The 72,089-nt window shown below is 43.5% G+C and overlaps 1 long non-coding RNA gene across 2 annotated transcripts; it reads right to left on the bottom strand.

The window, feature by feature from the left end:
• Nucleotides 1–33,987: 33,987 nt before the first annotated feature.
• On the bottom strand, nucleotides 33,988–44,083 carry LOC112443028 (uncharacterized). 2 transcript variants are annotated; one of them, XR_009491909.1, is made up of 3 exons: nucleotides 43,970–44,083; nucleotides 40,401–40,594; nucleotides 33,988–35,017 (listed from the first exon to the last, which is right to left on the bottom strand). It is a non-coding gene; the product is annotated as an uncharacterized lncRNA (long non-coding RNA). The 2 variants fall into 2 exon arrangements; XR_003031312.2 differs by lacking the exon at nucleotides 33,988–35,017 and adding an exon at nucleotides 39,567–40,137 and having other exon boundaries at nucleotides 43,970–44,082.
• Between the last annotated feature and the right edge of the window lie 28,006 nt (nucleotides 44,084–72,089).

Raw genomic sequence — 72,089 nt, 5'->3', positions numbered from 1 at the left:
GGCCCAAACAGAATCTACCAGAAAATGAGCTTTCAATTAAGTGTTAGCCTTTATAATTAGGACCACATTTATTGAAAACTGTGGAACAGGGAAGCACCAGGAAAGGAAGATCCAAAGGTACAAAGAAATTCACCCAGGGAGCTAGGCCTTGCAGGATTTCTCTGTCCCTATTCTACTGCACCACATTTGGATGAAGAATGATTTTATGAGAACTTGTTCAACTCCTTTAAGATCAATGGCAAAAACCCAAATTTTCCATCTAAGTGCAGTTGACCTAAATCCGCTGAAAGACAACATCTTTAGGAATAGCCCCTGGTGCTCTCTGAGTGGCTAACTGGGCTGTCTAGAAAAACGTCTGCTTACATAAATCTCCTTAGTGAAGCTTCCAGAAAACCCCCAAGCTGCTCCTTTCCAGTTCTGACTTAGGGGCTGCTCATCATTTCAGAGGCAGCACGGGCTCTGCCTCCAGCTCTCACATTCAGCCTTGTATACATCAATCAGGATCTTCCACTACCAAGCTGCTCATCCACTAATCCATAGTGACTGAGGGTTGTTTCTTTTTAAGCTTCTTAATTTGCTGCTTAGAACATTACTCTGGGTGGAGGCAATTAGTATTGCATACTTTTGAGGAGAAAATTGCAGCCCAGCCTGCTCTGACTGCATGGATCAGGGATTTCCTGAGCTCCCTGTTTGATCCTTCTCTTTCCTTTTTTTTTTTTCTTAACCCCTGTTCAAATAATCTGGTCCCTTCAAAGTTCTGAGATGCTATCCTGATGCATATTTAAAATTCATCAAGCAACTCTTGGGCTTTCCTGGTAGCTCAGATGGTAAAGAATCTGCCTACAATGCAGGAGACCCAGTTCAATCCCTTGGTCGGGAAGTTCCCCTGAAGAAGGAAATGTCTCCCCTCACCAGTATTCTTGCCTGGAGAATCCCCATGGACAGAGGAGCCTGGTGGGCTACAGTCCATGGGGTCACAAAGAGTTGGACATGACTAAGTGACTTTTACTTCACTTCAAGCAATTTTTGGCAAAGAGAAAAGCTTGGATATAAGGAATATAGGTGACAATCTTCCCAAATAGGTTCAGCTTCAGGAAGGTTTTCCCTACCTTTATTAACTGGTAAATTCTGTGAGTGGGTTGTTGGTGTGTGTGTGTGTGTGTGTATTGGAGTGGGTAAGGGTGGGGGTTCTGGGCAGGGAGTGGAGATTGACTTCAAAAACTTTCTTTTAAAACTCTCTTAGTAATCACGGCCTCTCTAAGGTCTGCTTAGTTAGTTCTGGAAAAGTCATGGTGCCAATCTCTACTAGGCAATGAAGGAAAAATCACTGATGGGGAAGCCATGGGGATTACAGCCAGTCTTAGTTGGAGGCCACCGGAAGGGACCATGGGGTCAGTAGCTTTTCCTTCTAGGCCGGGGTGGAGTGGACAGTACTAGCCAGAGGCTGCCTCTGCCTCTACTACATGACCATGACCTCCACAGACACTCCGTGAAAATATGGTTGCCTGTCCGCCTGCTCACTCACAGACAGCTGGGCCAAAGGCCTGTGTTCCGGACGCCTAGCGGTAAGGGCAGAATAGCAGCTAGTGGGTCCGGGGCACTTATTCCCTTTTTCTGCCCCAGATCCCAGGGTTCCCGGATCTCAGAGTTCACAGGAGACAATTCTCCACCCCAGATACTCCGGGGACACAGTAGTGGCCCTTTTACCATCACACGACACAGGATATGGGTCTTATGGTATAAAAACCACCTTGACCTTTCCTGAGATGGAAGGCCTGGGACCTACTGGGCTAGTAGAGGAAGTATGCCGGGTCCAGAAGGCACCATGGCAGCGTGAGTTATGACAGCCCTGGGTGGAGCACAGCAGGCCTGTCCTCCGAGTGACCCTGACCTATAATGTCAGTGAGGCACATTCCCCCGTCTTACTACCCACAGCCTTCCCTTGTCCCTGCGGCTTGTTTCTGAGACTAATTTTTTTGTATCTGGCTCTTGGGGCTGTGAAAGATCATACCCCTTGCAGCCCTAGCATCTACTGGAACAGAAAGATGATCTGGGCTAAAAGTAGCTGCCTGAGGTTCAGCCCCTGGAGGTTTACTCTCTTAAGAGCATAGTGTTTATTAAAGGAGAGAGAATGAATGTGTTGTCTATTTCCAGATATGTGGGAATGTTATTGAACTGGAATCAATACGAAGTAGAGCCTTTAGTGAATAGAACAAACTTCTCTAGCCTGATGGGTTATTATGTTTCTGGAAATTGGTGGGACCGTTATGTTAACAGGGCTGGGTCTGGATTCTATAATGCTTGGAGTGGTTTACTCGGTGGACTCTTTTCAGTGCTACAATTAAATCTTCCCCATAGACCCACTCCCCTCATCAACTTTCTCACTCATAAATCCAATGCTCTTTTGTCTGAAATACAGCAGATTTGCTTTCGTTTTCATCTGAGTTTGAAGTGGGAGGTTGTAAGCGTGAGGTCTGGACTCTAAGAGTAAGTATAAGTTATAATTATATTTCCTCCTATTATGCCTTTGATTATGCTTTGATTTGATGGATTGCATACCCCCTCACTGCACACAGCAGAATCCTTTTGACACATACTTTCATTAACCTTCCCAGGCACAACCCTGAAATACCTTTTGAGAAGTCTTCCAGTGTTCCATGACAGCCTCTCCTGCTAAAAACTCTTCACTGGAAACCATAAAATTACTAGGAAGAAATACTGTCTGCAAACCTTGTGGTGTTTCTCCTCTAACGCAGTCTATGGAGGGCCACCAGTATTACAATTCAGATGGCGTTTATTATTTGCTTTTTTCAAACACTAGAATGGACTGATGATTGCCTCCCTCAACTGAATGAACACTGAATCAGCAGTTTATGGGAGCTTGTGTCGTGATGACCTCAAGATCTTGGTATCTGAGCCCAGCCTACACTTAGCTGTCACATGACCACAGATAAAATCACTTCCTGTCTTGGTTTTCACTACCGTAAGATGATAAGCACAGAATTCCATTTGTGCTCCAAAATGGCCAATCAATATTCAGAACTGAAAGGCTGGGATATCCATTATTAAAAGTGAAAAAAAGTGAAAATGTTAGTCTCCAAGTTGTGTCCGACTCTTTGCAACCCCATGGACTGTAGCCTGCCAAACTCCTCTGTCCATGGACTTCTCCAGGCAAGAACACTGGAGTGGGTTGCCAATTCCTTCTCTAGGGGATCTTCCCAACCCAGGGATTGAATATGAGTCTCCTGCATTGCAGGCAGGTTCTTTACTATCTGAGCCACCAGGGAAGTCCCATCTATTATTAACATTCAATAATATTAATAATGATTATTGTTATTTCTAGCATGTATGTATCTTGGATGGAGAGGCATGGAAAATTTTGTTTTAGGGGCTAAATGTGGGAAAGAAAGTTGAGAGGTTGTACATTTGTTTTTGTTTTTCAAAGCTCTCATTCCTGACAGAGCACGAGAGACAGCTCTCTAGGCTGGTGTTAACTAAGCTCCCAGGGGAGTGGGTTAGAACAGCGACTAAAGGACTTTGTGAGACTCTGGGCAGCAACCATGCTGTTTTAGGCCATTAGTCCTCGAGTGGAAAGGAAAATTAGTCTCTTCATTGCAACATGGAACCTGACCCACTCTGACGCCTCGAAAACAGGTAGCAACAGTGAAGATAGGAAGGTCGCATACCGAAAGACCCTGGGCACTGGTATGAGGCCCCAGCAGGGCAAATGGTACTATTGCTAGTCAGCACATACTATACCCAGGACCCTGAAAAGGTTCTTGGTTTTTAAAGTTTGTATGTGTGTTATCATCCCTGGAACCCCTGAAAACCTTAATGGGACAATTATGAGTCTCACTTCCTTTGATTTTTCTTTGAGATTACTTTTACATAGGGGCTGTCTTTATGTGTCTAAATGTTTAACCACACAAATGGAACCTTCATTTAGACTTTCTTGAGAATTAGATTCTCTGTAGCCACAGATCTTGACCCCTGCCATCTTTGGTTGCAGAGGACAATGGTCAGATCAGCAGTCATTACTCTTCAGTTTAAGAGGAGGTCAGACAGGACAATGAGCTAAAAGTCAAGGTAACAAAAGAACTGAAGGCTGTAATGGGTCCTCTTCACAGGCCAGTGAACTTGATTCTGGTTTACTGGGATGTGAGGAATCTGGGGCTATTTCAGGAATGTCAGCAATTTTGCCCTAAAGAAACTTTGATCTTGCTGCCCGTCCTTGTGCCTGGTCACTAACTAGAAACATAGGGACCCAACTCTATGGCTGTCTCTTATCAGAGAGCCATACTGACTGCTTAAATAAATCTCCTCCCATTGTTCTCTTTTCCTAGAAGAAAGAACACAATCCTTCCAACTTCCCTGAGAGGAGCTTCAGTTGCTCATTTTAAGACTATTTACTTCAGCTGATACTCCCTTTAAGGGCTTCCCAGGTGACTCAGTAGTAATGAATCCACCTCAGTGCAAGAGACCCAGGTTCGATCCCTGAGGTGAGATCTCCTGGAGGAGGAAATGGCAACCCTCTCCAATATTTTTGCCTGGAGAACCCCATGGACAGAGGAGCCTGGTGGGTTACAGTCCACTGGGTCACAAAGAGTTGGACACGACTGACCACACACACACCCATTGGGAGGCATGTCTTTGAAACCAGTAAACAAAAGCCAGGAAGATGAGGGTCTCCGGCCTCAGCCTCCTAAAGTAATAATTCCATCCTGTCGTCCCCCATCCATGCTTAAATCCCAATAGATGCAGGGCAAAGATTTCTGGGACTTTAGAAAATTCCCTAAAGGCCAGGAAGTGGAAATTATGCATAATTTGTATTGTATTTTGTCACGAAAAAAGTAATTGTGTTTCCACCCTGTCTTTCCCTTAAGTTTTTAGCTGTTAAAAGTGACAATTAGGGTTTCCCTGGTAGCTCAGAGGTTAAAAAAAAATATCCACCTGCAAATGCAGGAGACGTGGGTTCAATCCCTGATCTGGGAAGACCCATAGGCTGCAGAGCAACTAAGTTTTTGTGTCTCAACTACTGAGCCTGTACTCTGGAGCCCAGGAGCTGCAACTGTTGAGCCCAAGTGCTGATACTACTGAAGCCCATGCACCCTAGAGGCAGAGCTCTGCAACAAAGGAGGCTACCGCAATGAGCAGCTTCGTACCACAGCTAGAGAGCAGCCCCCACTCACCGCAACTAGAGAGAAGCCCACACAGCAACAGAGAGGGAGCAGCGCCAAAACTCAAATAAAATGTGTTTTTAAAAGTGGCAAATAGTATGAATTCCCCTCAACCAGGATGTTTTATGCCTCACTTTTGTGGAAACAACTAGTTTATGAATGATTAGGTCTACTGACTTTCTAGAGAAGCAGTAGGGGCTCTTTGGATGAAGAAACCCTCCCAAAGTCTCATGTTCTGGTATAACCAAGGATCAAAGCAAGACTCCCATTATCTCCTTTTTAATTCTGTTTCTCACACCATAGCCTGAGCAGAGCCATCTTTCATCCAAAACTCTCTCCCCGTTTGTCTGAGGTTTAGGGTCTCTCATCTACAGGGTTTAGAGATTTGCTTGGATTTTACTGTGTTTTCAAAAATTAAGAGGCCAAATTCCCACAGAGCAATTACTAAGACTTGTTTAAGAGTCTCTCACGTTAGGAGAAGGAATCGCCGGCACACTTGTTCAAACAAAACCTGTGCCAGTTTTCTTTATTTTATAATCTTATAAAAATGTTTTACTAACACCATGGGATCCTGAACATGTTTATGAACATTTTCCAAATGCTTTGAAGTCCAGAACTGGAAGCCCCAGTGACTGTCAGTTGCTGAGTTTGGGGAGGTGGGCACTGGAGGGCACAATAGCACTCCCTGGCTTTCCTCTTCTCTCCCCGCTCACCAGGACCACGTCTCTAGAAGCTTCTCCATGACCTGGGCCTGCTTGGTCAATTTGAGCTGCTTGCCTGGCCATCAGTCCAGTGGTTTCCAGAACTCTCTCTTAGTCACTGTCCGGCTTCCCTCAGTAACAGAAGAGGGTGGGCCAGCAACACAAAGTTTTCGAGACTGGGATGTTCTGTTAAGTCCAAGTTTCTAGTTCAGAGAGATTTTTTTCCCTATCCTGTCCAACCGCTCAACTGAAATTTATTGAGGGCTTCCTAACTTCAAAAATTTAATGCTCAGTAAAGCATCTTTGTGAAAATTTTTAAAATTTACCTGGGCAAGATTTACCTGTCTTCCGGGGTGCAAAAAGCCTAGCAGAGCTCTGCAGCATTTCAGGCTCATTTTGTGGAAGCTTCCTTATCTCTGATCTTAGTTTAAACTGTGGAGACACTCGATGCTGCGTGATTCTAGCTGTGAATTCAGGCACTCATTTCTGAAGCTCAGCACGGCATTCAGCACTGCAGCAAGCCCCCGGCAAGGGATAATGCGTGCTTACAAAACACATGCATGTGGCAGTAATTATTCAATTTACAAAACATTCACCTTTAGAATTCCTTTGCATGGCATTTAAAGACTAAAGTCATTTATATAATTTCAAATTACATATGAACATTCTTAGAGCCGACTCACTGGAAAAGACTCTGATGCCAGGAAAGATTGAGGACAGGAGGAGAAGGGGGCGACAGAGGGTGAGATGGTTGGATGGCATCACCAACTCAATGGACATGAGTTTGAGCAAGCTCTGGGAGACAGTAAAGGACAGGGAAGCCTGACGTGCTGCAGTCCATGCGGTCTCAAAGAGTAGGGCAAGACTTAGTGACTGACCAACAACAATGCTGCGTGTAGAGTCTCCTTACCCTCCCTCCAACACACACACACACACACACACACACACACACACACGCACACACATCCCTACACACGTATTCTCAAACTTCCCTCCTGAGCAGTAGAGTCATAAGAAAAAAATAAGAAAGACCTCATTGCTCCCCTAGGGTTATTCTGCTTTCCATTTTAAATCAAAACACACTGCATGAGTTCTTTTCAATGACCTTGTCCAATCTCGCTGTATAGATGAGAAACTGGGGCCCAAAGAAGTGATTTGGCCAAAGTCACAGAGCTCATTAGCAGCAGAGCTGAGACGACACCCCAAGCTCCGAGCCTCACATCACAGCCTCTGCTCTTCCCGCTAACTTCTGTTCCCACCCCTGGGAGGATAAGTTCTTCTTTATTCAGAGAACTGCAGAGAAGATAACTCTACAACCTGTCTGAGAAAATCAATTTCCAAATTCAATAATGCACATTCTCCCAGAAACCTCCCTCTGACTTACTCTAATCAGAATGGGCCATATCAGAGAAAAACAGTTCATGTCTAGATGGAGATGAGTCAAGATGAGTCACTGTTTAATGCAACCAAATGCTTCTTCTCCCTGAAATGGTTAATAATCTAACTCTCGAGGATAACCTAATGCTCTTGTTCAGTGGCTAAGTGGTCTCCAGCTCTTTTCAATCCCATGGACTTCTGCTTGCCAGGCTTCTCTGTCCATCACTGTCTCCTGGAGCTTGCTCAAATTCATGTCCATCGAGTCAGTAATGCCATCCAACCATCTCATGCTCTGTCACTCCCTTCTCCACTTGCCCTCAATCTTTCCCAGCATCAGGGTCTTTTCCAATGAGTCAGCTTAAACCCTCTTGTGTTTTTTTTTCCCCCAAACATGTCTGAATATTCTAAATTCTTTCAACTTTGTCTCCAGACCCTCCATTTCATTCTGTAATTATCTTTATAGATTCCTCAGAACCCACCCTACATTCTTAGCATCCCTCTTGAATGGTGCCTCAGACTGAAATGTAGGCTTATACTCAGGCCCTGCTTAGGGCTGACCTTTTAAGAAAGGTAACACAGACTTTCTAACAATTTCAGCTCTTTCATTTTACAAAATTTTCCTACTGACCTTTGATGAGAAGAAAATTCCCACACGATTACATCATTTCTTTGAGGCATGTGTACTGAAGCGGCCCCTTTTCCAGGGACTTTGAGCAGATGCATACAATTTTCATCATTCCAACTCCTGTTGCAACAAACTTGATTTTTCAGCTACTTCTAGGCTGCTCAGTCCACTTAGTAGACTGCTCAGAGGCCTGATTCGTCTTTTCTTTGAGGTGGAAATATTTGTTGCAATCTTGCTCTGAAGCCCAATAAATCAAAACATTGAGCCTCTTGTAATAAAAATAGTTGCTTTGAAGTATAACCTTACATGTCTAATTTCCTACCAGCAATAATGAGGCTTTCTCCAGCCATTTGGAGGGCACTGGGTTTTCTTTCTTTTTTTTTTTATTTCTGTCCTTTTGTTTTTCTAACATGTGGGCTGTCTAATGACAGGATTTGGTCTTCCAGATGTTTGGGTGAGAGAAAGCAGTAAGTGACGGGTACACATCTCAGAGTTCCATACCACCCAAGTGGCCGTTACATCACTGGCCAGAGTGAGCCTGTCCAGACAGACTCCACCAAGGTTCTCTCCCACCCCTTGTATTTAATGTTGCTAACCCTTACTCGTCAACACAAAATAACAGAAATTCTTTCATGCGGCTATTATTCTGCAGACACCCAAAGAAGGGGGAAAGAATCTACAACCACACAGAAGTTAAAACCCATGTGGTTTTAATAATAAGAAAAGAAAGAGATGGCTTAATTCAGTAATAAGACAAGACTCCCTGGTGGTTAATACGGTAATTTGCCACATGATTAAAGGTAGATGAAAGTGGAATTTCTATGGTAACATTCTCACTCCGATGGATGCTTTGGGGAAACTGAGATTGTTAGTCACTTGAACACCACGATTCTTTTGAAACAAGAGAAGAGTGACTACCAAGAGCAGCCTTTGAAATTCTTTCATCCTTATCTCAACCTTTTCAAAACGACCGAGGAAACAGAGGCCGGTGCAGGAAAAATACAGTCCAGCAAGGGGGCAGCCGGGTTTCACAGCACACAGCACCCAGAGGGGCCACAGAGGCCCAAAGACTCTCCAGGAAACGGGGACCAGGCCCTGCCCGGTCGCTGTCTGGAGTGGAACATGCTGGAGTTTGACAAGCTGACACCTCCAGGGTGCCAGCTCTGTTAAAAGATGCTTCCGTTTATTTAGTCTCCATCTACATTCCTGCACCTGTTTCCCTTCCGTCGCCTTGAATTGTCCTGTCTGCATTGCTTCTTTTGTTTTAATAGTAAGCTTTTAAAAATCATTTATTTATTTGGCAGCACCGGGTCTTAGTCGAAGCACGCTGAAGCTTTAGTGATGGCACGGGAAATCTTAATTGCAGCATGTGGGATCTAGTTCTCTGACCAAGGATCAGCCCTGAGCCCCCGCATTGGGAATGCAGAGTATAAGCTGCCGGACCACCAGAGAAGTCCCTCCTTTGCTTCTTGAAGTTCAGGTGGCAGAGCCGGTACAGAATGGCAGCAATCCCTGCCTCTGGCTAAACAGTGAGAGCTACCCAGGTACAGGCAAAAGTGGTGACACTTGCTCCAAAGCGCTCTGCCAGAGGCTGGTGTGCTGAGAAGCTGAACTGTCCCATTTGGATTGCAGGCTCCTGGGTCTGAAATCCAGAGCCTGCCTGCTGCCAGCAGGGTGACCCTGAGGGAGCTTGCTGCTTCTCATCTGTTACAGGAGGCACACAATTCAAAAGGCTCTATAAACTCCAAGGATGTAGACAATTTCTAGTTTGTTTCATGTTGCTGCAAATGGCATGATTTCATTCTTTTTATGGCTGAGTAATATTCCACTGCGTGTGTATACGCACATAAACACCACATCTTCTTTATCTGCCTGTGGACATCTAGGTTGTTTTTGTATCTTGGTTATCGTGAATAGTGTTGCCACGAATGCTGGGATGTGTGTATGTTTTCAAATTAGTTTCCTCCAGATGTATGCCCAGGAGTGGGATTGCAAGATCACACAGTAACTCTAGTTTTCCAAGGAAACTCTACACTGTTCTCCATAGAGACTGCAGCAATTTACATTCTCACAATAGTGTAGGAGGTCAGTGAATATTTACTGAGTTGAGGCTACCACAGTGAATAGGAATGCTAAGTTCTGCCCTCATACAGCTTAATTTCTAGCAGAATGACCAACAATAACCAAGAAAGCAACTAGAGTCATTGGAAAGCATATATGCTATGGAGAAAATTAACAGTCTGATGTAATGGGGAGTCAGTCAATGACGTGGAAGCTGCTTGAGATGGGAGTTAAAGAAGGCCCCTTGGACATGGGGCATTGCAATCGTAACATAAGGATAAGCAAGAACCAGATGCACAAAGAGCAGCAAGAGGCCGGTTCCAAGGAATGGGGTGAAGCTTCAGGTGGGAAACAGTGTGGCTGGGGAAGCGGCAGAAAAGCAGCCAATGTCCCTAAGGCCACAAGAATCACTGAGATGAGGGTAGAGAAACTGGCAGGGGCCAGGTCACACAGGATATTGAAGGCCCTGGTAACAAGTGCAGATTTTATTCCAAATGCAAGGGGAGCTATCAGAGGTGCTGGGTGAGGATGTCATGTGAGCTGCTGTATATTATTAGAATGTCACTCGGACTGATGGATGGAGCACACATTTGAAGGGTGCAAGACAGAAGAAGGAGACTGCCGGGAGCCAGCGTGAGGAACTCCACGGGCGGAGACCAAGAAGAGAATATTGAAGCAATTCACGTGGGCCTTGAGGGTACCTAGACAAGGTAAATGGCAATAGATAAAGAAAAGAGCTGGAAATTTTGAAAGAGAATTTGGAGGTAGCACCGAGAGGACTTACAGAGGCCTGATGCCTGTGGTGTGTACATTACCAGGACAAACCAAACCATGTAAGCAGAAGGTGAAGGCCAGAAGGAAGAGAAGGAAATTCCAAAGAAAGAGACATTCTATTTTGTGCCCTGTTCCTCCCTAGGAAAACTGGATTTGTGACCTCTCAATTAGCCCCCTCAATGCAGTGTCTTTTGATGCATAGAGACTAGATAAACTGTGTCCTGACCACATATGGCTAGGTAAATGAAAGTCAATATATTGATTCCCTTGAAAGGCACAGGAAACCAGCATGTGTTTCAGACACAGAATCATCTTGTCGCAGGCTGACCCACAGACGCCTCAGTTCAATCAGTGGAGTACTCTATCCAGCCAGAACCTAATTCACACATCTTATAACCACTTGGAGGTTTTCTACACATCCTAAAGTCGAACTACACCAGAAAAAAACAAGAATCATAACCCTCTTCTCATTCTCTGTCTCTAAACTTTTTATTTTGAAATAATTACCGATTTACAGGAAATTGCAATGATGTGACGGAGTTCCCATGTACCCTTCGCCTAATCCCCCCATGGTTGCATCTTGCATAACTGTAACACAATATTAAAACCAGGAAATTGACATCCATACAATGTATGTGTATAACTCTATTACATTATATCACATGCTTAGATTTCTGTAACCACCAGCACAATCAAAGTACAGATCACCACGAGGATCTACTGGTGCCAACATTTTACCAGTTTGAGTGAAGTGTGGAAATCTTATCTCCCTTTAAGGCTCTTTGTTATCCTCACCCCAGCCATTATTTATAATGTTCTCAGTTATTTCCTCTACAAACATGGAAATCCACATCAGACAATGTTATGCTTTTTGCTTGGATTGACAAATGTAATTCAGAAAACTTAAGAAAAAGAAAGTCTATTACATTCACTCATATGTTTTACTCTTTCCATTGTTCTTTTTTCCCTCCAGATGTTCCAAGATTCCTTCTTTTATCATTTCCTTTCCGTTTCAAGAACTTCTGAGAGCCATTCTTGTGGGGGTAGGTCTGCTGGTGATAAATTCTCTTAGTTTTCCTTTATCTAAGAATGTCTTAATTTCCTTTCCTGAAAGATAACTTCACAGGATGGAGAATGCACAGTTATTTTCTTTCAGCTCCTGAAAAATGTGCTACTTCATTCTGGCCTCCATGATTTCCGAGAAGGATCCACTGTCTTTGAAATTGTTTTTCCTCTTTGGAAAAGTGGCATTTCTCTCTCATTACTTTCAAGATTATTTGTTTTTATCTTTAGTTTTCTGATGCTTGATCATAATGGGTCATGGTGTAGATTTCTTTTGTTTTTTGTTTTTTTCCTTTTAAATTTTATTTTTAAACTTTACATAATTGTATTAGTTTTGCCAAATATCAAAATGAATCCGCCACAGGCATACATGTGTTCCCCATCCTGAACCCTCCTCCCTCCTCCCTCCCCACACCATCCCTCTGGGTCGTCCCAGTGCACCAGCCCCAAGCATCCAGTATCGCGCATCAAACCTGCACTGGCAACTCGTTTCTTACATGATATTCTACATGTTTCAATGTCACTCTCCCAAATCTTCCCACCCTCTCCTTCTCCCACAGAGTCCATAAGACTGTTCTATACATCAGTGTCTCTTTTGCTGTCTCGTACACAGGGTTATTGTTACCATCTTTCTAAATTCCATATATATGCGTTAGTATACTGTATTTATGTTTTTCCTTCTGGCTTACTTCACTCTGTATAATAGGCTCCAGTTTCATCCACCTCATTAGAACTGATTCAAATGTATTCTTTTTAATGGCTGAGTAATACTCCATTGTGTATATGTACCACAGCTTTCTTATCCATTCATCTGCTGATGGACATCTAGGTTGCTTCCATGTCCTACCTATTATAAACAGTGCTGCGATGAACATTGGGGTACACGTGTCTCTTTCCCTTCTGGTTTCCTCAGTGTGTATGCCCAGCAGTGGGATTGCTGGATCATAAGGCAGTTCTATTTCCAGTTTTTTAAGGAATCTCCACACTGTTCTCCATAGTGGCTGTACTAGTTTGCATTCCCACCAACAGTGTAAGAGGGTTCCCTTTTCTCCACACCCTCTCCAGCATTTATTATTTGTAGACTTTTGGATCGCAGCCATTCTGACTGGTGTGAAATGGTACCTCATAGTGGTTTTGATTTGCATTTCTCTGATAATGAGTGATGTTGAGCATCTTTTCATGTGTTTGTTAGCCATCTGTATGTCTTCTTTGGAGAAATGTCTATTTAGTTCTTTGGCCCATTTTTTGATTGGGTCATTTATTTTTCTGGAGTTGAGCTGTAGGAGTTGCTTGTATATTTTTGAGATTAGTTGTTTGTCAGTTGCTTCATTTGCTATTATTTTCTCCCATTCTGAAGGCTGTCTTTTCACCTTGCTAATAGTTTCCTTTGATGTGCAGAAGCTTTTAAGGTTAATTAGGTCCCATTTGTTTGCTTTTATTTCCAATATTCTGGGAGGTGGGTCATAGAGGATCCTGCTGTGATGTATGTCAGAGAGTGTTTTGCCTATGTTCTCCTCTAGGAGTTTTATAATTTCTGGTCTTACATTTAGATCTTTAATCCATTTTGAATTTATTTTTGTGTATGGTGTTAGAAAGTGGTCTAGTTTCATTCTTTTACAAGTGGTTGACCAGATTTCCCAGCACCACTTGTTAAAGAGATTGTCTTTAATCCATTGTATATTTTTGCCTCCTTTGTCAAAGATAAGGTGTCCATATGTGCGTGGATTTATCTCTGGGCTTTCTATTTTATTCCATTGATCTATATTTCTGTCTTTGTGCCAGTACCATACTGTCTTGATAACTGTGGCTTTGTAGTAGAGCCTGAAGTCAGGTAGGTTGATTCCTCCAGTTCCATTCTTCTTTCTCAAGATCGCTTTGGCTATTCGAGGTTTTTTGTTTTTCCATACAAATTGTGAAATTATTTGTTCTAGCTCTGTGAAGAATACTGTTGGTAGCTTGATAGGGATTGCGTTGAATCTATAAATTGCTTTGGGTAGTATACTCATTTTCACTATATTGATTCTTCCGATCCATGAACATGGTATATATCTCCATCTATTAGTGTCCTCTTTGATTTCTTTCACCAGTGTTTTATAGTTTTCTATATATAGGTCTTTAGTTTCTTTAGGTAGATATATTCCTAAGTATTTTATTCTTTCCGATGCAATGGTGAATGGAATTGTTTCCTTAATTTCTCTCTCTGTTTTCTCATTATTAGTGTATAGGAATGCAAGGGATTTCTGTGTGTTGATTTTATATCCTGCAACTTTACTATAGTCATTGATTATTTCTAGTAATTTTCTGGTGGAATCTTTAGGGTTTTCTATGTAGAGGATCATGTCATCTGCAAATAGTGAGAGTTTTACTTCTTCTTTTCCAATTTGGATTCCTTTTATTTCTTTTTCTGCTCTGATTGCTGTGGCCAAAACTTCCAAAACTGTGTTGAATAGTAATGGTGAAAGTGGGCACCCTTGTCTTGTTCCTGACTTTAGAGGAAATGCTTTCAATTTTTCACCATTGAGGATAATGTTTGCTGTGGGTTTGTCATATATAGCTTTTATTATGTTGAGGTATATTCCTTCTATTCCTGCTTTCTGGAGAGTTTTTATCATAAATGGATGTTGAATTTTGTCAAAGGCTTTCTCTGCATCTATTGAGATAATCATATGGTTTTTATTTTTCAACTTGTTAATGTGGTGTATTACATTGATTGATTTGCAGATATTGAAGAATCCTTGCATCCCTGGGATAAAGCCCACTTGATCATGGTGTATGATCTTTTTAATGTGTTGTTGGATTCTGATTGCTAGAATTTTGTTAAGGATTTTTGCATCTGTGTTCATCAGTGATATTGGCCTGTAGTTTTCTTTTTTTGTGGGATCTTTGTCAGGTTTTGGTATTAGGGTGATGGTGGCCTCATAGAATGAGTTTGGAAGTTTACCTTCCTCTGCAATTTTTTGGAAGAGTTTGAGCAGGATAGGTGTCAGCTCTTCTCTAAATTTTTGGTAGAATTCAGCTGTGAAGCCGTCTGGACCTGGGGCTTTTGTTTGCTGGAAGATTTTTGATTACAGTTTCAATTTCCGTGCTTGTGATGGGTCTGTTAAGATTTTCTATTTCTTCCTGGTCGAGTTTTGGAAAGTTGTACTTTTCTAAGAATTTGTCCATTTCTTCCACGTTGTCCATTTTATTGGCATATAATTGTTGATAGTAGTCTCTTATGATCCTTTGTATTTCTGTGTTGTCTGTTGTGATCTCTCCATTTTCGTTTCTAATTTTGTTGATTTGATTTTTCTCCCTTTGTTTCTTGATGAGTCTGGCTAATGGTTTGTCAATTTTATTTATCCTTTCAAAGAACCAGCTTTTGGTTTTGTTGATTTTTGCTATGGTCTCTTTTGTTTCTTTTGCATTTATTTCGCTCTAATTTTTAAGATTTCTTTCCTTCTACTAACCCTGGGGTTCTTCATTTCTTCCTTTTCTAGTTGCTTTAGGTGTAGAGTTAGGTTATTTATTTGACTTTTTTCTTGTTTCTTGAGGTGTGCCTGTATTGCTATGAACTTTCCCCTTAGGACTGCTTTTACCGTGTCCCACAGGTTTTGGGTTGTTGTGTTTTCATTTTCGTTCGTTTCTATGCAAATTTTGATTTCTTTTTTGATTTCTTCTGTGATTTGTTGGTTATTCAGCAGCGTGTTGTTCAGCCTCCATATGTTGGAATTTTTAATAGTTTTTCTCCTGTAATTGAGATCTAATCTTACTGCATTGTGGTCAGAAAAAATGCTTGGGATGATTTCTATTTTTTTTAATTTACCAAGGCTAGCTTTATGGCCCAGGATGTGATCTATCCTGGAGAAGGTTCCATGTGCGCTTGAGAAAAAGGTGAAATTCATTTTTTTGGGATGAAATGTCCTATAGATATCAATTAGGTCTAACTGGTCTATTGTATCGTTTAAAGTTTGTGTTTCCTTGTTAATTTTCTGTTTAGTTGATCTATCCATAGGTGTAAGTGGGGTATTAAAGTCTCCCACTATTATTGTGTTATTGTTAATTTCTCCTTTCATACTTGTTAGCATTTGTCTTATGTACTGTGGTGCTCCCGTGTTGGGTGCATATATATTTATAATTGTTATATCTTCTTCTTGGATTGATCCTTTGATCATTATGTAGTGACCTTCTTTGTCTCTTTTCACAGCCTTTGTTTTAAAGTCTATTTTATCTGATATGAGTATTGCTACTCCTGCTTTCTTTTGGTCCCTATTTGCATGGAAAATCTTTTTCCAGCCCTTCACTTTCAGTCTGTATGTGTCCCCTGTTTTGAGGTGGGTCTCTTGTAGACAACATATGTAGGGGTCTTGTTTTTGTATCCATTCAGCCAGTCTTTGTCTTTTGGTTGGGGCATTCAACCCATTTACGTTTAAGGTAATTACTGATAAGTATGATCCCGTTGCCATTTACTTTATTGTTTTGGGTTCGAGTTTATACACTGTTTTTGTGTTTCCTGTCTAGAGAATATCCTTTAGAATTTGTTGGAGAGCTGGTTTGGTGGTGCAGAATTCTCTCACCTTTTGCTTGTCTGAAAAGCTTTTGATTTCTCCTTCATACTTGAATGAGATCCTTGCTGGGTACAATAATCTGGGCTGTAGGTTATTTTCTTTCATCATTTTAAGTATGTCTTGCCATTCCCTCCTGGCTTGAAGAGTTTCTATTGAAAGATCAGCTGTTATCCTTATGGGAATTCCCTTGTGTGTTATTTGTTGTTTTTCCCTTGCTGCTTTTAATATTTGTTCTTTGTGTTTGATCTTTGTTAATTTGATTAATATGTGTCTTGGGATGTTTCTCCTTGGGTTTATCCTGTTTGGGACTCTCTGGGTTTCTTGGACTTGGGTGATTATTTCCTTCCCCATTTTAGGGAAGTTTTCCACTATTATCTCCTCAAGTATTTTCTCATGGTCTTTCTTTTTGTCTTCTTCTTCTGGAACCCCTATTATTCGAATGTTGTGGCATTTAATATTGTCCTGGAGGTCTCTGAGATTGTCCTCATTTCTTTTAATTCGTTTTTCTTTTATCCTCTCTGATTCATTTATTTCTACCATTCTATCTTCTAATTCACTAATCCTATCTTCTGCCTCTGTTATTCTACTGTTTGTTGCCTCCAGAGTGTTTTTAATTTCATTTATTGCATTATTCATTATATATTGACTCTTTTTTATTTCTTCTAGGTCCTTGTTAAACTTTTCTTGCATCTTCTCAATCCTTGTCTCCAGGCTATTTATCTGTGATTCCATTTTCATTTCAAGATTTTGGATCAATTTCACTATCATTATTCGGAATTCTTTATCAGGTAGATTCCCTATCTCTTCCTCTTTGGTTTGGTTTGGTGGGCATTTATCCTGTTCCTTTATCTGCTGAGTATTCCTCTGTCTCTTCATCTTGTTTAAATTGCTGAGTTTGGGGTGTCCTTTATGTATTCTGGCAGTTTGTGGAGTTCTCTTTATTGTGGCGTTTCCTCACTGTGTGTGGGTTTGTACAGGTGGCTTGTCAAGGTTTCCTGGTTAGGGAGGCTTGTGTCGGTGTTCTGGTGGGTGGAGCTGTATTTCTTCTCTCTGGAGTGCAATGAAATATCCAGTAGTGAGTTATGAGATGTCTATAGTTTTGGGGTGACTTTGGGCAGCCTGTATCTTGAAGCTCAGGGCTGTGTTCCTTTGTTGCTGGAGAATTTGCTTGGTATGTCTTGCCCTGGAACTTATTGGCCCTTGTGTGGTGCTTGGTTTCAGTGTCGGTATGGAGGCATTTGATGAGCTCCAGTCAATTAATGTTCCTTGGAGTCAGGAATTCCTTGGAATCAGGGTTTGGACTTAAGTCTCCTGCTTCCAGTTATCGGTCTTATTTTTACAGTAGTTTCAAAACTTCTCCTTCTATACAGCACCATTGATAAAACATCTACATTAAAGATGAAAAGTTTCTCTACGATGAGGGTCACTCAGAGAGGTTCACAGGGTTACATGGAGAAGAGAAAAGGGAGGAGGGAGTTAGAGGTGACCCAAATGAGATGAGGTGAATCAATAATGGAGAGAGTGGGCTAGCCAGTAGTCACTTCCTTATGTGCACTCCACAACTGGACCACTCAGAGATGTTCACGGATTTATACAGAGAAGAGAAGGAGGAGGAAGGTGACAGAGGTGGCCAGAAGGATAAAAGGGGGGAATGAAAAGGAGGGAGACAGATCCAGCCAGTAATCAGTTCCCTAAGTGTTCTCCACCGTCTGGAACACACAGAAATTCACAGAGTTGGGTAGAGTAGAGGGGTTAGGGAGGGGACACAGGCGACCTGGTGGAGAAAAAGGAGAGTCTAAAGGGAGAGAGAGCAGTCAAGCCAGTATTCTTGCTCCCTAGTGAAAAATGGGTCCTGAAGATTGGGTTCTTAAAGGTACAAAATTGGTAACAAATACATAAAAGCAAAAATTAAAAATCTAGAGTAGAGTTTGGAATTTCAAAAATACGATGTTAAAGATAAGAAGAAGGAAAAGAAAGAGAGAAAAAACGAACAAACAAAAACAAACAAGGTCGCGAAAATTGTAAAGAAAGTACAGGTACAAAATTGATAACTAATACCAAAAAGCAAAAATTAAAAATCTAGAGTAGAGTTTGGAATTTCAAAAATACAATGTTAAAAAAAAAGAAGAAGAAGAAAAATAAAGAGAGAAAACAGACAAACAAAAACAAACAATGTCACAAAAATTATAAAGAAAATACAGGTACAAAATTGATATTATTCAGATATACAATGTTATATAGAAGAAGAAGAGAAAGAAACAGAGAAGAAGAAAAAAAGAAGTCACAGAAATTATATAAAAAAAACTATAGGTACAAAATTGATAACAAATACCAAAAAGTGAAAATTAAAAATCTAGAGTAGAGTTTGGAATTTCAAAAATACAATGTTAAAGAAAAGAAGAAAAAAAAAGAACAAAAAAAAAACAAGGTCAAAAAATTATAAAATATATATATATATGAAGTTTGCTGAAGAAGAAAAAAATAGGGTCTTTTTTTTTTTTTTTGCAAAGTAATAGGTTATAAAAGTGAAAATTAAAGGAACAATAGAGGACTTAAATTTTTTTTTTTAATTAAAAAAAAAAGAAAGAAAGAATGATCATAAAGATAATAAAAATATATCTAGGACTTTCTTGGTGTTGTTGTGGGTTCAGTTCATTTTTGGCTAGTTCCTTGGTCAGACTTATATTTCTCAAGATCTATAGGCCCCTTCCTATGTAGTCCGTAGTAACGACAGGGTTTTGGTCTATTGCCTGTAGCTTCCAAGGCGTTTCCCTCTGTTATATCTTCTTCTGTTTGCTAGTCTCTTCAGTATCTGGTTTCCGCCCTGACACGAAGGGGACGGTGGAGGACACTTTTTTTTTTTTTTTTTTAGGCTTACTTGTTCAGTTGCGCTGTGGGGAGGGAGGGAGGAATGCTGCAAACAAATAACACTGGCGTGGGCTCGAAGTGTCTCAGCCACCCTGGGTCTGCCCCCGCTCACGGCGTGTGTAGCCTCCCTGCCCACACTGCTCGGGCTCTAGGTTGTTCCGCTGGGAACAATCTGAGGCTGGCCCTGGGTTGCATGCACCTCCCAGGTCCAAGCCGCTCAGGTTCAGGCACTCGGGTAGTCCTCAGAGGCGCAGACTCAGTTGGACCTGCGTTTTGTGCTCTTCCCAGGTCCGAGCAGCTCAGGTGATGAGGTGTTTGGCGAGCGCCAATGCTGCGACTTATCGCCTCCCCACCACTCGGTTATCTGGGTGTAAAACCGGCGCACCTTCTCAGGCAGATGTTGACCGTCAAGACCCCCAAGAAGTTTTAGTTAGCAAAGAAGCCTGCTTACAGTTTTATAGATAATGTCTCTCTGGGGCTGCGCTTGCCCCCTTCTGGCTCTGGCTGCCTGTCACCGGAGGGGGAAGGTCTGCAGCCGGCTATCTCTGTTCAGTCCTTTGTTCTGTGCACGGGCCTGGCGGTCTTAGGTTAGGACTGGCTTTTCGCGTGGTAGATATCCCACAGTCTGGTTTGCTAGCCCAAATTATTTCGCTCAGATAGCGCTCAGGGTATTCAGGCCAGATTCTTACTCTCAGCGATGCAGCCCGCGCCGCGCCTCCCTGGCCAGCCCCCACTTGCTAATGGCGGATGCAGGCGTCTGTGCTGCTTCTCCGCTGGGGGAGTTACCGTAGGGCTCTCAATCTGCGAGTTTTAATTGTTTATTTATTTTTTCTCCCTGTTATGTTGCCCTCTGTGCTTCCAAAGCTCGGCACAGATTCGGCAGTGAGAAGGTTTCCTGGTGTTTGGAAACTTCTCTCTTTTTAAGATTCCCTTCCCGGGACGGAGCTCCGTCCCTCCCTCTTTTGTCTCTTTTTTTTGTCTTTAATATTTTTTCCTACCTCCTTTCGAAGAGTTGGGTTGCTTTTCTGGGTGCCTGATGTCCTCTGCCGGCATTCAGAAGTTGTTTTGTGGAATTTACTTGACGTTTAAATGCTCTTTTGATGAATTTGTAGGGGAGAAAGTGTTCTCCCCGTCCTACTCCTCCGCCATCTTGGCTCCTCCCCTGTAGATTTCTTTTGATATAGTCTATTTGAAATTCTCTCAGCTTCTTGAATCTGTGTGTTTCCCAATTTTTGCCAAATTTGGGAAGTTTTCAGCTATCATTTCTTTGAGTACTTTTTCAGACCCTTCCACCTTCTCCTTTCTGAGATTCTGATGACACGAATGCCAGATCCTTTGTTATAATCTCATGGGTCCCTGAAAAATTCTGCTCATTTTTTCTTTTATAGCCTCTCTTGTCTCCATTGCTCAGATTGGTAATTTCTATTATTTTTTCCCTCAAGTTCATAGATCCCTTTCTTTGCCCTCTCCATTCCACTGTTGGGCCCCATTAAGTTTTTTATTTTGTTACTATATTTTTGGTTACTCAAATTTTCACTTGTTTTTTCTTTGTATCTTCTTTTTTCTGAGATTTAAATTTTTTTTCATTATTTCAAACATACATAATTGCTTGTCACAGCACTTTTATAATGGCTGCTTTAAAATCCTTGTCAGATTCCAACAGATGTGTCGTCTCAGGGATGGTGTCGGTTGATTCCTTCTATTCTTTTCTAGAAAACTTTGTACTCATTACCTCACTGTCAGACTGACTTGACCATCCCTCCCTCACCAGTTTCCTGTGAGCCCCAGGAGATTTTGAACTACATTGTTTTCCGTTGCATAACACAGGCATTTTACAGGCTTTGGGGTCTGACAAATTCAAACTACTACTCACCAGCTATGAGAACCCTTACACAAAAATTCAGTATGAAAAATAACATACACAAGAACATATAAAACATATGTACATTTCTAAGTAAAAAAATAGACTAGCCATGGTCAAGAAACAGAATATCACTATATCTTAGAAGTGGAATGGCCAGATTTGCCAAATAAAAATACAAGAATTGAATTTTAGATAAAAAATAAGTGACTTTTAAATCATAAGTTTGTCCCGTGCAATATTTGGAAATACTTTCAGTAAGATATCTTTTATTGTTTATCTGATATTGAAATCTAACTGAGTGTCCTGTATTTTATCTTGCAATTCTACTTAGACGCCTACTCCCCATCATATTACCCTACCTCCCCCATATGAATTTCTTTATTATCCCTTTGTTTTTCTCTACAATGTTACCACATGTGTGTTGATTCCAAAATGTAGTTTATTTTTGCCTGTTTTGGACTGCCAAGGTAGTCGTGGTGGTGGTGGCTTTCCTTTTTTCCTAAATCATGTCAAATCCAAGCTCTGCTCTCCACTCACCCCATGTCCTCAGCAGTCTAGACTCTGTCATGCTATCGTGGCTTCCGACCCCTTGACCTGGTAATCCAGGAACCCAATCAAGGAGATCGGGGAGGGGGAGGTCTCAGCTTACCAGCCCACTGGGATAACCTCTGAAGATGCATCTGGCCACACTCACACAGCTTTGTCAAAGGCAGATGGTCCCCCCAGTGGCTGCACTACCTCTGTGCCTAGCTGACCTTGGGGGACTCATTGCTTTTGAATTCCAGCACTCACCTGAAGCCCTGAGCCATCTCCCTCCAAACTCCAGCACCTTCTAGAGTGCTGGGTACATATGGGCTCAGATTTTATCGCCATTAGAATGTACTAACCATCCCCTCCTTCCTTACCCTGACTCCTGGAGCACTCCATTCTTCTCTGCTTTCAGCCTTTGTTTCTCAACCCTTAAAAAGAAAAAAGCGTATCCTACTATGATTTGGTTTCACAAGGAGGCTTAGTGGCTCTAGGGGAGAAGCGCTGGATGCTTTATGAAGCCAATAGCCCATCAAAGAGCTGGTTTATCTTTCCTCAGGGATGGAAGGCTCAGCCATCAGAGGAGCCATAGTGGCCTTCCTTCCCTCAGAAATGAAGAGCTTGCTTCTTCTAAGCAATGGAAATAAATAATGTTGTCATATTTGCATATCCTGCTACATTAGATTCTCAAAACTTTACATATAGAGCACCCATATCAATCCTTAGAAAGTAATGAGTCACTAACATAGCTAGGAATATTTTTCTGTGTGATCTTTACTTGTGCACCAGAATTTTTCCCCAAGCTGTAGAAGGCTAGAGTTTAGCCTTCAAGCCCTGTCTATGGCAAAATACACGGTGTTCCCTTGACCATGAACCTACTACCTTTTTTTTTTAACCAAGTGCAAACTAGTGAAAATACATCCTGGAAGGAGAGACTCGATGGTTACAGGGCAGCATGCAGACTGATAGGCAAGGGCGTGGGGAAGGAGGAAGGGCTGGCTGGCCCTCCTCGCTTTGACAGGCAGGGAGTTATAGTCTGTCTGCGTGCCAGCACGGGTCTCTGGTTTCTTTCCCACCAACCAGCAGACCCCTCCTCCCCAGCTGCCTCTCTGAGTCTCTGCCCAGCTGAGCCCCACGAACAGTCATGGAGACAGAGAGGGAAGAGAACTGCCTGGCCAGACCCTGGGGACAGCTGGCCAAGCCACTGTTGGCCACCACATTGACTACTGTCTGTCAAAACCAAAGACACAAATAAGGGCAGAGAAGCCAGCCAATGGCCTGGCTTGTATTTAATAAAGGTCAAGGCTATTAGAAAATAAATCAGAGATCTAGGCTTATAGTCCTAGCTCAACAGAAGGCCTGACATTCCATATCTGCAAAATGAGATATTTTCCTAAAACTGGAAGATCTGATCCTGCCCTAGAGTCTCTCTCCACTTTTTTTTTTTTTTTTGCAAAATGTAAGAGTGGGACTTTGATGTCACAAGGTTGCTTGCATTGTCATCATGTCATCAGACATTAGATCTCCAGATGAGAGATCTATGTGCAAAGTCCCACCTCAGCCAGCACCCTTCAGGTTTCCACCTCACATCTGTTCGGACAGTAGGAGAAGCCAGGGACTCTGATCAGCCTACTGACTGTCTTGAATCACAGCACTCCAGTCTGCAAGTCAAAAAGTGCCTTGCCACACCCCAGTCTGTGGCTTCTTGTCACAGCCACCCCTAGGACATATGCACCAAACTTTTAGGACCAAGGGGCTTCATACATGAAGCTCTCCAGCAAAACATTTCAGTCAGTGTAAAAAGAAGGGTGTCCCATCTATTGGCCTTCTAGACCACCTGATTTATGCATTAGTCAGACCTACTACAGATCTCGAAAGTCTATCCTTCGGGGTTTTATTGTTGTCTGAAACTCAGATCATCATTCTTCATATAGAAACTTAAAGCACTTGTCTCAAGGATGCCACTGTCATTCTGGGAGATGAGGACTCAGTAGAAAACAGCACAGCCCAAGCCTGGTTGCATAAATGAGAGATGCTGCTGTTGCCTGACAGACCACTTCTGTTAAGAAAATTTCAGGAATTCTCCCTGTCACATTGGCCTCTTTTGTGGAGAGGAAAGTCCTGTTCAGACACTCGAAGCTTTCCCTGGAAGGAGCCTGAGGCAGACACTCTCCACTGACCACCTCCTGGATGGGCCAAGGGGAGCAACTGGACGAGCTCTGAGAAGGACTCTGCCTGGCCCTGTGAGGTCACCTCTGCTCTCCCACTCATGTAGCAAGTAGAGTCCACAGGTCCTCCACGCCTAATATCTTCCCCTCACCCCCAACCCCTGCCCCGGGATGGCTGACACCATCACACTTCACATAGGAGTGAGATAAGGGCATGTCACCATGGCAGGCACAGCCAGGACAGGCAGGGGTCCCTCTGGAACACAGCTCTTCTGATGCCACATCCCCTGCATCTTCTTATTTCCTTCCTGAGTACAAGTGAATATCTGGTTTACAGAGAAACTTTAGAAAACACAGGAGAATGTGAAGGAGGCAGGCAGATTCCCATCTCATAGCATTTTTCTACTTAACAGATCAGATCAGATCAGTCACTCAGTCGTGTCCAACTCTTTGCGACCCCACAAATTGCAGCACACCAGACCTCCCTGTCCATCACCAACTCCCGGAGTTCACAGAGGCTCACATCCATCGAGTCAGTGATGCCATCCAGCCATCTCATCCTCTGTCGTCCCCTTCTCCTCCTGCCCCCAATCCCTCCCAGCATCAGAGTCTTTTCCAATGAGTCAACTCTTCGAGTGAGGTGGCCAGAGTACTGGAGTTTCAGCTTTAGCATCATTCCTTCCAAAGAAATCCCAGGGCTGATCTCCTGCAGAATGGACTGGTTGGATCTCCTTGCAGTCCAAGGGACTCTCAAGAGTCTTCTCCAACACCACAGTTCAAAAGCATCAATTCTTCAGTGCTCAGCCTTCTTCACAGTCCAACTCTCACATCCATACATGACCACAGGGAAAACCATAGCCTTGACTAGACGGACCTTTGTTGGCAAAGTAATGTCTCTGCTTTTGAACATGCTATCTAGGTTGGTCATAACTTTCCTTCCAAGGAGTAAGCGTCTTTTAATTTCATGGCTGTAGTCACCATCTGCAGTGATTTTTGAGCCCAGAAAAATAAAGTCTGACACAGTTTCCACTGTTTCCCCATCTATTTCCCATGAAGTGGTGGGACCAGATGCCATGATCTTCGTTTTCTGAATGTTGAGCTTTAAGCCAACTTTTTCACTCTCCACTTTCACTTTCATCAAGAGGCTTTTGAGTTCCTCTTCACTTTCTGCCATAAGGGTGGTGTCATCTGCATATCTGAGGTTATTGATATTTCTCCCGGCAATCTTGATTCCAGTTTGTGTTTCTTCCAGTCCAGCGTTTCTCATGATGTACTCTGCATATAAGTTAAATAAACAGGGTGACAATATACAACCTTGATGAACTCCTTTTCCTATTTGGAACCAGTCTGTTGTTCCATGTCCAGTTCTAACTGTTGCTTCCTGACCTGCATACAAATTTCTCAAGAGGCAGATCAGGTGGTCTGGTATTCCCATCTCTTTCAGAATTTTCCACAGTTTATTGTGATCCACACAGTCAAAGTCTTTGGCATAGTCAATAAAGCAGAAAGAGATGTTTTTCTGGAACTCTCTTACCTACAATTCCTGCAGAAATCTTGTAGAGTACAAAAATGTATGAAAGTAAAATCCAAAATTACACAGAGATAAACTGAGGTCCATTTCTTTCTAATCTATTTTCCTAAGTGTATTAGAAAAAACATTATTGACTATGCGTGTGTGCTAAGTTGCTTAAGTCATGTCCACCTCTGCAACTGTATGGACTGCAGCCCAACGGGCTACTCTATCCATGGGATTCTCCAGGCAAGAATATTGGAGTGGGTTGCCATGCCCTCCTCCAGGGATGAAATGCCCTCTCCCCAACCCAGGAGTAAAATCTGCACCTCTCGTGTCTCCTCCGTTGGCTGGCAGGTTTTTCACCACTAGCACCATCTGGGAAGCCAACTATATACTACACCCTCGTTGATATATTTGCTTCTAGTAAAGATCCTGCTGGCTGCTCATACTGTCAAGTCTTCCCAAGGCCTTTCCAGCCTCTGGCTACAAAAAAGTCCTGTTGATAGTACTAACCCAAAGAGGGTTTGTGGGTAACACAAGACTCTTTTCCCCTTTCTTCAAACCTGTATTAGTTTTGAAACCTCCAAATATAACGTATGCTTGTTCTCCAAATAATCCCAGCACACCTTTCTCAATCCTTTCACTGGTCCCCTCCATCTGAAAAAAATCACTTGAGGATCATGCTCTAACTGCCACTTCTTCCATGAGAATTCAAAGCCCTACTTGATTCCCTTTGGTGTGTGTCCCTACCCAGGGCAGTTCTCTAGGCAGAGGTGGGCAGATGCTGCTCGCCCCACTCTCTGAGATGTATTTGGATGTGCTGGCTCTCCCAGGGTGGCACTTCCCAAGCTTCCGTGTGCACACAAATGTACACATCCAGCACCTTGTTACAATGCAGAGCTCGATTCACGAGGTCCTGGAAAGGGGTGGGAGGTCTAAATGCTCCCAGGTGATGCTGATGCTGCTGGTCCTAGATCAGTTCATCAGTTCAGTTGCTCAATCGTGTCTGACTCTGTGACCCCATGGACCGCAGCACGCCAGGCCTCCCTGTCCATCACCAGCTCCCGGAGTTTACCCAAACTCATGTCCATTGAATTGGTGATGCCATCCAACCATCTCATCCTCTGTCATCTCCTTCTCCTCCTGCCGTCAATCTTTCCCAGCATGAGGGTCTTTTCCAAAGCATCAGTTCTTCACAACAGGTGGCCAAAGTATTGGAGTTTCAACTTCAACATCAGTCCTTCCAATGAACACTCAGGACTGATCTCCTTTAGGATAGACTGGTTGGATCTTCTTGCAGTCCAAGGGACTCTCAAGAGTCTTCTCCAATACCACAGTTCAAAAGTATCAATTCTTCAGCGCTCAGCCTTCTTTATAGTCCAACTCTCACATCCACACATGACTACTGGAAAAACCATAGCCTTGACTAGACAGACCTTTGTTGGCAAAGTAATGTCTCTGCTTTTTAATATGCTATCTAGGTCGGCCATAACTTTCCTTTCAAGGAGTAAGCGTCTTTTATTTTCATAGCTGCAATCACCATCTACAGTGATTTTGGAGCCCCAAAAAATAAATTCTGCCACTGTTTCCACTGTTTCCTCATCTATTTGCCATGAAGTGATGGGACCGGATGCCATGATCTTAGTTTTCTGAGTGTTGAGCTTTAAGCCAAGTTTTTCACTCTCCTCTTTCACTTTCATCAAGAGGCTCTTTAGTTCTTCTTCACTTTCCGTAATGAGGGTGGTGTCATCTGCATATCTGAGGTTATTGATATTTCTCCCAGAAGTCTTGATTCCAGCTTGTGCTTCATCCAGCCCAGCATTTCTCTTGATGTACTCTACTTAGAAGTTAAATAAGCAGGGTGATAATATACAGCCTTGACATACTCCTTTTCCTATTTGGAACCAGTCTGTTGTTCCATGTCCAGTTCTAACTGTTGCTTCCTGACCTGCATACAGATTTCTCAAGAGGCAGGTCAGGTGGTCTGGTATTCCTATCTCTTTCAGAATTTTCCAGTTTGTTGTGATCCACACAGTCAAAGGCTTTGGCATAGCCAATAAAGCAGAAATAGATGTTTCTCTGGAACTCTCTTGCTTTTTTGATGATCCAGCGGATGTTGGCAATTTGATAACTGGTTCCTCTGCCTTTTTTAAAACCAGTTTGGACTGGAAGTTCATGGTTCACGTATTACTGAAGCCTGGCTTGGAGAATTTTGAGCATTACTTTACTAGCATGTGAGATGAATGCAACTGTGTGGCAGTTTGAGCATTCTTTGGCATTGCCTTTCTTTGGGATTGGAATGAAAACTGACATTTTCCAGTCCTGTGGCCACTGCTGAGTTTTCCAAATTTGCTGGCATATTGAGCGCAGCACTTTCACAACATCATCTTTCAGGATTTGAAATAGCTCAACTGGAATTCCACCACCTCCACTAGCTTTGTTTGCAGTGATGCTCCCTAAGGGCGACTTGACTTCGCATTCCAGAATGTCTGGCTCTAGGTGAGTGATCACACCATCGTGATTATCTGGGTCATGAAGATCTTTTTTGTACAGTTCTTTTGTATATTCTTGCCACCTCTTCTTAATATCTTCTGCTTCTGTTAGGTCCATACCATTTCTGTCCTTTATTGAGGCCGTCTTTGCATGAAATGTTTCCTTGGTACTGGTCCTAGCACCCAGCTTTTAGTATTGATATGAATAGCTGACACATTGGAAAAGACCCTGATACTGGGAAAGACTGAGGGCAGGAGGAGAAGAGGGTAGCAGAGGATGGGATGGTTAGATACCATCACTGACTCAATGGACATAAGTTTGAGTAAACTCCGGGAGATGGTGAACGACAGGGAAGCCTGGTGTGCTGCAGTCCACGGGGTCGGGAAGAGTCAAACACAACTTAGTGACTGAACAACAACAGAGTTCCCCTGTGAAAATAATATCTCTGCTTAAGCATCAGAACTCTGCCCATGGACCAGGGGGTACCACTCTGTCTCCCTTATCCAGCTTGCCTCCTTTCTTTTTCTCTTTCCCCCATTCAAATAAACTGAAACAGATAGATTCCTGCAGACTACCCACTCCTTCAACTCACCCGTAAGCCCAAACATTCCTATACAACTCCTCTGCTCCCCCTTCCACATGCTCTGCTCACTCTCCCACTATTCTATTGTCAGCTCTTCCTAATCCTCACATTCCCAGAAACATCACAGGCAGAGCAGTCTACTTATCTCCTTATCCAGCTCCCATTCCTCACTAGAGAGCCTTGTTCATCTTCTTGACCATAACTACTTCCATAAGTTGTGACTCTAACCCAAGATAGCTTTCTCTCTTAAACAAATTATTTGCCAGTTCTTGGATTATTCTCTCAGCTGGAGCAACACTATTACAATCAATATTTTTGCACATAAAGCTTTGTCTGCATTTCTGAGTATTTCCTCATTAGGATAGATGTCTAGGGTTGCAACCACTACATTCAAAGGCAGGAAAACTTTGGGACTCTTGGTACATATCGGCTCCCCTTCTTCTTCCTCAGGGCTTCACTGCCTATCATGAGATACTTGTGGCTTCACTTGAGAGGCTCTGAAAAATAAAAAGACACTCCCTGCTCCCAGTAGTCCAAAACAAGCTCTTTCATAATAACTGAAATCCACTGCACCCTGCTTTGGTTATATGTACACAAGATTTGGGGAGACTAGTGGCTCAGTAGTAAAGAATCCATCTGCAATGCAGGAGATGCAAGTTTGATCCCTGGGTTGGGAAGATCCCCTGGAGGAGGGCATGGCAACCCACTCCAGTATTCTTGCCTGAGAAATCCCATGGACAGAGGAGCCTGGTGGGCTATCGTCCAAGGAGTCAGACATGACTGAAGTGACTGAGCACATGCACACAGATTTGGGGAAACTAGCAAATATATCGGAGAAGGCGATGGCACCCCACTCCAGTACTCTTGCCTGGAAAATCCCATGGACAGAGGAGCCTAGGAGGCTGCAGTCCATGGGGTTGCTAGGAGTCGGACACGACTGGGCGACTTCACTTTCACTTTTCACTTTCATGCATTGGAGAAGGAAATGGCAACCCACTCCAGTGTTCTTGCCTGCAGAATCCCAGGGACAGGAGAGCCGGGTGGGCTGCCATCTATGGGGTCGCACAGAGTCAGACACGACTGAAGCGACTTAGCAGCAGCAGCAAATATATATATTATTTATTTAGCAAGAAAATGGACCACAACATTGGGAGGCATTAATGCTTTGACTCAGAGCTTCCGTCCAACAGAGGGAGGTTTCTCTGAGCCCAGAGCGCCCTTAAGTTTGGATTTTATTGTTGTTGAGGAGTGTGTATATAAAGGTGAAAAAGTGCACGTGTTAGTCATTCAGTCATGTCTGACTCTTTGCAACACCATGGACTATAGCTCGCCAGGCTCCTCTGTCCATGGAATTCTCCAGGCAAGAATACTAGAGTGGGTTGCCATGCCCTTCTCCACAGGAACTTCCCTACGCAGGGATCAAACCCGAGTCTCATGCATTTCAGGCAGGTTCTTTACATCTGAGCCACCAGGGAGAAAAGATGAGAAACTGTGTGAAAGGCGGGACGTCTGAAACCTGGATCTTGTTCCCCAGCCTCCAACTCCCCCCACCCCACCTTGCATGAAGCAGGTGGCTGCTGCGGGCGTCATGCCATGATGGGAGAGGGGAGGGGAGTTTGGACACAGAGGGAGGGGTCAGAAAGCCACTGCCCCTTGGCCCTCTTATCCACCCCCTCAATCCTGCCTTTTCCAGTCAGGAGACAGTGGGAGACTCTCCTGCTGTCTTTATCTATGAGCTCTAACTCTGCTCCCCACTCTCCACCCGGTCCCACCTCACTCCAGTTCTAAAGGTTCCTACATGCGAGGGGCTGGGCCGAGGAGGTGACACAGGCTCTGTGGAAACATCCCACCCCAAACCATGTCTTCTCATGCAGCTTCGCACAAAGCCCACGTCTCCTCAAGAGGCAAACCTGTCTGGTCATGAGGAACGCTCAGGGTTCATCAAAAGCAAATTGTGCAAAGGGGAGCACACAAAAGGATAATTAATAAACTTAAGGGAATCAAAGTGGCATGGGGAGCTGGGTGTCTGCTCATTAAAAGAGAGAAACAATGAGCTCTCTGACCGGGAGCCTGTCCCTCGGGGCTAGCCATGGCGGATCCCAGTGTCTATCATCTGGGATCTCATTTCCAATTCGAATGGATGCCACCTGTTCTGCCATGGCCTGTGGTAGACGGTGTTTTCTGGTTTAAAAAGCAGAAAGAAAACGACTCACGTTATGTTTTTTCTGTAGCCAGGGTAGCATCTGTTCCCATCCCCGACAGGACAGCTAGCTGAAGGACAGAGGCCAGGATTCTTTTTCCAACAATGATTCTTGAAATTTCCAGGAAAGTTCTTGTTTGAGCCATATCTTTCCTTTATATCCTCAGCGTCTTGGCTGAAAGGACTGGCGTTTGCAGGCTCAGGACCTACCCAGTTCCAGGCTGTGAGTCGGTGTCATCACCTGATGGATTGATAGTTCACATGCATGCTGTCTGGGGCCCTAGAATTTTTCAGGAGTGATTTCAGTTCCCACATGTGCAAAGATGGCTACTAACAAAATTTGTTCTGAAACAGTACTTATTTTTATACTTAATCTTTTTGGCTTCATTTTTTAAAGAAAAACTCATATAGTATTGGTAACTTAGTTGGTGTCCCACTGGTTCAAAAATCAGTCTTTAATGCGATTGCTTGAATTCAACAAAGATGAGTTAAAGAGACACTGTGTACAATACACCTCTTAGCCTGTAGAGTGGGTAAGATGGAATAGTATTGGAGAAATAGAAGATTCTGGAACCACATGACCTTCAAGAATCACTGGGGGTAAAAATACCCATCTCTCCCCTCTTCTAACCTTAAAAAGATGATAGGTATTCCAAAGCTGATAACCAAGGTGAGTGGGAGACACTCTCTCACTTCTGACCTCCTGGGTCACACGGCTCTGGTGTCTGCTTGACGGAAGGCCTTGCAGCCTCCTTTCTGAAGCAGTCCAAGGAGGCACATGGTAAGATTGTCTGGTAATTCAGTTGGCAAGAGAGTCTTCTCAACCTTATCTCAAGAAAGTGCTAATAGTATGGTATTCAAGGATATGTTCCTTGGGAAAATGGGAATAAAGTCTATGCCATTTTTTAAAGACTTTTTTTACAACACGCTAGAACAACCCTAGGGTATCCAGAAGCCCTGATGGAGTCAGGCAAGATGGGGAAGGAAATTAATGCCAACAATAACAATGCCAACAGGGACAAAAAGGCAATGATTACAAACGCCATGAAACAGCACCTGCTATGTGCCAGGCAGGGAGACATGATTTCCATGTCATATGAGAAGACTGAGGTTTTAACTCAAAAAGCTTAAGTAATTCATTCAAGGTCACAAAACCAGTTAATGTGGTAATTAAAAGCATGAGTTTGAGTGGAAGTTTGGGATTAGCAGAAGCAAACTATTATATATAGGATGGATAAGCAACAAAGTCATACTGTATAGCACTGGGAACTAATATTCAGTTTTCTGTGACCAACCATTGTCACCTGGGGGTGACTCAGTGATGAAGAACCTGCCTGCCATTGCAGGAAGTGCAGGTTCGATCCCGGGATCAGGAAGATCTCCTGGAGGAAGAAATGGCAACCCACTCCAGTATTCTTGCCTGGAAAAATCCCATGGACAGAAGAGTCTGGCAGGCTATAGTCCAAAGGGTCACAAAGAGTTGAATACCACTGTGCAAACACATGCCTGCATGCACAACCAACCATAATGGCAAAGAATATATAGATCTGGATATATACATATGTATGTATAAAACTAAGTCACTTTGCTATACAGAGGAAACCAATGCAACATTGTAAATCAACTAACTGTACTGCAATTAAAATGCTTTTTTAAAAAGCATGAGCTTGGGTTAAGAGACTGACTTGGGTTGAAAACCCAGTCCATCACTTAATAGTCAAGTGATTTAGAGCAAAACACTGAACTCTGTCTCCTGGCGCATCTCTATTTGACATCTTATTATAAAGGATCTGAAATTTTAGGACTTACCCCTCCCTCTTCTCTTTCTGCCCCTCAACTAGGCAAGCTAATTAGAAAGCCAGGGCACTCTCTCCCTTGGTGTTGGCCAGAAGTTTAAACCCTCACTCTGATCCCAGGCCCTAACCTCCGTAAAAATACCAAGCCAGTCTCTTTTCTCTGCTCTCTCAAGCTGCTTTTGCACCTGTTTGGGGGCTACCATGCTCTTGCTGAAATCCTCATTATGTGAACTCAACCTCATCGTACACCCTTGGTATATGTAAGGCATCACCAGTCTCAACACCCAAATTGAATTCTGGGTGGAATCCAATGTGTTTCTTCAGAGTGTTCAACCCTTTAGCGAGAGGCATAAACAGGAGATCCAAGAGGAGAAGAGAAAGAGGTTGAGGTGATCTTTCCACTTCCTCCCTGATCTGATGACACATTTCTGGCTGTTGCAGCATCGCCCCACCCCGACCCCACACCACTCCATGCCATTGGTTCCCACCAGGCAAGCAGTCCTCCACAGGCTAGCATCTGCTTCCTTCTCTTGTTCCTTCAGCACTAAGGCTGGTAGCAAATCTTTAAGACTGCAGTCTTGAGTGCCTCAGCATCCTTTGTTGGATCCCTTATCCCTGCCCCACCTCTGTTAGGAAAGGCTGCACATTGGAACCATCTGCATCCAATTCTATTTGTTGCCAGGACCCTAACTGATTCATTCTCTAAGCCTCAACCTTTTCACTTATAAAATAAAGATGACTAGTAATACCTCATGATAAAACTTCAGAGGACTTTTTGTAGTGATATAAGTAAAATAATCCAGGCAAGCAACTAAGATACTGCCTATATGTGCAAAGTCAAGTAGACTCTTTTTGTTATTATTACTTACAACAGCAAGAATAGTAACAAACAGTGACAGTGGAATTAAAAATCCAGGTCTTTCTACTTATAAAGTTCACGGTTTTCCCACCAAGCTACAATTTTCCCTTCTTTAGAGGAAAAAAAGGTCAGACATCTCTCCTAGCCCATCTTGGAAATATCATATTTAGACTGTCACATGAATTAAATCATTCCTTATTCCTTACTTAAACAAAGCTTCTCCAGCTCAAAAGATTTGTCAGCTAAATGGGAGCTTGCCAAAAGAACAAAGTGTACTGTTTTCCTTTTAGTATCTCAATGCCAGACATGATTCCATGTCTTTCACCCAGCAGAGACTTTCTGGAATATCAACTTCTAAGGCAGCCAATGAGAATTCAGAATAAATCATAGTAATTAGTATTCAAATGATAGGTGTTTGTCACAAGTCCATTATCAGAAATCAAATATCCATTAGGCAAGAGACATGACCTTTAGAGCTTCTAAACATTTGTGACCACTGCTTGAGAAGCTCTCCATCTGCCAATGCTCAGAGAGGCGATCTTGTATGGAGGATTATACAGTCAGTCCTCAAAAATAGCCAGGAAATGGGATTCTCAGTTAGAAAGACTCCCAGGTCATGAAGACACAAATAATTTATTCTGTGTGTGTATAAGATAAGGAAGAACTAAGGAAGTAGGTAGAGAAACTGTGGAAAATTAAGGGACTTGGGTGATTATAGAAACAACTTGAGTTGAAGAGGTCATCCGGCTCTAAGGGCCCTCCACCCACTTTCCCAGACGGTTTTCCTACAATTGTCTCCTGCCCTCTCTAGGGTTCAGCACACAGTGAATTAAAAAGGCAGTGCTTTTTGTGACCAATCTACTTGGGGGGAAGTGTTCCATCATTGAAATAATTTTATAGGATTGCCTCTCCAGGGCACAATCTCACAAAGGATGAGTCATGTGTAAGAACCCAGAACTGGGTGTAGTGGCAGCGAGGTATAACAAAGAACCTGGGCTTTGAAGCAGAAAACCCGGTTCAAATCCTGACTCTGCCCCAACTAGCTGTGAGCTCTTGAGTGAGTTACTAACCTCTCCCTACACTTTTTCTTTACTAACTTGAGAGTAATGGTACTTGGTATAAAGACTATTTGGAGTCACAGAAAATTTAGGAAAACCACTCTAAATTATTCCCAAAACTTAGGAAAACCATAAACCAAACGGATGTAGCTTATGTTTAATGAATAGTAGCTATTGTTACTCTTGGCCTCTAAGTAAATAATTGGAGCAGAGCTGACATGTGACTTGACTCCATGGGAAATTGTTCATACATGACTTGGAGATAAACAGAGCACCTACAGTATATGGGAGTCATGACACCAATAACATTGCTAACAACTTGCTATGATCTTGGGTGAGTCACAGTATTCTAGATGCTAGCAGAGGCCCTTGAGCTATTTTCAAAAATTCAGAGTCCAGTGAACATCATCTAATTGTTGGAGCTGAGCTTGCACAAATGCTGCCTTTGCTTCTAGAAGGAATGATCTCAGAGTCACACAATGACCCTTGGTTACTTTCATTTTGATCTGATGCTCTAATGGATATTATATATCTCTTTAGTTAATATAACTGAGAAAAATCAATGGATCATTATTGAAAACACACAAGGTTTTGGTGGGAACATCCAACAAAATACATGAAAAAAAATTTTATTTATTTGTTTATTCATTTATTTTTGCCTCACTGCATAGCCAGTGGGATCTTAGTTCCCCCACCAGGAATTCAGCTCATATCCCCTGCATTAGAAGCACAGAGTCTTAACCACTGGACTGCCAGGGAAGTCCTGAAATAAATTTAAAAAGAGATCTTTGTTAATGAAAAGTCCAGAAAGCTTTTCCTAAGGAAATTTTAATGCTACCATCTTACATTTCTATTGTTCTCCTTCCTGATTCTCCAGAATTTTCTCCCATAGAAGGAGAGTAAAAAGTACATCAATTCATTTTCCTTTGCTTCTCCTCACCACACAAGGGTCTCTAGTCGCATACCATTAGCCACTGACAACCCGTCTTTATATAATGACCTCTTGGGGGCCTTTTATCATCCAGAGATGAACAAAGATATGAAGTATTGACTTACTGTTTCCAAAACAATTATTGGGCACATACTGTTCTAAACAGTGAACAGAGAAAAAAAAAAAAAATCCCCTGCCCTTACAGAGTTTACATTCAAGTGCAGAAAGAGACAACAAACCAAGTCATCCAACAGATAAAATAATGTTAGTGGTAAGTGCCTTGAAGAAGAAAAAAAGGCTCGGGGAGGTTGGAGAGATAAGGCAGTCAGGCCAAGGCACAGTGAAGAGGAAAAATTGAGTAGATACTAGAGGGTGAGGAGCTGAGACAAGTTGATGGATGGGGAGGAGCGCCCCAGAGGAGAGGAGAGCCAGAGCGGGTAGTGTGCTTGGCACGCAGAGGGACCGCTGGCCACCGTGCCTGGAGGGAAGCCATCTAGAGGTGGGTGGCAGAGGGAGCAGGGAGGTGGCTGCCAGCCAAACACTGTGGGGCCCTGTGAACCGCAGTCAAGACTGGATTTTAGTCCAAGTGTGTGAGGGGAAACCATTGGAGAGTTGTGAATACGGAAGGGACATTTTCCAAATGTCATCTCTCCAACAGCAAGCGTCGGGCAGGCACTCTAGTAAGATTCTGGACCACATACTACTGTGGGACAGCCACAGTCATAAAAGCAGCAGAGAATGCTTTCCTCACATCCCTGGATGTGAACGAAGGTCCCCCTTAACTTAACAGAGGGAGTCTCTGCCCTGCTTGAAACCCTCATGCTACTCTTCAACCCCGGCAACAACTCAAAGGAGTTAAATGTAAAGACGCATTTTTTTTTTTTAGTTATCCTTAAGTTCTTATATATATATATGGTTTCCTAGGTGGAGCCAGTGGTAAAGAATCTGCCTGCCAATACAGGAGACACAAGAGATGCAGGTTCAATCCCTGGGTCAGGAAGATACCCTGAAATAAGAAGTGGCAACCCACTCCAGTATTCTTGCCTGGAAAATTCCATGGACGGCGTAGCCTGGTGGGCTACGATCCACAGGGCTGCAGAGTCAGACACGACTGAGCGACTGAGCACTATCTATCTACATATTTTTGATTGAAGTTTGTTGCTACTTAGTCGCTAAGCTGTGTCCAACTATGCAACCTCATGGACTGCAGCACACCAGGTTTCCATGTCCTCCACTATCTCCAGAAATTTGCTCAAGTTCATGTCCATCTAGTCGGTGATGCTATCTAACCATCTCACCTTCTGCCATCCTTTTCTCCTTTTGCCGTCAATCTTTCCCAGCATCAGGGTCTTTTCCAACAAATCGACTCTTCACATCAGACACCAAAAAATATTGGAGCCTCAGCTTTAGCATCAGTCCCTTCAACGAGTATTCAGGGTTGATTTCCTTTAGGATTGACTGGTTTGATCTCCTTACTGTCCAAGGAAATCTGAAAAGTCTTTTCCAGCTCTGCAATTCGAAAGCATCAACTCTTTGGTGCTCAGTCTTCTTTATGGTCCAACACTCACACCTGTACGTGAGCACTGGAAAAACCATATCTTTGACAATACAGACCTTGGTTGGCAAAGTGATGTGTTTGTTTTTTTAAGATGCTGATTGAAGTACAGTTGATTTATAATACCATGTTAATTTCAAGTATACAGCACAGTGATTCAGTCATACACATATTCTTCAGATTCTCTTCCATTAGAGATTATTATAAAATATAGTTCCCTGTACTATCAGTAGAGCCTTGTTGGTTAACTTTTTTTTTTTTTTTTTAGTTGATTTACAATGTTTCAGGTGTACAGCAAAATGATTCAGTTATATATATATATATATATATATATGCTATATATATATTACATTCTATATATACATTCCTTTTCAAATTCTTTTCCATTATAGGTTATTACAAGATATTGAATATAGTTCCCTATGTTATACAGTAAGATCCTATGGTTCATCTATTTTGTATCTAGTAGTATGTATCTAGGAGAAGGCAATGGCACCCCACTCCAGTGTTCTTGCCTGGAGAATCCCAGGGACGGGGGAGCCTGGTGGGCTGTCGTCTATGGGGTTGCAGAGAGTCAGATGCGGCTGAAGCGACTTAGCAGCAGCAGCAGCAGCAGCAGCAGCAGCAGTATGTATCTGGTAATCCTGAATTCCCAATTTATCCCTCCCCTCTTTTCCCCCTTATTTTCTTTGTGAGTCTATTTCTGTTTTGTAAATAAGTTCATTTGAACCATATTTTAGATTCCAAATATAAATGATATCATATGATATTTGTCAAGACTCAGTTTTAATGTGAAGATTAAGTTGACAGCAAAGAGTTTCATAGGCAAAGGCAGAACTCTTCACCAAATCTCATCAATTTTAAACTCTAAGTAGAATAATATCTCTAACTCACAGCTTAAGTATTTCTCAGGCAAGGCATGTCTAGGTGTGCCAGCATTTGCGTGCTGGCTGGAAAAAGTGTCTTTGCTCAGAAGCAGTGATGGCACATCCACGTAACAATGAGATCTCATTTCCCTGCCTGTCTGCTTGGGACAAGGGCACATACGTTCTGTCTCAATCCACAATATCTGTCCTCACATACTTATTGGGGACCCCAATTTTGAATTATCAACCATATAGCTCCTATTAAAAGCTCAGGTGAAAAAACATATTCGAGAGGATTTTCAGATTTTTCCATCAAATCATTCCCAGTGTCAGCACTGAGAAAGGATATATTTATCTCAAGTTCTAGGGGTATAGACTGAAGTAACCTGCTAGGAAAAGAAACTTCTTCAAAGAGACTTCATCATAAAAACCATGCTGTGACTTTTCAGTTATATACCATAACATGTCCATATTTGTTTTAATATGGAGGATTTTAAGATACCAGTTGAATTACTCAACAATCTGCCCCATCCTGCCCTCCCCCCCCATATGAAATGAAATGAGCATCCTTGGTTGTGCTCTGTTTATCACAGGGCTTTGGGTTCTCCCTGCATCCCAGGAAGGAAGGAAGAAGTGCCAAATAAAGGCAGCCAGTCATCCCTTCAAGTCAGTCCACCAAAGATTTCTAGAGCCAGACCATCCCAAGTTCCCTGTAGAATTCTTTCATATCATTGTGACTTCAGATCAGGTTCAGCATTTTTATTAAGAATTAGCATGGAAAACGGAGAAGGCAACGGCACCCCACTCCAGTACTCTTGCCTGGAAAATCCCATGGACCGAGGAGCCAGGTAGGCTGCAGTCCATGGGGTCGCAAAGAGTCAGACACGACTGAGCGACCTCACTTTGATTTTTCACTTTCTTGCATTGGAGAAGGAAATGGCAACCCACTCCACTATTCTTGCTTGGAGAATCCCAGGGATGGCGGAGCCTGGTGGGCTGCCATAGACTGGTGGGCTGCCGTCTATGGGGTCACAAAGAGTCGGACATGACTGAAGTGACTTAGCAGTAGCAGCAGCATGGAAAAAACTTACCACTCACCATCTTGGAGCTCTCAGATTGATTGGGGTTTCCTTATTATTGGAAATTAAAAATTTTAGGAAAAGAAAGAATCAATGTAAGAACCAGCAATATTTATAGCTTGTGGTTATATAATAACCCATACAACAAATTCCTCTCTGCACTCGAGAAATTTCTCTTTGTTATTTTGCATGCTTTTTAAAAATAAGAGCTCATGAATCTGTCTTCTTTCTTTTTTTGCTTTGACTGATAGGAAACCCGGAGATGTGTTTGGCGTTCAGTTATTAGTGCTGGGCTGTGCTTAGTCATTCAGTCATGTCCGACTCTTTGCAACCCCATGGACTGTAGCCCACTAGTCTCTGTCCATGGGGATTCTCCAGGCCAGAATACTGGAGTGGGTTGCCATGCCCTCCTCCAGGGGATCTTCCCAACCCAGGGATTGAACCCAGGTCTCCTGCATTGCAGGTGATTCTTCACTATCTGAGCCACCTGGAAAACCTTTAGTCTGAGTTTCTGGTATAATCATTCCTCTGATGCCACCACCCCATTCCACACTATATTGATCAACTTCAGGGTTTTATTTTTCATTTAAATGTCTTTAGAGTATATCAAACCTGTGTTTCTTAAGGTAAGCCATTTCAAGGATGTTTGCCAACGAGTCAAAACAAGCAACTCCACGAGAGATTTTTCATTCATTCAGCAAACCCAGACAGAGCCCAGCCCTGGGCTGGGCTGGAATGAAGGGTAACAGGAGTCTGCAATGGATTTCTTCTTCTTTTTCACTGGGGAGAGACTAAATGGTCTCAAAATAGCTCCTCTGTTTATATTGTTTGTCCCTTAAAAACAAACAAATAAACAACAATAACAACAAAAACACCAGAACTTTACTTTTGAACTATGGAGCCTTTATTCCATAACCAGTGTTGCAGGGTCTGATTTTGGAGCCTGTTTATCCAGACACCCGCACTCCCCACCCTGCCTCCCAGAGGATCCGTGCTGAATTGTGTTGAAACTCCTGCTATGTCATTTGCCATCTTTAAGGAAATTCCTACTTTAAAATGCCCAGGATGTGTGGAACTGAAGGTGAGGGGAGGGTATTTGCTGCCTCGAAGCTTGGGTTTTGGCTGTGAAGGCTTCCCTGTGTAACTCATGGTCCAGGCTAGGACTCCAGCCCCAGGAATCTGTAGCCAAGTCCTACAGCACTAATTTGCATGTGAATACCCAAGAAGCCAAGTCTCAGAAGTCCTCAAGGAGGCACACCCCGGTGTGAACTACTGTCAGCCCACGGGGAGACGGTGCCAAGCTTGGCCATGCTCTCTTTGGGTTTTGATGTGGTCCATTTGGCCCTTTGCAACATCTGCGGAAACCTCCTTCTGCTTCCACCACCTCAATGGCCACTTCACGCTGGGTCTGAGCATGTAAGCTGGGTTCTTTGTCCACCAACAGGAGACTCCCTGGAAGAAACCAGCCATTCCACTGCCCACAGAGCAAGCATCCCCAAGCGACTAACCAGCAGTAACCACTCTCATGAGAGCTTGGGGGAGGTTTACAGGACAGCTGAGCTCTGCATCTTCTCACACCCACACTGTGAACTATACTCATATCTGCATTTTCGCAGACAATACCCATCACTTCAAAAAGCCCTGAATCCTCTGCTACAGCATGTGGACGACTTAAAAGCAGTATTATTAAATTACCTTCTAATTAATTGGCTCACCTGTTGCCAAGTCAGATTGCTAGAAGCTGAGTCTCTTTATTGGATGATTTGCTTATTATTCATGCCAAGTAGAACAAATCATAAGCAGCTATAGACAATGTTGAGAAGGCCAGGGACCAGCATAGAGCCACTCCCCATCCAGTTTCTACATTGGTTCCTCCTCATGTCAGGGGCTAAAGATGGAATTCATTTACCTGTGAAGATGAGTTGGGAAACCTTTGTAAAATCTGTCTCCCAAGAATTTACCTTGCTTTTCACCTCGAGATCCTTCCATAAGTATTAGTTGATTGGGAATGCTTCTCACTGTGTACAAATATTTATTGATCCTGGACACCCCAATAATTTCTTCAATTGAACCCATCTGGATCCATTCTCAGATTCTGCTTTGCCTTCCCACTTCAGGATGAGCCCAAGCTTTAGCCTGAGAAAAATGGACCATCTCTGAATTGACATAGTTTGTGGGCCAGGAACTCAACATTCTGGCTGGTAACTTTTCTTCAGACACTTCTATTCTTGTTGGAAGCTGACTCTCCTCTGTTCCAAGCCGGCCAAACTCCTGGCTCGTCCATGACATCACCCATCCTTAATTGCTCCCTCTCGTGTCAAAGGAAGAGTTCCTATTCCTTTCCAAAGCCATCTTCCAGCTGAAGACCCATCCTGCCACCCCCCACTTCTCTTTAAATGACTTCCCCTTTCCTGTCTTCGGAAGTTGTATCTCCCCTATCTGCCTACCAACATTTTTCAATGTTTCTGGCTCATTCTAAAAATAAGTTTCCCTGGATTCTGCTTCCATTCCACCAGAGCTCTCTCCCTCCTCCTTCCGGTGATGACGAGGCTCACCACCTCCTCTTCCCACTTCCCATCCTCTGCCCAACACTCACCATCTGTCATCTGCCTCCAACCCTCCAGAAAACCAGCTCTCCCAAAGGGTGCCAGCAGTTTCCCTTTCCCCCAGCCCACCGATGTATTTTTACTTTTCATCTTGCTGTCGTGTTTGACCTTCTCAGCTATGCCCTGGCAATGCTGTTGGCTCCCAGCTCACCGTTTCTGCTCGATTCTTCTGTCTTCTGACCATCGCTTTCACTGTCCCTCTGCTCTGCTCTTCCTCCTCATCTTCCCCCCTCCTCTTTTGATCCTGCCCCTGCCCCTCTTCTCTTTTTTCTTCTCCTTGCTCTTCCTAGAGATAGTGCAATGCAGTGTGTGCAAGTCACTTCAGTCGTGTCCAGCTCTTTGCAACCATAGTCCTCCAGGCTCCTCTGTCCATGGGATTCTCCAGGCAAGAATACTGGAGTGGGTTGGTGCAGTGCTGGGCAGAGGCACAAATCTTTCAATTCAGACAGAATTAAGTTTTACATTCTGGTTCTGGTATTTGGGACCTATCAGACCTTAAGACTCAGACCTTAGAAAATTGCTTAACCTTTCCAGACTTCAGCTTTCTCTGCTATAAAACAAAAACAAATGGTAACAACAATAATAAAAATAATAATCATTCTTTCCAAGTTGTTTCAAGCATACCAGTGCAGATACCATAGAAACCTTCTCAATACATGGAAGCTTTTATGATTATCTTTATCATCACAACCTCTAGAGAGGGCTCATCTTTTTATCTTCTCTCCTGCCTTCAGTTCATGCACTTGAGTCCAGCCACTCACTTCCCCATGCCCAGCCCTGACCTCTCCCCTGAGCTCCAACTTATACTGCAAACCACCTACTAGACCTTCTCTGGGATGTCCACAGGCATCTCAAATTCTGTGTCCTGTTAAAAGCTATTTCTTTCCCACCCACCCCCAAATTCATATGTTGAAGCCCTACCTCAGAACGTGACTGTATTTGGAGAGAGGCATTTTAGAGGTGATTAAGTTAAATGAGGCAGTTAGGGTGAGCCCCCATCCAACCTGACCAGTGTCCTTATAAGGTGAGGAAATTGGGACACACAGAGAAATACCAGGAATGCTTGCACAGGGCCAAGACCATGTGAGGAACCAGGGAGCAGGCAGGCAGCCCATGGGGAAAGGTCTCAGGAAAAGCCTAACACCCTGATCTTTGACTTCTAGCCTCCAGAACTATTAGCAAATACATCTCTGTTGTTTAAGCCACCCATTCGGTGGTATTTTACAGCCTAGGAAACTAATACACGTCCCAGGCTCTAATTGCTGTGTCTTTCCTGAAACATACACCTCCTCCTGTTTTATCCCCTTCCCACTGACCAATAATATCCTCTTCCCTCTGCCTCATCACCCACCCAGTCCGTCTCCAAGGCTGCTGCTTCTAATTTCTGAATAGCTTCAACCTATGCATCACCTTGTTTAGCTCAGGCCCACGTGATCTTTCATCTGGTCTAAGGCATAGCCTCCCATTCAGCTGGTCTCTGCCATCATAGCATTTCTCTATTTTCATCCATCAAGTACACCAGTTAGATGAATCACTCTAACATGCAGGCTTGTTTGCCTCTGTCTTCATCAAAAAGTCCTTCGTCAACTCCCCACTATCCGGTGAAAGTTCCTCAGCCTGACACCTAAAACCGTCAGTAATTTGGCTCCAGTTTACCAATCTCTCATGTCCTGCTTTTTTCTTCCTTAGACCTTTGCTCTATTCAAACAGGAAAGCTTGCTGCTCCTGGAAAAGGGCCCCACCTCTCTGACCACTCCCTGAAATAAAATGCCTCCCCATTCCTCAGACCGTTCTGTATTTTGCAGTCTGTAAATTTCAGTTCAAAGGCCACACCGCCACGCCTTTCTTGCCTCCTTCACTGTAGGAGGAGTCTTGGCACTGGGCTCAGCCCCGACCCATCACGATGGTCTATGTCACATGTGCGTTCTCTCGTCTCCGCTGCTCAACACGGAACACACTGAGGGCCACATAACTGGCTCTCATTCTCCTTTTATCCGCCTGGTGCCCAGCACAGCACCTGGCATGTACCTCTCCCACTGTGTTCATCGATGAGCAAATGAAGAACACTGGAAGTGAAGTCATGAAGACAAGCAGGCCTTGATGCCCTAAATTAACCATTCTCACAAAAGAGCTGCTTCTCCTGATTTCACTCTAGAAAACCTAGGTTGTTCATTCAACTGGCCAAAGTCAATCACTAGTCTGGAATATATTTAAGCTCTAGAGAGGATGAAAATAGCAAAAAATAAAATAAAATTTAAAAAATTTAAGAAAATAGCAGCAGAGGGGGGAAGAACGCAAGGAAGAGATAGGGAGTTTGAGATCAATATGTACACTCTGCTATGTTTAAAATGATAACCAGTGACGACCTCCTGTACAGTACAGGGAACTCTGCTCAGTGTTATGTGGCAGCCTGGATGGGAAGGGAGTCTGGGGGAGAATGGATACATGTAACGTACGGCTGAGTCCCTTTGCTGTCCACTTGAAACTAACACATCATTGTTAACTGGCTGTACCCCAATATAAGATAAAAAGTTGACAAAAAATTAAATAGTAGCAGGAGACAGAGGTCCTGGTTGTGAGGTCATTAACACCCAGCCGCCATATCTTGACCTTAACACTTCTCTGGGAACAATATCCGTCTTTATTAACAACTCCCAGCGAGCTATTCTCATACTCACCCAGACTCTGCTCAAAGTCTAGAAGCACTTCCACCTGGTGCCATCAGATCTGAGCTTTCTAGCTCCCAAATGATGTCCTCCCTTGGCTTTTCCCCCTTCACTGTGACATCAGTACGGAACACAAGTACCGTGGAGGTAGGTCAATGACATGGAACCTGTTCTGACAGGTCACTTCTGGCAGCCGCTGCTCGGGCTTGAAGTATGACAGCACCCTGATACTTTCCCAAAGGCGTTCTCAGAAGGGGTGGATGCATCTGAGTTCTCTTGCTACTCAGGAGCAGAGCATGCATTTGCACAGATCAGATTGGACACAGTTCCTCAGGTTGTTTTATGCGGCTTTTAAATGAAGAAAATGCATTCCATGTGAGGCGCCGGTGTCTGCCTCTCCCCCAGCAGCGCTGCCCTGGGCGATCACAAGATGGCTGTCCTGTTGTGGCCCCTCGACTCCTGTGCGTTACAGCCTGCTGCATGCAGTCTGGCAGGGGGGATTCTGCCCAGCTAGTGATTAATCTGGCTGTGTATTTTGGCAAACAGATATAGTCCTACCTCTCTTAAATTAAGAAAATGAGCTTGTCCCAACAAAGCATTAAAATAAATTTCAGAAACACCTAAGACTTACAGAAAATGTAAGATCGTATACTTACTAGTTAGAGATGGTCTTTGGCACTCTGAGCCTCAGTTTCCTTCTCTGGAAAATGGAGTAAAACCTGTTTCTCTCATCCTAGGTATTTTTGTAGATCCAATCAGGTAAATACATTATTTGAAAATTATAAAGCATCACATAAATATATTACTTATTTTACACGTATTTTTATATGAATAACTTTAAGCTTTCTCATCTACATATGAAAGTTTCTTATCATCAAATAACTCAATATGGGTTTATGACAAATAGTTTCCCACAACCAAATTCCGGCATTGCATTGGTGTAAGTGATAATGTCATATGTTTTACCATGTGCCTGCCACATAGTATATATGCAATAAATATTTATTAAATTAGTTAATTGATTAGCACTTTAAATTTCATCTAGCATGCCTTTAGATACACAGTGGCCAGATTCACTTCCCTTAGTTCAGTGGTCTTTCTACACCTTTCATAAAGAAAAATGGACAAACCACAGTGGATGGAAATGTTTTAGTTACATTGTGCTGGTCCACATACAGTTTCTCCTCTATTCCTTAAGAGCCTTCTTGGCTGTTTTTTTGGAGTGAGGCTGCAGTAGGAAGTGAGGAATACCTGGGGCTGGGGACTATCAGAAAGGAAGAGGAGGAGAAGTTAAGTGTGTGCACAAGTCTTTAAACAGAAGACCTGGGATGAATTCAGACTCTGATACATTCTACCCAGGTATCAATTTCCTCACATTAAAAAAAAGACAAGGGTAGTAAGGTTTGTTATGTGGTAAACAAGACAATGCTAAGGATTCTAATATTTCCACATTATAAAATGTAAGCCAGGACCCCTGAAGTTAGAAACATCTTTTCTTTGATCAGGCTTCCCTGGTGGCTCAGATGGTAAAGAATCTGCCTACAGTGCAGGAGACGCAGGTTTGAATCCTGGGTCAGGAAGATTCCCTGGAGAAGGGACTCTTCCGGCAACCCACTCCAGTATTCTTGTCTGGAGAATGACATGGTCAGAGGTGCCTGGCAGGCTATATACAGTTTGGGGGTCGAAAAGAGTCGGACACGACTGAGCGACTAACATTTTCTTTGATCATCCAAGTATGAAATGACCCTGCTTCTTAAATGAGCAGCCATGTTCTTCTCAATCCATTTTCTCCACGGGCATTTTCTGGGGGTCTGCTGGGACCTAGGCACTGGGCCGGGGACTACAGATCCTTGCCTTCCTGGAACATTCCAGTCTAACTCTGTCCTGGATTTAGTAACAGTACCGAGAGCCACCTCTAAAAAGCAGAGCACTAATGTGCATGTAATGTAGCTGGAGGCAGAATGTATTCTGGGAAAATAAAACTTTTAAAAGTAGATCCGTGTCTCATCACACCATATGGCTGCATGAGAGATCAGAGGCATCTATCTGCACTATTGATGGAAAAATAGAGCGGATTACATAGACTTATAATTGTGAGGAATTACATCATTAAAGAATTTAGAAACAGAAATTATCTCTTATTTGGGTTAGAAGGAGCATGGTAGAAAATTAGATGCATCACCATATGGAAAACTTTAATTCTAATTTGCATTTTAATGGAAATGAAGATTCAAATGCCTCATTCTCTTTAGTAAGCCTTTTGTGGGTCTCTCTAGCTTGAGCATACCAGATTTCTGCTGGAATCTCATTCTCCAGAAAGTTCACACCACTAAGAGTATTTAAGGTGAGAATATTATATAGTGTTATGTTAAGCCACACATATATATATATGGAATCCTTAAACACTGATGCTGAGTACCTGTCTCTTTTTAGTAAAGAAATGCTTTTCCTTGGTGTTAAAGGTAATCCACATTCTTTGAAAGAGAAATATAAACATTAATTGTCTGGAATCTCAGCATCCAAAAATAAACACTATATGATTTTATATCCTTCTTTTCTCTGTATGCATGTATGTTCGTTGTTCAGTTGTGTCCAACTCTTTGTGACCCCACGGACTGTAGCCCACCAGGCTCCTCTATCCATGGAATTCTCCAGGCAAGAATACTGGAGTGGATTGCCATTCCCTTCTTCAGGGGATCTTCCTGACACAAGAATCAAACCCATGTCTCCTATATTGCATGCAGATTCTTTACTGTCTGAGCCACCAGCTAAGTCCATCTCTATATGCATAAGTGATTATAATTTTTATTGTTGTTTGGTTTCTGCAAAGATGTATCATCAGACATTCTATTTGTGATCTTTGTGTGTTCCCTTAATGCTTACAATGAATATCTTTTCCTGTTCATATATGTAAGCATTAAGACTCTTAGGGTCTGCAATATTACACTATATGAATGTGCCATAATTTCTTTCACTTCCTTCCTATTGCTATATATTTAGACTGTTTCCCATTATTGTAAATAATTTTGTATAATCTTTCTTGTATCTTTGGGTACATTTTCAATAATTTTCTAATTTTAAAAAATGGTACACAGAACTTTGTCACATCCTTTTGAAAGAGACATTTTGGCATAACTGAAAAAAAAAAAAGAAAGAAAACTTTCAGCTCTTAAAAGTATCAAGTATGTCAAGGTAATTCAAGGAAAGTTTTCACCCATGGTACTGGAAAAAACTAGGTATCCATATGCAAATAAATGAACCTCAACCTTGACCTTATACTATAAAATCATTATCTCAAAATGAATCCTAGATGTAAGAGCTAAAGCAACATAAAATTCTTCAAGAAAACATGATAGAAAATATGACTTTGGCATTAGCAAATTCTTAGAACACAAAAACTTCAAACCATTAAAAAAAAACCTGATAAATTGAACTTCATCAAAATTTTAATTTCTGCTCTTTGAAAGACTGTTAAAAAGATGAAAAGATGAGTCACAGCCTGGAAAAAAATAACTGCAGAACATATGTCTGCTAAAGGACATCAATAACATGAAAAGAACTCTTACTATATAATAAGACAAACATTGATAAAAATAACAGGCAAAAGATTTAACAGAGACACTTCACCAAAAGAAGATGTGCAAATGGCCTAAGAGCACCTGAAATGATGGTCAACATCACACTCATCAAGGAAATGAAAATAACACAATAGACTACTCATATCCACAAGGATGGCCGAAATAAGGAAGAGTAACCATATAAAGTCGGAGAAGGCAATGGCACCCCACTCCAGCACTCTTGCCTGGAAAATCCCATGGACGGAGGAACCTGGTAGGCCGCAGTCCATGGGGTCTCAAAGAGTCGGACACGACTAAGCGACTTCCCTTTCACTTTTCACTTTCATGCATTGGAGAAGGAAATGGCAACCCACTCCAGTGTTCTTGCCTGGAGAATCCCAGGGACGGGGGAGCCTGGTGGGCTGCTGTCCATGGGGTCGCACAGAGTCAGACATGACTGAAGCGACTTAGCAGCAGCAGCAACCACATAAAGTATTGGTGAGATGGGGAGCTAGAACCCTCATCACTTGCTTTGGGAGTGTAAAATGATTCAGCCACTTTGGAAAACAGATGGACAATTTCATCAACAGTTGAACATACACTTACTATACAAATGACATTCTCATGCCTAGGTATTTATTCTCATGAAAGGAACATACAGATCTATGCAAAACCTTTTATATGAATGTTCTTAGCAGCATTATTCATAATAGCTAAAAAGTGGAAACCATTCAACTGGGGAATGGATAACTGATGGAATAGCACTCAAGAATAAAAAGGAATGAACTACTGATCCATGCAACAACATGGCTGAATCTCAAAAGAATTATGCTAAAAGAAAAAAAGTCAAACGTAAAGTCTATGTGTCAGATGATGTCATTCATGAGAAATTCTAGAAAAGGTAGAAGTATCGAGATAGAAAGTTGGACAATCATTGGAAGGAATGAGGATAGTTGGTGACTTCCTGTGAATAGATCTCTCTCTTTGTGATTCTGGATACCTCAGATTAAGAAAGGGGAAAGAGGGAAGAGCAGAGGTCAATTAATTTTGCCTCCTACATCTCTTGAGACCAAAGCTATGTGTTTCTGCTCATTTTCCACAGTGGGTTCTGATCTGAGTGACTGTGGGCTCAAAGACACCTGAGAAGGTGTCTAATGGAGAAAGCTGGATGACTCACTGAACTCAGCAGAGGGATTCTCAAGAAGCACTTATAACAAATGCATATACTGCCTTAAGGTCCAATAATAGGATCTATTAGCCAATTAATTTTGTTGTAGTCATAAACAAGTGGTCTGAAAATTCCAAAGAGAAACATTGTTTCTTATTTCCTCAAACCCCAGTCCATCAATTTTATCACAAATAAGATGCTCTTTGCTAGGCAGACGAGCGCTGACTCTCAGTGAGATGCAGGAAAAGTCAGCCTGCACACTTCCTCATCCAAGAAAATGCGTGCTGGAGAGGACAGAGCGATGTGGCAGATGAAATGAGGTTGGTCAGGTGTTGATCATGATTGAAGCTGGGTGGTAAGTAGTAACTCAAACATCTCTCCACATAGAGGATGCCTGAACTTTGAGCTAAAACTTCTCCAGCCATCAACACAGGGAGGAACTGGATGTTGTACTTGGTCACTGGGCCTTCACCTGAACCTCAACATCTAGGCCTACATTTCTCATCTGAGCCCACAACTGTCTCCTCTCCAGTTTCCTCCAATATTCTAATCTCCTGGAACTAACATCTCAAATTGAGGTCTCCTTCCTCCTCTCTGAAAAATATTTGATTAGTGACCACCTCTTGTTTCTATTTCACTGTAAAGATTATAGTTCTACTGCCAAAAAGCTAAACTGAACCCTTTAACCTTTTGTAGTATTATTGGAAAAGGCCCCTTAATGGTTTCCTTAGCTCCGATATCTGTTGCTCCCATTGTATCCTCACCCCTATGTCAAATTAGCTGTTCCTAAGACAGTTCACCCCTGCCGCTCTGCCACTCAGAAACCTCCCATAATTCCCCATTGCTTACTGGATTACATCTAAAACCTTCACCCTGGTAGCCACCACTGACCTCAATATATTAGGTTGGCTAAACTGTTTATATATGCAGAGTACATCATGAGAAACGCTGGGCTGGAAGAAGCACAAGCTGGAATCAAGATTGCCGGAAGAAATATCAATAACCTCAGATATGCAGATGACACCACCCTATGGCAGAAAGTGAAGAGGAACTAAAAAGCCTTTTAATGAAAGTAAAAGAGGAGAGTGAAAAAGTTGGCTTAAAGCTCAACATTCAGAAAACTAAGATCATGGCATCTGGTCCCATCAGTTCATGGGAAATAGATGGGGAAACGGTGGCTGACTTTATTTTTTGGGGCTCCAAAATCACTGCAGATGGTGATTGCAGCCATGAAATTAAAACGTGCTTACTCCTTGGAAGAAAAGCTATGACCAACCTAGACAGCATATTAAAAAGCAGAGACATTACTTTGCCAACAAAGGTCTGTCTGGCCAAGGCTATGGTTTTTCCAGTAGTCATGTATGGATGTGAGAGTTGGACTGTGAAGAAAGCTGAGCACCGAAGAATTGGTGCTTTTGAACTGTGGTATTGGAGAAGACTCTTGAGAGTCCCTTGGACTGCAAGGAGATCCAACCAATCCATTCTGCAGGAGATCAGCCCTGGGATTTCTTTGGAAGGAATGATGCTAAAGCTGAAACTCCAGTACTTTGGCCACCTCATGCTAAGAGTTGACTCATTGGAAAAGACTCTGATGCTGGGAGGGATTGGGGGCAGGAGGAGAAGGGGACGACAGAGGATGAGATGGCTGGATGGCATCACTGACTCTATGGACGTGAGTTTGAGTGAACTCCGGGAGTTGGTGATGGACAGGGAGGCCTGGTGTGCTGCGATTCATGGAGCCGCAAAGAGTCAGACATGACTGAGAGACTGAACTGAACTGAACTGAAACTGTTCATTCAGGTTTTTCTATAATGTCTTACACCAACTCTATATTTTTAAAACCTCATCTACCCTCCACTTCTCTACACAAAATGCCAACTCTAGACAAATCTATTTACTCATTCTGGTTCAAATATAGTTTGCTCCTTCCACTCATCTTGCTTTTTTTGTAGGCTGCTTTCCCCACCAAAACTGGCTTCCAAAACCAATCCTGACTTCCAAGATGAAGGCCAGTTCCCCCTTCCTTAGTAATGAGGTTCTTCATTCTCCAGGCTGAATTGATCACACCTTCCTAAAAAATCTCCCATATTATTCTTCATATACTCCAATTGGTAATTAACCACTTACTGATTACTCATCTCTCAATAATTATTGCTTTCTATTGTTAAGTGCTTTATTGTTATTTAAGTTTTCATTTGTGTAAATCTTGTACCTTCAATTTGGTTGTTTCCCTCTTCTTTGAAAGGGGGTGAGTTTATCCTCTTTGTATCTCACAAAACATTTAAGAATATTTTGCACATGATAGAAGCTCAGTAAATGTTTGTTGACTGAATTTGTTGACTAGTTGAGTTAAGAAGTGGTTACTTCTAACATTTAAGACCATTTTAGTTCATCACATCATATTCTTTCAGTTAACATGTCTTCAGGGTTGGCCTCAGAGTTTTGAGAAAGCATCAGTCTCCAAAATATTTGTGCATCTTGTCATGATTTTGTACTCTATATCCTTCTTTCTGGCCTCATGTACCACTATATGTAGCAGATTTGGCATTTTACTCTACCGGTAATGAACTGAGTATGAGTTCTAAACACTGAGAGTAGACAGCTAGATGACTTCTGCTTCAGTTTTTCTTTGACCCATCCCATATAGATATCCATGGACAAAGGAGCTTGGCTGGCTACAGTCCACGGGGTCGCAAAGAGTTGGGCACAATTGAAATAACTTGGCATACATATACACAAAGAGATTACCCAACAAAACCGCAAAAACACAAAAGTAAACCTAGTTACCCACTGTTATTCTCAGCTAGTATTATTTTAGATCCTTTGAAAAGAAATTATTGTCATGCGCTCATCGACCTACTTGGTAGAAGCTAGATGTCTGTAAGCTGTGAAGTACAGTCAACTAGTTACTGCCTTCTCTCAGCTTCAGGGGTTTCCAGACTAATGACTGGTGGTCAACTGCTGATCAGTCATCTCACTCCAACTTACATCCAGCCCATTTACCCGAACCCACTTGAAAGAGATTGTTTATTTGGTCCAATTCACCAAATACTGATCAATCTCATATAATGGTCACTGTTGGTTTATGGCAGCTGCCCGGAGTACAGTAATGGGAAGAATTCCGACACTGTCTCCAGGCTCAACAAGAAGGACCCATTAATAAAATCTTGACATCTGCCATGGACACAGACGTGTTGGCCTAAGCAAAACGTCAGACATCAAGTCCCTCAGTGGCAAAGACGCTGCTGTACGCACCTCCGTGCCTCCCTTCCTCTCCTCTCCCTACACGCAGACTCAGTCCAGTGTCTGTCATGAAGTCAGCACCACTTGAAAAGGTGTGGTTGCTTAGAGGTATCTGTGCCAATAATGGATGCGTGGTGCCCTTTGTCACACTCAGCTTCCACTTTTCTTTCCTGTGGAAACAGTCTCCATTTTCATTTGGAAACTCATTCACCTCCTATTTTCAGTCCATGTGGTTTCAGGAGAGATGATTCTACCCCAGGGTCATTGTGACATGTGACCCAGGCCACCCAAAGAAATCACTGTATTCCTCACTAACTGGCTTAGGATGAGCATGTGACCCTATCAGGGCCAGTGAGATACTTTGAGATTTTTTCTGAGGTGTCTGTCAGGGGGATAGTCACTCTTCTTGCTTATCAGATTTTAAGCTAACTCCAAGCAATTACATGAAATTGAGAGTTTTAAATTAACAGGAAGATGAAGTCAAAATGTGATGATGACAGTAATAGTCATGATTACATCATCAGAGCCTCAAAGTCCATCATTCCTGAAGCCCTGACTACTTTTCACTGATAGATTCCTTCTCCTGCTTAAGCCTTTTTGAGTTTTCTGTTACTTTTAACTGACACAGCACTCCTGAGATAAATGTTTCCAAGAGCCTTCTTTGACTCTTAACAACTGCAAAAATGAAAATGATATCCAGTGGAAAGTCTGAGAAAGGACAGGTTGGGTTGTATGCACGCTGATGTTAGAAAGGATCCTACTCTGCCAATAAAAAACAGCCATTCAAAAGCAAAAGGTCTGGGGAGTGACTGCTAGTTGGTTGAACACTAGTTTTGTTCCATGCCCTTGCTTCCTTGTGTGAGTCCTGATGATTGAGAATGGGCTATTTTTGAGTTGGCCAAACAGTTTGTTCGGGTAATGGAAAAACCTGAACAAACTGTTTGGCCAACTCAATACTTTGCAAGTGCTTTACCAGCAGTTTCATCAGGTCAGTAAGGGAAGACTGATGTCTGAATCACTGTCCGAGCAGTGTTGGAGCTGGTCTCCAAAGCCAGAGGAGAGGCCATCTCTAGAAGCAGTAGGAATGGGGCAGGCAGTGATGGGGAAAGTTGCCAGCTGAAGGCAGTCCCAAGGCTTGGAGCTGAGTCCCCCAGCCTCACACACCTTGAATGCTTTCCACGAGGCATGAGGAGGTAGGGAGAGGGACTGTAGTCTACTGACTCAAGAAGGTAGTTCTCAGGAGGAAGGTTCTCCATAAAAGCATCTCCCCTGGATGGGCCTTGGCAGCATGCTTGCATCACTTGAGTACTGGATGGTGTCAGACATTGCCCAGAGGGCTGTTCCTATTGCTTAGTGACTGTCTTTGACATTACTAATCTTGAATATCTTGAAAAAACAGTAGAGTCTTAGCCACAATCTGAGTCTCTTCATCTTATGTTGGTATTTTTCATAACTAAAAATAGTAGCTTCCTCCCTCCCTCCCTGAGATCGGTCTCAGAGGGCGTCTTGAACATCAATGCTGAAATAATTATTTCAGCTCCAGAAAAATGAGTCTGTTGTGTCTCAACAAAATTGCTGTCAGAGGTGAAACTATCTTTGGCTACAACGTCCCCACAAAAGCCTGCAGGAACGGGTCACATGGGCATCCACAAAGGGAAGAGTCAGAAAAGATTTCTTTTCTTCTCTTTTTTCCCTCCCTTTTAGCTTTGAGATGTGAATGGAAAGTGCTTAAACATCTAAGTGATGAGACCTGTTCTACTTGGTCCTTGTTCTTCAGGACAAGTTCAAAGATATCAAAAGCCAGCCTCTGAGGCTAACGAGAAAATAGGGCTTTCTATTAGTTGCCAAAAGGCTTTAAAGTCAGAGGCCTCGCAGAAATTCAACGGTGAGGACTAAGAGAGAAGTTTAAGATTGTTCCCTGACATTGGAAGATATGGCTTTTTGTTTTTTTCTGCAGGCAAGTCAAATTCACACAGCTGGGCCTTTAGAACAATTAGACACACCTAGAAGGTCAGACCAGGATGCCAAGAAAATGTCCCCAGGAGAGAAAAATGGTAAACATTCTGACATCATGCACTGATTGGCTCTTTATATTCTGAGGTCTTTTCAGAGAGATTTTACTCAGATAAAAATGCGAGCCTCTGAACCAGATGCTTTCTCTGTGCTGCTGGCCTGAGCAGCTGGCAAAACATGATCTAAGACTGATAAACCGTCCTGACAAAAGCACTTCAGAGGGCTACGCAGGCCAGGGTCTGAAAGATGTCTGAATTTTAAAAAGGTACTAACTGCTCAGAGGATTAAACAATTCTTCCGAGACCTAAGCCAGTACCTTAATAGAGCCCAGAAGGACACTGAGAGGATCTCCGAGAGAAAACCTGCTTGCTTTCCTGACTCAAAGGAGAAATCTGCCCGGTAAGGAGAGGGTGATGCGGGCGAATGTGCTGCCCGGGACTTCTCAGGCTCTGATGAGTCCTTCAAGAACTGGAAGAAAGACTTGACTTTAGCAACTGAGCAAGAGACAAAAGAGCAAAAAATCTATCACGGAGGAATGACTGGCAATGAGGTTGGTGGTCTTTGTGTCAACTTTGATGTCTATGGGCTCGATCCTCCAAACAGCTGTTGCAGAGGTCTACCAGGAAGACCGGCAAGGACCGTGCCCAGAGGCTGGGGGTGAATGAATGACCCATCTTCACACTCAGTCCCTCTGGCTTTCCAGAGAGAATGGGAACACCCAGCTGTGTCCGATCTGCTCCTCTGGCACCTGTAGAATGGATTTCATATCAGCACCCAACAGCTTAGGTTTGGTAAGACTTTATCAAACTTACAGCATCCTACATTACTGGGCAGTAAAACCAAGGAAGGACATCAATGCCCCGATGCCCGAGGTCTTGGGTGCCCACCACCGTGTTTTATCTGCCATAGTGACACCACGTCGGGGGTCTCAACAAGTTTGTCTTCTCCAGTGATCACTTCTCATCCCTATGTTTTCTATAAAGTACTGGAAACCAGAAGATGAGTGAACCTCTCCATATTCAACGCAGAAAAATATGCTGGAGTGGGATGAGCTCTTGAGCCTCATTGCCAGTGGCATTTGTGATAAGAACGGATGAACCAAATCAAAAAAGGATAGCTTCAGGACAGCTATTCTATGTCCCCAGTGAACAATTAACATATTACTGCTGTCTGCAAAAATATTATGTAGACAAATAACAACATAAAAAAAATCCCAAGCTTATTCAGTATGCACACATCAAGTTCTGGTGATATCTCCAGGAATTAATTGAGTAGAAAATATTATGCAGAAGTGGGGGTAATAGAGAGTAATGGTTTTACAAAACACAGCAGTGAGCCCGGTGTGCTATTACCCTCCCCTCCGACCCCTTCTTCTCTGCCACTGCCCTTCTCTGCGACAGCAATGACCAACCAAGGGAGCCACTGAGATAACTAAATGGAAGATGAATCACCGCTGTGTGGCCCGCAGCTCCACCTGCGACCAGGAGGGAGCCGCTCTCAGACGGCAGCGGCCTCGTTACTGATGCTATGGAGGTGGCAGCATGCCTTCTCTAAAGATAAACTGGTGCAATCCACACTTCACAGGGCAAATTAAAGTCCTTTGAGCTTATTTACCAACTTAAAGATGGCTGTACTTTTGCTGAGCAGATGTTTTAGAATGGGATTACTCTAATGCCTTATCCCTGGGTCTCACTGGTAAATCACAAGAGCGGTGACCAGGCACGGGGTGTCTGTAGATGACACGCTCTCTCCTGCCTTCAGAATATGCGGGAATTCAGTCTGCTATTTGACTGGAGTTTTAGGTAGAGGATTTTTGGCTCACCTATTGTTGGAAGTGAAGTGAAGTGAAGTGAAAGCCACTCAGTCGTGTCCGACTCTTTGCCACCCCATGGACTATACAGTCTATGGAATTCTCTAGGCCAGAATACTGGAGTGGGTAGCCTTTCCCTTCTCCAGGGGGTCTTCCTAACTAGGGATCAAACCCAGGTCTCCTGCATTGCAGGCGAATTCTTTACCAGCTGAGCCACATATGCACAAGGCTCTGTGCTCAGTTGATACATATGTATTATCTCATTTAAAGACAATCACAGGTGGTGGGGCAGGGGCTCAAGAGGGAGGGGGTATATGTGTACCTAGAGCCGATTCACTTCATCGTACAGTAGAAACGAACACCACACTGTAAATCAACTATACCCCAATAAAAAATTAAAAAAAAAAAAACAGAAGAAAATCATTGTCTGTTAAGGTAGATATCATATCCCCCCAGCAAACAAAATAATACTCCAAAAAATTAAGTTTCTTCCCAAGATCAAGTTAAATAGTAAATGACTGAAAAGTTGGAAGCTCAGCATGTATCCTTTTACTCTCCAAGAGCCACGTCCCCAAGACTAGAGCTTTGCTGGGTGGGGGTGGGGGAGGGCAAGAACCAGGAATGAGATACCTCTGTGCACAGGAGCCATCGTAGCAGCAGGCTGTCTGCAGAATTCCCACGTCTACAGAAGGTGAAGGTGCCAGCATTTGCCCAGCTCATCAATGGAGTGCCTGCCAATCCTCCCTGTCACTGAGGGGTACTCTTCCTCTCCAGTGAAAATCTACAACCGAACCTCAGGGCATTATTGGCTAGTTGTTGCTGTTGTTTAGTCACAAAGTCATGTCCAACTCTTTTCAGTCCCGTGGACTGTAGTCCACCAGGCTCCTCTACCCATGGGATTTTGCAGGCAAGAATACTGGAGCAGGTTGCCGTTTCCTTCTCTAGATGATCTTCCTGACAGGGATTGAAACAGCGTTTCCTGCATTGGCAGGCATGTTCTTTACCACTGAGCCACCAGGGAAGCCCATAACTGGCTAGTAGGTGTGGCCAAAGGAAGCATCGAGAGCTTGCTAAAACAAAAAACATTCAAGTGATACGTGAACCACCCAGAGTTACCAGCTCCCTGGTACCCTGTGCCGACCCTCCCACTTGCCCTCTCGGTAATTTTCCCACATGTTCAAAAGTTATTGGTACAGTATAGCTACATGCAGACAGAATATAATCATAAATGAACACACATTTTTGGAATATAAATCCACACACTTGTGAGTTTATATGCTCTGAAAAGTGCAGAAGATTAAAATTACGTGATTCAATAGAACCATCCTGAAGATTACTGGTTCTCAAAGTAAAGACAAGCTGATGTCACCACTGTCTCTGCGCCATCTGTATTTCTTTCATTACATCAAATCAACACTGACTACAGTGGTAAGAGTAATATGATGACATAATTATGCGTCCAAAGTTGTGTCAGGTTGGGATCTGTTCAGCTTTTCTCCAAATCCTCATCTCTCAATTTTGCTGGGCATGTGGTCCACAAGAAATCTCTGCTCTTTGAAGAACAGGTATAGAGACAGCCAAGATCAGGGATCACCAAGTCACAAGGGGCACCTCTCAGATTTTCTCACCAAAATCTCCCAAGGACAGGTTGAGTCACACGTCACCCAGAAGTTCAGCCCAAAGGCCTTCAGCAAGAGAATAGCTTCCGTAGTCTAAAGTTTCACCTGAAAGCCTGTGGAACTCTCCCACTTTGCTATAATAAGTCCACATATTTTAACATATAAATGTTATTTTATCACTTATGTACTTAGAACTGATAGCATTATTGACTCAATGGGCATGAGTCTGAGCAAACACTGGGAGATGGTGAAGGACAGGAAGCCTGGCGTGCTGCAGTCCATGGGCTCGCAAAGAGTCAGACACAACAACAATTGGAACTGAAGCTTCAGGAAGATGTATCATATCTATCCAGTATTTCAAGTGCCACCTTGCATTCTCAGGGTACAAACAAGGAATCCAAGGTCCTTGATTCTTAAAAGCAGGGCAAAGGGGAGGAGCAAGGAGTAATGGAAAAAGAGAAGCTATGTGGCCAAATGAAGGGCAGAGTTAAATTTTTTAGAAACCAAGAAGGAGAACAGACCCCAGCCAGGCCTACTTTAAACAAGACTGTGCAAGTGAGCATGAGCTTCGTGTCCCAGCTGTGCTGGCAACACAGCCACCACCTTGCAGAAAGGCACGATTGTCGTAGGGCTGCTCAAGGGCTCATTTCCCCAGCAGGGCTCCTGGTTTGCAACAAGAAGTCTGAGTCATTGAGATGCTTCTGCACAGACCTGGCCTGGAAACCCCAGGAGAGCTTTGCCGTCCTCCTCTCCTTCCCAGCACTGTGGTTCCTTGGGGCTGTGTCTCAGCTGACCCAGCTCAACAGCCCAGGTCTTCCCCCAACTGGGGGCCCCAGGATGGAGTGGGCACCAGGTTATGCAAGCCTGGCTGTCTGCCTGGCACAGCCCTGTGACAGCACCGAGGGCTGTTGTTACCGCCTTACCTAGCCACCTGTGTACGCTTGTGAGGACAGTTGCCATGGCACGCAGCCCGCGGGCTGTGCACATTGAGTGAGGTGGTGCTGGCCCAGCAGGGCTCCTCACAGGCCCAAGGGCATGTGGAGTGGCAGGACCTCCAAGAATCCTGGAGCAGGGCCTGACTGACCCTGCAGGGGTTGGGGTACGCAGTACAGGGAGGGGCAGGCAAGAGTCTCGAGACTCTTAAGAGATTATGCCAGAGACTCCATAAAAGCCATCAGACTCCTCTTGCCAGAACTTCCTGGCCACCATGGCTGCCTTTGGCTCTCAGAATAGGCTAATTCTAAACAAAGATAAAGTAGATCTATGTATAAGGTTTTGAACTGTGGTGTTGGAGAAGACTCTTGAGAGTCCCTTGGACTGAAAGAAGATCTAAGCAGTCCATCCTAAAGGAAATCAGTCCTGAATATTCATTGGAAGGACTGATACTGAAGCTGAAACTCCAGTACTTTGGACACCTGATGTGAAGAACTGACTCATCTGAAAAGACCCTGATGCTGGGAAAGATGTGGGAGGAGAAGGGGATGACAGAGGATGAGATGGTTGGATGCTATCACCGACTCTATAGACATGAGTTTGAGCAAGCTCTGGGAGTTGGTGATGGACAGGAAAGCCTGGCCTGCTGCAGTCCATGGGGTCGCAAAGAGTCAGACACGACTGAGAGACTGAACTAAACTGAACTGAATGTATAAATATACAGTTTTATATGTTATTAAATATGCACATTATTAAATACACATTATTGTGCGTGCAGCAATATTTCCTTTCCTAGAAAGGAAAAAAACCCAGCATATTTGAAAAAAAAAAAGCTAAAATAATTTCTACAATTTTCAAGTAAAGAAAGTATCTTCTTTTTCTTCTTCTTTCTTCTTCTTCTTCTCCTTCTCCTTCTTCTTCTTCTTCGTCACTTCAGTCATGTCCGACTCTGTGCAACCCCATAGACGGCAGCCCACCAGGCCCCACCGTCCCTGGGATTCTCCAGGCAAGAACACTGGAGTGGGTTGCCATTTCCTTCTCCAATGCATGAAAGTGAAAAGGGAAAGTGAAGACGCCCAGTCGTGTCCGACTCTTATCGACCCCATGGACTGCAGCCTACCAGGCTCCTGGGTCCATGGGATTTTCCAGACAAGAGTACTGGAGTGGGGTGCCATTGCCTTCTCCATAAAGGAACAGGAGAGGTTGCAATACTTTCTAGTATGAGAGCAAAAAAGGAAGAAGGGAGATGAAAAGAAAAGGGGAAAAGAGAGACTTCTCTAGTGGTCCAGTGCTTAAGATTCCGTGCTTCCAATGCAGGTAAGGCGGGTTCAATGCCTGGTCAGGGAACAAAGGTTCCACATGTCGCATGATGAAGCCAAAATAAAATAAAATTGTTTAAAAAATAATGAGAAGAAGAAATTAAAAAAAAAAAAAGAAACAGAAAAGGTGAAAAGAGAGAAAGTGAAAAACAGGAGGATAACTCGAGAGGAGGCTGAAGAGGCCATTTCATAGTTAGGCAGTCAATATGTTAAGGACTTCAAGAGCAAATAAACCTTAAGTCTTCACCCCAACAGAACCCAAAGAGATTAAAAGTATGAGTTAAGTGGAAGTCACAGTGCTGGGTTTTGAACTTGCCCCCATGTGAGCTGGACAGAGGAAATAGAGCTCAGGGCCCAGGAGGGCGATGATAACTTACAGGGCACATCCTTGTAAGAGTGTGCCGGCCCTCTTCCAAGAGCGCCCCACGTTTTAGTGTTCACAGCAACCCTGGGGGTGGGCAGTATGACTCCTCTTATTTCATAGAGGTGGAACCTGTGGCCCAGAGGGGTCACGTGGCTTGCCTAAGGTCACACAGCAGGTAAGGGGGAAACTCAGGATCTGAACACAGGTGGTCTGACCCAAACCCCCCTCTCTCTTAGCCACTGCCCTGTACCACTTCTCCAGGGCAGTGGTTCTTGAGTGTGCGTTCACCATTCCTCTCCGGAATGGTTTCCCATAGGAAATTATAAGTTTGAAAAGGAAAAACTGGGTAGAGGAAATTTTCAAGCAGTTTTCGAAAAGCAATCCGATGGAGAGCTGCATGTGGGAAGGTGGGGGAGGCTGCCTCTGCAAGAAGGAAGGCCGTCTGTGGGGCTGGGAGGCTGGTGATGCTCCCCACACAGGAGAAGGAGCCCAGCAAGCACGGAAACTCTCCCTTCTGTTTGCTGTTCAGCTGGTTCTGAACACTAGGTAAGTAACGGAAGGGTTTCTCAGGACTGTCACCATCTCGCAGCCCTGAATCTTGCTGTAAAATGCTCAGCCTTGAGTTTCCGGGTGCGTTCAGGTCTCTTTTAAAAACTCAAACTGGAAGTTGAAGACAAAAGCAAACAAAAAACTGCTAATTGTAATTATCTAATGCATTGTTTGTGTGTGTTTCAGTTAATTAATCTATTTTAATTGGAGGATAATTCTTTACAATATTGTGATGGTTTTGCTATACATCAACATGAATCGGCCACGGGTATACATGTGTCCCCCCCCATTCCCGGAACCACTACCTCTATCACACCATATTCCTCTGAGCTTTCCCACAGCACCCGCTTTGAGTGCCCTGCTTCATGCATCCAACCTGCCTGGGCCATCTATTTTACATATGATGATGTACGTGTTCCAATGTCCAATCCATTGTTGACTACAGACACGAAGTACTCAGGTAGAGCAATATTGAGAATCCTTCAGACAGAGAATTCACTAGAGCAGGAGTCCCCAGCCTCCAGGATCTTATGTCCAATGATCTGAGGTGGATCCAATGTAATAATAATAGAAATAAAGGGCACAACAAATGTAACGTTCTTGAATCATTCTGAAACCATCGCCCTCCCCTGAGTCCATGGAGAAATTATCTTTCAAGAAACCACTCCCTGGTTCAAAAAAGGTTGGGGACCACTGTGCTGGAGTATTCTTGGCCTTTTTGACATCATCTTACCTGCAAGCCTTGTCTTCTTCCCCTTGGTCTTGAAGAGAAATTGCTGGGAGAAAGTTGTCCCCAGATGCCCTGGCCAAAGACCTGTCTTTCTGCTACTCCATCATGGTCAAGGAGGCCAGCATTTGGCATCCTCAGCTTTCTGTGGCCCTTGGGGAGCCTGAAGATCCACTGAGTACTTGGAATACTATTTAAGTGGTCTACAGCAGTTCTTCAGACATCAATTCCTTGCTGGAAAACATACACACATTTTCTTTAAAATAAGCAAACCTATTTATGTAAATGAAACCTCAGAAAAAATTAAAATTTTTCATGTCTATAACTTTTCTTCTCTGGATGCTACTGTGTGACCAACTTGGACAAGTAGGAATCACTCTCAAGATATAATCACTAAATACCTACATGAGAGCAATGATAGATGCTCTGGCCTGGTTTCCAAACCTTGGGCTGCAGAGTTTCTGTAGATGAAGAGGGACATTATTTCCAATAAGTGTCACTGATTGAACCACTTGGGACAACATAAAATCTCATTCCGTGATGGGCTTTCTGTTGTCTTTTTGCTTTTTTCTTTCCTTTTTGCAATGCCAATTCAAGGGAGAGTGTGTTGTTTGCAGTGGGTGTGTAAGACGAAACCATTATGAATTGAAAATTCAATTCAAACTGACTGCTATGTTGCAATAACTTAAGAGTGTCACAAATAAGTTGATGCTTGTAAGTGGATACCAAAGTGTGGGAATGAGTTCCTTTCCAAATTAGAGCCTACTCAACACTCTCCATGGGATCACAATGAGTCAGACATGACTGAGCAACTAACATTTTCACTTTCTTTTTCCAACGCTCTCACCCTTTCAGAGTCACTCGTAAGCCCGTGTAGTCCAAAATGCTTTCCTAAATGGCAGAGAGAATTATAGCTAGTGAAAGAAATAACACATCCTTAATATCCAACCATGGGCCAATTCCTGCCAAGTAAGACAGCTACTATTAAAAAGAAATAAAAACAAAGAATTAAAGAAATAAATGTTGGCAAGGATGTAGAGAAATTGGAATCCTTTGCACTGTTGGAGGAAATGTAAATGGTGCAACTGTTATGGAAAATAGTATGGAAATGCCTCAAAAGTTGAATATAGAATTACCATATGATGCAATAATTCCACTCCTTGGTATATTCAAAAGAATAGAAAGCAGGGTCTTGAAGAGATATTGTGCACACTCTGTTAGTAGCAGCATTATTTACCCTAGTTCCCCTACAGTCCATTAGTAGACAGATGAATGGATAAAGAAAACGTGGTATATACATACAATAGAATGTTATATTCAGCCTTAAAAGGAAGAGAATTCTGACACCTACAACAACATGAATGAACCTTGGGGACATTATGCTAAGTGAAATAAGCCAATCACAAAAACAAATACTGTATGAGAATAGTTAAACTCAGAGAGATGGAAAGTAGAAGAGTGGTTGACAGGAGCTGATGAGAGAGAGATGGGGAGTTGTTTAATGGGTTTCAGATTTGCAAGGTGAGAATTCTGGAGATGACTTGCACACCAATGTGAAAGTACTCAACACTACTGAACTGTATACTCAAGAGATAGTTAAGATGGTAAGCTGTATGTTATGAGAATTTCACCACAATTTTTTAAATGAAAAAACTATGAGATCATGGAGTATGTTGCCCAGGAAATATCACCCAGCACATGTGAAGGTGGAAAACCATTTCTCAGTATTGCGAAGCTGAAGGGTCCTACTCAAACCATCACCCTCTCTCCTCCTCCTCCTTCATTTTCATCATCTTCTTCAGTCTTGGTACATTTGCCACCAAGCCTATTATCTGCAAAATATTGCTGATTTGCCCATTGTTTTCTGTCTCTGTTGTCTCTGTCCTCTCATACAACCTGCATCCTAACTCATCTGCCTGACTCTGGTTTTCTCTTCCCTCCAATTCTTTCAGTGTGCCATTGCCATTCAAGTATGTCTGCAAGACATCTTTGTGCATGTCACTAGTCTGCCCAATAAAAATAATTTTGTTGTTGTTGAGTTGCTTAGTTGTAACTGACTCTTTTGCAACTCCTCTGTCCATGGGATTGCCCAGGCAAGAATACTGGAGTGGGTTGCCATTTCTTTCTCCAGGGAATCTTCCTGACCCGGGGACTGAACCCATGTCTCCTGCATTGAGGGCAGACTCTTTCTTGCTGAGCCACCTGGGAAGTCCTAATAATTACCCCTGAATTATTACATTGTGCCTGACCTCAATGCGTTTTAGTACTAAACTACCACCCTCCTGGCAAACCTGGTTCTCTGTAGCTTTCTTACACAAGCTTTCATCTTTAGTCCAGCCAGACTCTCCATCAATCACCCCTCTGTGCCTCACACTAAATCTCCCCATCTTTAAATACAGTAGAACCCTGATTCTATCTGAAAGCAGCCTGGAAGGTCCTTGGCCTGTGCTTTTCTGTCATCCATCTGAGCCCTGCACCCAGGGGAAGACACATGAGCCGCTCAGTTAGAAGGGAGCCTGCTTTCATCTGCATCTCAACACGGCCCCATGGTTCTCTGCTTGTCACTGCAGAGGCAAAAAATCCTTGTGTTTGTCTGTAGCTTATGAAAGAAATGAAATATGATCATGGAATTGGTGCAACTGGGAGCTCACAAAAATCAAGGATCTATTAGACCTTCCTTCTCTTCTCCACAGGTTCATTCTTTCCTCGTTTAAGAAGCCTCCCCTGGGTACTGTGAGGCTTGGGATTCTCTGCCCTTTCTCTGTTCTGGTAACAAGAGAAGAAACTCTCTATCCCTAGACACTTGGCACAGGTTTATATTCATCTGATATTGTCCCTTAATTTACCCATTTGTATGATCCTTTCTTGTCCAACAAGATGGATGAAAAGATTAGGTGCCATGACTTCTATGTCTCTTGATTTCATAACATCACTAAGTCCAAAGCTGGAGAGATTACAGAACCCTAATATATCTAAAAAGTGTATCTGATGACCACGGAAAACAATGCCCTAGGCTGACCCTCCTAGAGCACAGGGGTCTCCCTTGAGGCAGAGTTCTCCTTTATTGGCATATACCACTCTAGGATTTTTCTTCTCAGTGTTGAGACATTCCTGACATGCACTGGAATAATCCATTATTCTGGAATTCTATGTCAACATGGAATCTTGGATGGGAAAATTCTAAGAAATTTACTTTCCTTTTTCATATCCTATTTTCCTCATTTCAAAGTGGAATTGATGCAGGTTCCCTTGCATTGCTGGGAAGGGAAAATCCCATCAACTTGCAAATATAAAGTGTTGCATTGTTGCCCCATCATTCTGACATATAAAGTGAAAGTCAAATCTGCTGGTGGCTCTCACACTCCATGGAGTTTTGGGCGACATTGAGGAACCTCTGCCCAGGAAAGGACCTCTGAGAAATAGACAACAAATTATCTAGCAGCCTAAGAGAATTTTAATACACATTGTCCTAAAGTCCTGACAGAGCCATGACTAGTCAGAAACCTGTCGGATAAGCCCACACCCTGGCAGGGCTACCCTCGATGGCTCCCAATTCCTTGGAGGCCATCCGGAACAGTTGGGGTTGGCTTCTATTGAAAACACCGAGGGGAATAAGAAACAATCAAAAACACTCCTTCCAGCCCTGGCACAATAACCCTTTGTTTTGCATATTCTTTATGCAAGAACATGGCAATTATTTTCTGAGCCAACTTGTTTGAGCAATAGTGCAGAGGGGTGAAATGCAGAGATATAATTAGAATATCAAGGCTAATGAAACTAATAGTTTCAAATTAAGCCCATCTATGACTGCAGCACCACATAACTGCCTTCCCTTTTTTGCTCTCTCAGGGAAACTTTCCAGGTGTATTGGGGGGAAAAAAAATAGCTGTCTTTTCTAAGAGTTAAACAGGGAACAGGCCCAATGCACAGAACACCCTTCAAGATTTTGAGGTGAGCCAAAGGAAGCTGTTATGGCCTCAGGGCACCCTCTCACAGGGGGAAGATAGCCCAGATGCGAAGCATAGAATCTAGCTGGCTCTCTAGGGATGGGCAGGACCCAGGCCCCTTCTTTGCCTGTTCCAGCCACCCTCTGCCCTTTGTAACAGATGCATCACTAAGGAAAACACGGTAGCCTTCATGCTTCTGTGGAGCTGATGGCGCAAAAGAAAAAGGAATGGGTTCAGCTTACAGTTTGAAATCAGAAGTATGATTTGGGAACATATTCCTAAAGAGCCCGTGATTTGAAGAAATCATTAGATGGCTAGAATACTATGCAAGATGGTTGTTACAAGTCACTTAACTGCAGTCTTAGTTTGATAAAATTCTCACAAGTTCTCTTAAGTTGACGGGGTCTGGTCAGTGGGTAAAGTTTCCAGGTGAAAAGAATTTGGTCTGTTAGACTTGGCCACACCTTGGAGTTTGCCCTGTAACCTGAGGATCTGGCTCCAGGCGCAGAGCCAAGAGAAGTCCCAGATGTCTTTCGTTACAACTTTTGTCGCATACCGCTTTGTCCTCGCCCGTGCTGAATCACCACGTGTGGGCTGTCGACTTCAGCTGTCTATGGAGAAATTACACCAACCACATGCTTCAGCAGAAGGACTACAACATACTGCTGGTTTTGTATTTGAAAAGCCAAGTGATGTGGAAGACACCAATCCTGCTCAGTCACCTCCCATGAGGACACATGGAGCTGCTTCCAAGCGACCTTACACTAATCACTTCTCAATCTAGAGTCAGATGATGTCCCAAATAATAAGACATTAACTTGAATGCTACCAAGAGTGTCACCTCAGGATTCAAGAAGGGGACTGTTTATTGAAATGGCTTAGGCTTGCCAATCTGAAGTCTTGATAGATGTTTTTTTTCCTGCAATGTAGTTACTTTATTTGTAAAAGTGGGCTTCCCTGGTAGTTCAGCTGGTAAAGAATCCACCTGCAATGCAGGAGAATTGGGTTTGATCCCTGGGTTGGGAAGATCCCCTGGAGAAGGGACCAGCTACCCACTCCAGTATTCTGGCCTGGAGGATTCCATGGACTGTATAGTCCATCGGGTTGCAAAGATACGGTCAAGACTGAGCAACTTTCACTTCACGTCTATTTGTAAAAGTGGACTCCTTAGTAGAGATAAACTTTTTCTCAGCAGCAATGTTTCTTTTGTTTCACAGTATTCCCTCCCCTGGGCTTTCCAGGTGGCACTAGTGGTAAAGAATATGCTTGCCAATGCAAGAGATATAAGAAATACGAATTCATTCCTTGGGTCAGCAAGATTCCCTGGAGAAGGGCATAACAACCCATTCAAGTAGTCTTGCCTGGAGAATCCCATGGATAGGGGAGCTTGGTGGGCTACAGTGCATGGGGTCACAGCGTCAGACACGACTGAAGTGACTGAGCATGCATGCACATTCCCTCCACAATATGTTCTAAAAACTCTTGTCCATTGTTGAAGTGAAGCATTAGTCGCTCAGTTGTGTCTGACTCTTGCGACCCCATGGATTGTAGCCCACGAGGCTCCTTCTTGTCCATGAGATTCTCCAAGCAAGAATACTGAAACGGGTTTGCCATTTCCTTCTTTGGGGGATTTTCCAGACCCAGGGATAGAACCTGGGCCTCCTGCTTTGCAGGAGGACTCTTTCACCAGGGAGGCTTTGTCCATGGCTGGTGCCCAATAAGTATTTCTGGAAAACAGCCAATGGATGAAGAAGGCCAGCTAAGAAGGTGTCACAGGGCCGCCATAAGAAGGGGGTAAAGGATGTAAAATCATCTCTAACTGTGGGCCCTCTTCAGGAATTGCCTTGGCTGAAGAAAACTGCCTCACCTGAGGTCACACCTCTTCACTTAGTGACGGATTGACAGGGACATACAGAGGGTAAGACCCATGTCCCAGCCACAAAGGGCCATCCCAGATACAGTGCATCCCATGCAGTGAGTTAGCGGAGGTCTTTGCTGAGACACCATCAACTCTCCACAAGCCCCTCTTCCCTGGGCTGCTTCTTTCTCGTCTCTTCCATAGGCGCCTACCCCAAGAGTGTTCCCTTACAAACTTCCTTCATGTTCGTCTCTGCCCAAGGTCCCTGTATTCGTTTGCTAGAGCTACTGTAATAAAAGACCACAGCCTGAGTACCTTAAAAAATTGAAATTTATTTTCTTGGTTCTAGAGGCTAGACATCCAGAATCGAGGAGGTGACAAGGTTGGTTTCTTCTGAGGGTTGTGAGGGAAGGATCTGTTCCATGCTTCCCTCTCTGACTTGTAGATGGCCATTTCACATTCACATGGCATTCTCCTTGTGTGTGGGTCTGTCTCCAAATTGCCCATTTTCACAAGGACGGTTGTCTTGGTTTAGGGTCCACCCTAATGGCCTCATTTTCTCTTGATAACTTCTGCAAAGACCCCATCTGCGGAAAAGGTCACATTCTAGGGGCCTGAGGGTTAAGACTTAGACATATAAATGGAAGAGGAGACACAATTCAATACCCAACAGCACCCAACCTGCAACCGCATTCAATTATGTTTTCAACCAAGAGGTCAATGAACATGGACCTGTCAGCTTCCTGGGCCCTCTCGAAGATTCAGGTTTAGTCATATCAAGTTGCCTTTTTTTAAAGGGTCTGCCCACTCAGAAAGCTGAAAGAAAGAGAGGTGCTCAGCCAGGTTACATCCAGATTCTCCAACACATGTTGGCAAGATTTAAATCAGGAAGGGCAGAGTCTGGTTCCCAGGCTGGAGGGAAACCTGAAATGGGGAGTGGATTGGGAAATCTGCATTTACGAGGGAGCTCTTTCTGACACATAGCTGGGTGATGAGAAGTGTGGCTGATAGACTAACCTCTGGAAGGGTGTCTGGGAACCTAACATAATTAGCTTTTTATGTCCTTTGTTCTCAAAATTAATAACTGTTATGACATGAGAGGAGGGAGATGCAGGCAAATTGATGATGGATTTTTCACTAGAGAGAGATGGATTTTTTTTTAAATTTGCTTATTGGTAGCATCACTGAGGTTTTTCTCCACACGCGTATTGGTAGTTTCAAGCTGGAAAGGCAAGACGCGTTGTTGTGGGAGGCACTGCTGCCATGAAAAGCCTTGAGCATCAACATTATGCGAGTGGAGGCAGGGCAGCAGGAAATGCAGGTTAGAGAAATTCATATATAAATGCTTAAAAGCCACTCGAAGCCAGCCTGCATGCTGGAACTCCAGGATGTGCTTACTCAAGTTGGTGTCACCAGCCATATCTGGAGCCATCAAAACCGTGTTTGGATGGGGCGTGTGAAGGGGCACACACAGGCAGGGTTACAATCTGGCCCCGGGCCCTGGTTCCCAAGAACGCGCACCTCAGAAACATCAGAAAGCCGTGGAGGTCTGAGAATCAAGTGCAAATGCGCTCATGTGCCAAGAAAGCCTAAGACGGTGATTTTCACAGCATATTGGGGTTTGGCCGAGTTCCAGAAACCATCAGCAAAGTAGCCTGCCCTGATACTTCAAAGGAAGAACTCTCCCTGATAAATCCTGCCCCACACTTCCCACAGCACACACTTAATCTTGAGGCATATAATACCACAACAATGAGTCACCGGCCTGGAGCCTTAGGCCTGTCCACAGGACAGGCAGGAAGAAAAAAAGTCTCTCACATCTGTTGTCTGGGGCAATTCCCCTCACTCCTCAGAACAGCACTAAAACAGACTAATAAAAACTATCACACGGCAGTGAGTTACGGCCTGGTTTACCTGTACAGACCACAGTACAGAACCATAACAAACTCAGTCTACCATTTTTCATGACTCTGTTTTATCACGTTTTGATAAAAACCCATCAGATAGGGGCTAACCAACCTACTCGATTCCTCAGATTAACCTTAGAGGCTTCTAGAGAACTTTCAATCATGAGACAAGCCGAGAGCTTTACTTTAACACACACTTACCCACACCTGAGGAGGTCTGAAACTTGCAAGGCCTGGGTCTCCTAAATTGTACTTCATACAAATTAAAACCCAACCAATATTCACTAGAAGACCCAAGATAAATAATATCAAGCCTAGGTGTGGCGGAAGAGAAGCAAGCAACAAGGGAGTGCCAAGGTCAAGGGTGAAGAAGGTCTTTGCTTCTCTGTTGGGGACAGAGGGAGTGGTTGTGGGGAGAATGATGCTAAGTCTTCTGCTACAAATCCTGCTCTGTCTGGAAGGTTCACGAGCTGATTGGCAGTTAGGTCAGGCAGTTTCCCACCTGGTCATTTAGCTGTGGTCTATGGAAGGATGGTGGAAACTGTCTAAATCTTTTCTTGAGTAAGACTAGCAAGCCAACAAACTGAGTGAGTGAATAATAAACTCGTGGGGGCCTCTAAGGAGACATTTGTGGTAGGTGTTTGCGTCTGGCCATGTTCGCGTTGGGGTGGATTTCCGGGCACACAGACTCTTCCCTGCCCCACCCCACCTCACTTTTCTTGAGGCCATTGCTCTGCACACCTCCTGAGGCAACACACATTCCAGATGAACCTACACCAAGGTCCTGTTTTCCACAGCTCTTCCTAGTTTCAGTGAATTCCATTTCTTTCATCCAAGTTTTGACTGCTCTCTCCTGGGGTACCCACTGTGGTCAGATGAGCCTCTGATAGGCATCTGGGCACAGACTCCACTGTCACGTCTGTGAATGAAGGGGAAAACGAGGAGCCGCCAAGCTGCCCATTTGTAGGCCAATAAAATCCTGCCTGCGCCACCCCTTGGGCCCTCCAGAACTCAAGTTGGTGAGACTGGTTCAAGAATGGTGGCCTCTCGCTGGGAAGGGCCACCTTTCTCATCACCTATGAAATAAAACCTGTCAGGTCTCACACAGGGCCTTCCATAAATCTTGCTGAGTAATTGTGTGCACATGAGCCACCCTAGCATGAAGAAAGTGAGAGCTGATGAGCGGGAGGTTGCCTGCCAAGGTAGGGAGCCTAGAATCTGTGCTTGAGGCCCTGTAGGCATTGGCAAATGGTCCAAACCCCGGGCAGGGGTGGAGGAGGGGCATGTTCCTCAAACACCTCCAGAGTCTAGGATCCCGCTGACCCTCACACTGAGGCCCACAAGACTGCCCAGAAGGAAAGGGCCCTGGAGGCAGGGGCTTCAAGGAGTTCCCGAATCTGGGGTGAGGAGACTCAGATCCAGAATACACACTGGGGTTCCCTCTTCCCAGCCCCCTTTGGGAAGGAAACAGAATCCGGAAGAAAGTTTCTATCACTGAGACCTTCTCCAAAACATGCTCCTGATGACAAGAGCTGTCATGGGCAGGTCTGCTGGAGCACAGAGGCCACCTCACTCAGGTCAGAAGATTGGTTCCCTATTCAGACTCCATCACTTACTGCCTCCTGGAACTTGAGCAAATTACTTGATTTCTCTGAGCTTCATAAAGTTCTTGTGACAACTAAATAAAATGGTATGTAATATTATAATAATAGGTAATGCTTACTAAAATGCTTTCTGAAAGCCAGGCATAGGGCTAAGAAAAATAAATAGCAGAGAAGAAACAAAGTGAAGCCCAGAGACAGAGTAATTCGCCCCGGTTCACACAGCAGATATCCAACTCGTATTTGATTATGTTATTTGTCAATTTAGAACCAGGAGAATCTCAGGAGCCTCCACAATACATGAAAAAAAAAATTTTTTTTTAAGAAAAAAACTTCAGTGGCTATATTTTTGGTTGTTTGTTGGCAGAATACAAAACTTGTACAAAGGTTTGCCCAGGACAGGTTGGGAGGTTGATTAAGCTGATGAGAAGCCTTGGTAAAGAACCTGCCTTCCAGTGCAGGAGAATTAAGAGATGTGGGTTTGATCTCAGAGTCAGGAAGGTCCCCTGGAGGAGGCAATGGCAGCCCACTTGAGCATTCTTACATGGAGAATCCCATGGACAGAGGAGCCTGGTGGGCTACAGTCCATGGGGTTGCAAAGTGTAGGACACGACTGAATCGACCTTGATGCATGGGGCCTTTTGATGTTGTTATTTATTTTTTTGCTGTTTGTGGCCCTTGGGCCACAAGCCTGTGGCTGAGCCAAGCAGAGGTGTGAATGGGACACAGAGAGATAAAGTGTAAAAACTTAGAGGGCTGAAGAGAAACCTTAGAAAATACACCACTCCTTACAGAAAAGGCATATAAAGTGTACCCTCTTCCCAGCCCCCTTTAGGAAGGAAACAGAATCCGGAAGAAAGTTTCTATCACTGAGACCTTCTTCAAAACATCCTCCTGATGACAAGGGCTGTCATGGGCAGGTCTGTTGGAGCACAGAGGCCACCTCACTCAAGTCAGAAGACAAGAATTCCAGCTGCCCCAGATGGAAAGGACAGCTCTTCAAGTCAATCATGTTTCCATCTGCACACGTGCCCAAGTGGATGCCCACTGAGAGCGAGCAGTTCCATGGCAGGGTGTCTCCTCTGTCACGATCACTCCTGTTCCCACATCACAGGGCAGAGGGCTCCCTGCCTGTGAGAGCCCTGCTCCCACCTCTCTGAGAAGAAGGGGCTGGACCATGCAAAGTGAAAAGGGGGTGACCTCAAGGTGTCTTTTTATGCCAAAATCCAGAGATTCTTAACCGTGTCGAAGAAGCTACATTGAACTTTTGTTGTTTTTCAGTCACTCTGTTGTGTCTGACGCTTTGCAACCCCATGGACTGCTCAAATTCATGTCCATTGAGTCAGTGATGCTATCTAACCATCTCATCCTCTGCCGCCCCTTCTATCCCTGCCCTCAATCTTTCCCAGCATCAGGGCCTTTTCCAATGAGTCAGTTTTTCACATCAGGTGGTCAAAGTATTGGAGCTTCACCTTCAGCATCAGTCCTTCCAATGAATATTCAGGGCTGATTTCCTT

Source organism: Bos taurus, chromosome 20, assembly GCF_002263795.3.
Source record: "Bos taurus isolate L1 Dominette 01449 registration number 42190680 breed Hereford chromosome 20, ARS-UCD2.0, whole genome shotgun sequence".
NCBI lineage: Eukaryota > Metazoa > Chordata > Mammalia > Artiodactyla > Bovidae > Bos > Bos taurus.
Note: the sequence above shows the minus strand (reverse complement) of the source record. Positions and strands in the feature narration are given on the sequence as shown.